Source organism: Somniosus microcephalus, chromosome 19, assembly GCF_052327205.1.
Source record: "Somniosus microcephalus isolate GS21.2 chromosome 19, FLI_Smic_1.0, whole genome shotgun sequence".
In the NCBI taxonomy this organism is placed as follows: domain Eukaryota; kingdom Metazoa; phylum Chordata; class Chondrichthyes; order Squaliformes; family Somniosidae; genus Somniosus; species Somniosus microcephalus.
Genome location: NC_141005.1, coordinates 50,261,929 through 50,334,017, shown reverse-complemented (window position 1 = coordinate 50,334,017; position 72,089 = coordinate 50,261,929).

Genomic DNA, 72,089 nt, shown 5'->3' with positions numbered 1-72,089 from the left:
AGGAAGGGGTTTCAGTTCATGGGGCACTGGCACCAGTGCTGGGGAAACAGGGAGATGTTCCGTTGCGATGGGCTCCACTTAAACCGGGCTGGGACCAGTGTCCAGGCGAACCGAATAACTAGGACAGTAGACAGGGCTTTAAACAAATAAAGGGGGTTGGGGTCGGGGGGAGGATTCAGGAAAGAGTAAATTTAAAAGCAGCGAGAGAAATGTCAAGGCTCTAGAGCAGAGTAGAATTTGGGGTAAAAATAAGCAGAGTGGGTTGGGAAGGGACAGAGAGAATAACAAAGGTAACAAGGCATCAGTGACTAAGGTGACATCGGGGAAAAATAGAAATAAGTAAAAGCTAAAGGCACTATATCTGAATGTGCGAAGCATTCGCAACAAAATAGATGAATTAATAGCTCAGATAGAAATTAACAGGTTTGAACTTTTAGCCATTACGGAGACGTGGTTGCAAAGTGGCCAAGGTTGGGAACTAAATATTCCAGGATACTTAATGCTTAGAAGAGATAGGCAAAATGGAAAAGGAGGAGGGGTAGCCCCGATAACAAAGGATGGGATAAAGACAGTAGAGAGAAAGGATCTTTGCTCCGAAAATCAAGAAGTAGAATCAGTTTGGGTGGAGCAGAAACAGCAAGGGGCAGAACACATTGGTGGGAGTAGTTTATAGGCCCCCAAACAGTAGTTGTAATGTAGGGCAGAGTATAAATCAGGAAATTAGAGGCACATGTAACGAGGGTAATACAGTAAACATGGGAGACTTTAATCTACATATAGACTGGGCAAACCAAATTTGTAGTAATAGTGTGGAGGACGAATTCATGGAATGTATGCAAGATAGTTTTCTAGATCAGTATGTTGAGGAACATAACATAAGAAATAGGAGCAGGAGTAGGCCATTCAGCCCTTTGAGCCTGCTCCGCCATTCAATGAGATCATGGCTGATCTTCTGCCTCAACTCCATTCACCGGCCCTATCGCCATATCCCTTGATGCCTTTACTAGTCAGAAGTCTATTGACTTCTGTTTTGAATATACCCAATGACTGAGCCTCCACAGCCCTCTGGGGTAGAGAATTCCAAAGATTCACCATCCTTTGTGTGAAGAAATTTCTTCTCATCTTAGTCCTGAATGGCCTACCCTTTATCCTGAGGCTGTGGCCCCTGCTTCTAGACTCCTTAGCCAAGGGAAACATTCTCCCAGCATCCACCCTATCAAGCCCTGTAATAATTTTGTATGCTTCAATGAGATCCCCTCTCATTCTTCTGAATTCAAGAGAATACAGGCCTAGTTTACTCAATCTCTTCTCATACGACAGTCCCGCCATCCCAGGAATCAATCTCGTGAACCTTCATTGCAGTCCTTCTATGGCAAGGAGAACAAAATTGTACACAGTACTCCAGGTGTGGTCTCACCAAGGCCCTATATAATTGAAGTAAGACTTCTTTACTCCTGTACTCAAATCCTCTTGTAATGCAGGCCAGCATACCATTTGCCTTTCTAATGGCTTGCTGCACCTGCACATTCACTTTCAGTGACTCATGTACAAGGACACCCAGGTCTCTTTGAGTATCTGCATTCCCCAATCTTTCACCATTTAGGAAATACTCTGCTTTTCTGTTTTTTCTACCAAAGTGGATAACTTCACATTTATCCACATTATATTCCAGTTGCCTTGTTCTCGCCCACTCACTGAGCCTGTCGAGATCCCCTTGAAGCCTCTTCACATCCTCTTCGCAACTGACACTGCCACCTAGCTTTGTATCATCAGCAAATTTGGAAATGTTACATTTAGTCTCCTCATCCAAACCATTGATATAGATTGTGAATAGCTGGGGCCTACGCACCAATCCTTGCAGTACCCCACTAGTCACAGCCTGCCACCCTGAAAAAGACCCATTTATCCCTACTCTTTGTTTTCTGTCTGTTAACCAATTCTCAATCCATGCTAGTATATTACCCCCAGTTCCATGTGCCTTAATTTTGTTCACCAACCTCTTGTGTGGGACCTTATCGAAGGCCTTCTGAAAATTCCGATACACCACATCTACCAACTAGAGAACAGGCTATTTTAGATCTAGTATTGTGCAATGAGAAAGGGTTAATTCATAACATTGTAGTAAAGGAGCCTTTAGGGAAGAGTGACCATAATATGATAGAATTTTAGATTGAGTTTGAAAGTGATTTAGTTAAATCCAAAACTAGGGTCTTAAATCTAACCAAAGCAATCTATGTAGGTATGAGGGGTGAGTTGGCTAAGGTAGATTGGGAAACTACATTAAAAGTCATGATGGTAGACGAGCAATGGCTAGCATTTAAAGAATTAATACATAATTTACAACAAATATACATTCCTTTAAGGCACAAAAACCCCACAGGTAAAGTTGTCCAACCGTGTCTAAGGAGAAGTTAAAGATAGTACTAGATCAAAGGAAGATGTTTATAATATTGCCAAAAAGAGTAGTAAGCCTGAGGATTGCAAGGATTTTAGAATTCAGCAAAGGAGGACCAAGAAATTGATAAAGAAAGGGAAAATAGAATATGAGAGTAAACTAGCAAGAGACATAAAAACAGACTGTAAAAGCTTCTATAGGTATGTAAACAGGAAAAGATTAGCGAAAGTAAATGCGGGTCCCTTACAGGCTGAGACAGCAGAAGAAATTATAATGGGGAATAAGGAAATGGCAGTGAAATTAAACAAATACTTTGGGGTCGATTTTCATTGACTCATGGAGTCGGGATTGGAGGCATGCGGGGGTGGGGGGTTTAAAGTCCTGAATTCGGGAGTCCCGACACCATCCCACACCAACCCGCCTCCATGTAAGTTTCAAAGGAGGCGGGTACCCGCCCCGCACTGGGACCCGCCTACCCGAGGCAGGAAGGGATTAGTGCCAATTAACTGCCTGTTAACAGGTAGTAAACAGGCAGTTTTTAGCCTAATCCCTATTTTAAAGCTTGAAGTGTGGGATTCCCGATGGCTCCAAACCACGCCAAGTTAGAGGAGTCGGGCCGTTAGGTTGAAGGACTTGGAGGGGCCAAGATGTCGGTGTTCAGATGATGTGATGGGTGCATGAGTGCAAAGGTAAGTGTGTTTGGTGTGTCTAAAGTGTGTAAAGAAGTTTAAATGACCTGTACTTACCTTTTCAGCCTTCCTTCCTCTAGGTTTCGGGAGTCCATCATCTCACCGGCACAGAAAGCAGAATGGCTGCAAACTGTCAAAAGTGACAGCCTGCAGCTTTCTATGCCGGTGAGATTTCTAACTGAGTCTGTGTAGAAGGACTCAGGTTAGAAGTAAGACTGTCACTGTTTGACAGCTTCAAACAGCTGTGAAACTCTGATATTTCATCTGTCAAAACATCTTGACAGATGAAATTGCAGTCTGTGACATCACCTGTTGCGGGGTGGCCCGTAATTGGCCTGCTGAGCCCACTGGGCGGGCTCAACAAGGTCAATCAAGTTAAAATTGCGTGGATTGGCCGCATCTCGATGGAGGCGGGACTACAATCCCGAAAGTTGTAGTCCCGCCTCCTTCCCGACTTCTGAATGAAAATCACCCCCTTTGTGTCTGTCTTCACGGAAGAAGACTTAAAAAATAGTGGAGAACCAAGGGTCTAGTGAGAATGAGGAACTGAATGAAATTAGTATTAGTAAAAAATAGTACTGGAGAAATTAATGGGACTAAAAGCCAATAAATCCCCTGGACCTGATGACCTACATCCTAGGATTTTGAAAGAAGTGGCTATAGAGATAGTAGATGCATTGGTTGTCATTTTCCAAATTTCCATAGATTCTACACGGTTCCTGCGGATTGGAAGGTAGCAAATGTAACCCCACTATTTAAGAAAGAAGGGAGAGAGAAAACGGGGAACTACAGACCAGTTAGCCTGACATCAGTAGTAAGGAAAATGCTAGAATCTATTATTAACGACGTCGTAACAGGGCACTTAGAAAATAATAATAACAGGATTGGGCAGAGTCAACACGGATTTATGAAAGGGAAATTGTGTTTGACAAATCTGTTAGAATTTTTGGAGGTTGTGACTAGCAGAATAGAAAGGGGAAACCAGTGGATGTGGTGTATTTGGATTTTCAGAAGGCATTCGATAAGGTGCCACACAAGAGGTTATTAAACAAAATTAGGGCTCATGGGATTGGGGGTAATATACTAGCATGGATTGAGGATTAGTTAATGGACAGAAAACAGAGATTAGGAATAAACGGGTCATTTTCGGGATGGCAAGCTGTAACTAGCTGGATACCGCAAGGATCAGTGCTTGGGCCTCAGCTATTCATAATCTATATCAATGATTTGGATGAGGGGACCAAATGTAACTTATCCAAGTTTGCTGATGATACAAAGCTAGTTGGGAATGTAAGTTGTGAGGAGGATGCAAAAAGGCTTTAAAGGGATATAGACAGGCTAAGTGAGTGGGCAAGAACATGGCAAATTGAATACAACGTGGAGAAATATGAAGTTATCCACTTTGGTAGGTAAAATAGAAAGGCAGAGTATTTTTTAAATAGTGAGAGATTGGGAAATGTTGGTGTTCAGAGGGACCTGGGTGTCCTTGTACACGAGTCACTGAAAGTTAACATGCAGGTACAGCAAGCAATTAGGAAAGCAAATAGAACATTGTTAGCGATTATTACAAGAGGATTTGAGTATAAGAGTAAAGACATCTTACTGCAATTATATAGGGCCCTGGTGAGACCACACCTGGAGTATTGTGTACAGTTTTGGTCTCCTTACCTAAGGAAGGATATATTTGCCATAGAGAGAGTGCAACGAAGGTTCACCAGACTGGTTCCTGGGATGGGGGGATTATCCTATGAGGAGAGATTGAGTAGATTAGGTCTATATTCTCTAGAGTTTCGAAGAATGAGAGGAGATCTCACTGAAACATGCAAAATTCTTACAGGGCTTGACAGGGTAGATGCAGGGAGGCTGTTTGCCCTGGCTGGGGTGTCTAGAACCAGGGGTCACAGTTTCAGAATAAGGGGTTGGCCATTTAGGACTGAAATGAGGAGAAATTTCTTCACTCCGAGGGTGGTGAATCTTTGGAATTCTCTTCCCAGAGGGCTGTGGAGGCTCAGTCATTGAGTATATTCAAGACAGGGATCGATAGATTTGTGGATATTAAGGGAATCAAGGGATATGGGGATAATGCAGGAAAGTGGAGATGAGGTAGAAGATCAGCCATGATCTTATTGATTGGCGGAGCAAGCTTGATGGGCCGAATGGCCTACTCCTGCTCCTATTTCTTATGTTCTTATCACATTGCTGTTTGTGGGAGCTTGCTGTGCGCAAATGGGCTGCCGTGTTTCCTACATTACAACAGTGACTACACTTCAAAAGTACTTCATTGGCTGTAAATAGCTTTGGGACATCCAGTGGTTGTGAAAGGCACTCTATAAATGCAAGTCTTTCTTTTTAGAAATAACATTAAATTAAAAATGTACCATTTACCTCTCTGACAGGAAAAATCAATAGAAAAAAATATGAGGCAGACCAGGGCAACTCACAGCATAGCGCTGCCAATGGTTGGGTTCTAAATAATAAGATGGTGGGGCGAACGAGATGACATGTTACAGTGCCACCAGTGGTGGGAGGAATGAGTAACAGGCATTAAATTACGTTTTAAAAGCAAGAGAAGCAGGAATTACCGTTACCCTTTAGGTGATTCCTCTAGGTGCTACCAATGTCACAAAAGTTACTAAAACATGACAACAGGAAATATTGTATATATTGTTAGTCAATCTCTTACTGTGTTGCACACAGCAAATTGGAGATTATGGATGGGCAGGAGCGGATCAATAGCCCGCTTTGCATTCCATGGACGGCCTATCCACTACTGTCCATTTTGCATTTTACCACCACGGTCTCTCTCTTGCCCGGTCTTTACTGTTTTCCTGTTATTGTTTCTCATTTTGTCTGCCCTCCTATGGTTCTGTATCTGTTTTTCTCTTCTCTTTTGTTTCTCTTTCCTTGGCTCGTTTTGCTTCTGTCTTTTTCTTCTTACTTTTCGGTGGGAGGTGGTGGGGAGAGGAGTTACCAATGGCTGCAGGTTGCATTTGCAGTGAGGTTGTGAGGAGAATATGTCCCTCAGCAGTTCTCTTCCTATCCCCACCCTTAATCACTCATGATTCCTCTCACCCTTTTGCTTCCATTGTGTCCCTTACTCCTTTACCTTTGATCTACCCATTGCCCTTCCTACCATCCCCTCCCTCCCATCTCTTTTGCTATATGTTCCCCTTTGAAATACCTGTTCACCTCCTTTAAACTCACCTAATCCTTGCTCTGTTGTCACTCCACTCACCCTTCACCATTCATTCATTTCCTCCATTCCAACCCATTCCCCCAGAGTGCAGGTAGTCAGAGGCCAGAAGCTCCCTCACCCTCAATCAACTTTCCTTCCCCTCTTCCTCTACCTTCCTGCCCGCTGCCCTGAAAAAAGCTTTGTTTCCTTTCAAAATTAATCTTGTTTTTTTTTACAGTTAGTAGGCAATAAGGGATGAACCCAGTGACTGGGTGACTTCCTCCCCTTCTCTTTCTTTATTCTCCTCTCTATATTTTAAGGATATGTCAAAACTCCTTTCTCTTTTGGGACATGGCTGCTATTTTTAAACTCATCTTATTGCATCAGATAGGTCAATCGAGTCATGACTGAAAGGAGATGGGGAAGTTGTGCAACAGGATGTAAATGAAACTGGCCAAGTCTCCTCCTGATTGGCCCTACCCCCTTGTCATAGCCTCTGTGCCAGCTGCCTGGGTTTGGCAGTTCGAACGGGAGCACCATATTTGTAGAGCCTGACATAAATTTACACCAGCACTGGGGCCAAACATCTGTTGCACGCTGCAAAGTGAAAAATTGACCTCAGTTATTTTCCTTATTACTACCGACTGCAATGTCAAGATTCGGAGAATGGTATTGTGATGTGGAATTTATTTCCCTTTTCTCCATAGCGATTAAGCGATGCTTAAGCAGAGCCCCCTCATTGCTGATGTCATAAAGTTGGAACTCCGGCCTAGGCTTTTTCTTACCGTTTAACCAATTTCACCACTTTCTAATGGCTCACGGGCTCTTGCCTCCGTGCTGTGCCCTTTGGCTAGGAGGCTGTGTGAATAAGCCATGCATTCCTCTGTGATTTTTATCTCCCCTGCACCACAGTCAGGATGGCCCATTACCCCATTTACATGGCAGCAACTAAATGGGGTTTGTACTGACTTAGCAGCTGTACTGAATCAGCTACAATGTGTAAACACTACAATTTGCCTGCTGCAAATCTGTTGCAGAACACAATCTTCCACCTCCAGAGTGCAGATACAATTCTGTCGTGCAGCAAAAGTGCTGTAACTTGATATTTGGCCTTGTAAACAGCTTGGCACTGCTGAATCACTGAGCTATGATGCAAAGCAATAAATAAGCAGCCACTTGCATTCAGGTCCCTGTTTTTAGAATTGCAACCCATTTTAAGTATGTAAAGTTTGGCTCATTTAAAACAAAGTTGTGGTTCAAAAGCTACATTGAAATGCAGTCGATCAAATTTGGACAAAATGTTATAATACAGTGTTTCAAACAAGGGGGAAAATGTGTGGACTTGGATTTTTGTATTTGATTCTGTGACGATTTGAATATTTGGGTAAATGTTGGAGGGGGATGAGAGAAGGAAGGAAGGATGGGGTTACGCTGCTGTGATTGAGACATGAGTTTACTCTGGGCTTCTCTCACTCCTCTGCTGTAACTTTGGCAGAGGTTTGGCAGGGAGTTGTGGGGCGAAGGTGGCCCTCAGCAACTCGCATTCGCTCGTGTAAACGGGGTGTCCGCCCAACTTACAGGGGCGGAGTGAGTGAATTCACCCCCATTAACTCACCAGCTTGTTGAAAGTAGCGGAAATGTGTTACAGCCCTGCATGAAATGGCAGAGGAGTGAAGCAAGCAGCTTAACCTCTGTGCTACTAAGTGGCCTGATTTGTGTGTATGAGTTTGTCTGCATCTGTCAATAGCTTAGCTATACCTTGGACATGGTTAATGAGTAAAGTTCTTTTTGTGGGGGGGGGGGGGGGAGAATCATTGTATTATTATATCCAAAATGTTATCTGTGGTCAAGAGATATGTTTTCTTGGTTACTATGGGTGGATTTTCTGATTCGGTCTCCAATCAGATGTTATTCAGGCATTGTATTATTAACACCCACCTCCTAACATAACTGTGCTGACCCCACCTGGTCCCCAGAGGGGGTGGGCGGGGTGGGGAGACTCAGCCCAATTTTAACTCTGGGCCAGTTTTTGATGGGCGAGCAGTGATGGGAGTTATAAAACTCACCCGCTGCTCCTGAAATGAGGCCCGATGTATTTTAACTCCCGGGCCTCATATAAATCCCACCGGCTGACTTCCCACCCATTCCAGGTGGGAAGCAATGGAAAATCACACAGCCCGGAGACTGCCCGCCAAGTCCAAGTAAGTGGCAGGATCAGCTGAAGGGGCCGTCCCGCTGTGGCGGGGTTGGCGGATGTGGGTGAACGATTCTGTCGCAAGGAAGGCCTGAGTTTTCCTGGCGGGGCCTGGTGGAGGAAGCTCCTCTTGGCACCAGAAGGAAAGTAAAAAAAAAAAAAAAACATTTTTTAATGTGCCTTTTGGAGGCATCTTTGGGCTCCAATCCACTTCGTCAGCCTGGCAGGAAAAGCACTGCCGCCAGCCACTGAGTTAAAATTGCAGTGGGGTCCCGATGACATCATCAAGACTTGACGTGCAGATATGAAAAAGGACCCTGCCATCTCTGGGTGGGTGTCTTTGCCGCCTGCTCAGTTGAGCATGTTAAAATTGCAATGGGTCGGCGCCTGACGGCTTCTGAGCGGGTAAGTAACCTGGGTGATTTTAACTGCCTGCCTACCTGGCTTCCACTGGGCGGCTAGTCTTAAAATTGCCCCATTGTTTCTAAGCACCATCTCAAGGCTGTTTACAAGGAGTGTGGGCTAAATTTAAAGGGCTGCTACCACTTAAAGGTAACTGGCCACATATGGGAACAGAATGTTGTTAGTCTTTACAAAGGCTGCTAATATTTTTAATGTTTCAGCCTTTGCAAATGTTGTTTGGGTAATAAATGTGCCTGGCAATACCCAGTGCTTGGCACAATAAATGTGGAGGCAGTTTGATGGTTGGCAAAGCGGAGGCGATACATAATAAGGTGGTATCAAGGAGGAAGACACCCTCTCCATAGGTTCAACACTGCAGTATGGCTGGAAGGAGGCGAAGGAAGAGGTTTTGAAAGAGGACTTAAAGGTGCAGCTGACTGGTACTGCTGCTGGCAGAGCCAGCTCTATGGGCATGTTAGCTGCAGGTGTCCGTGCAGTTTGTGGCATAGCTTTGCCACTGGCTACCTACTGTCCTGGAGTTCTAGCAATATTGGGGCCCAAATCTGCCATCCCTACAATGGCCGCATCAAGAATGCAATGTTGGGCAGTGTTGTTGTCACAATATGACTACATGATTGAATATTGCACTTCAAAGCAAAACGCAATCACAGATGCCTTGTCCAGGTTGCCACATGAGGACTCGTGTTGGGAGTGAAGGTGAGATTTTCACTCTAGGTGCAGTTGACAAAGACTTTCACGTGAATGCAACTGAGATTACAGATGAGACTCAAAAGGACTCAGTATTGAAAAGAGTGTATGAAAAAACCTTGAATGGACGGACTGATCAATGTATGGACACAGAATTGAAACCATTCCATAACCGTCGTACTGAATTGTCTTGTGAGCAAGGTTGTATCAAGTGGGGAAACAGATTGGCGGTATCTACTTCTTTGAGATCAGAACCAAAACAAAACAAACCGAAAATTGGTCAACACCAAAACATTTTTAAGGAGATCAGGAAGGCTCTGCAAACCTGTTATTAATCTGGATTTATAGTTCATTTGTAGGCTTTGTAGTTACTTAAAAGAAAAAAAAAGCCTGGAGTTTTTGTTATGTGGTACATGTAATGCTGGGAAAGGTGGGACAATAGTTTTGTTGTATTTGAGAGGGGAAAGCAGTGTAATTACATGGTTTGTCAAATGGTTTAGTATGAGCATGCTCAGTTCGCTCTGGCCTAGTAAAGCAAGCACATGGACTAGTGTCTCTGTCCTTCATTTGTTCTACCCACATACATTACAGAGGGGGACTTGAAGGGGGTGGTGTTCCAATGCACCTGTTGCCTTTGTCCTTCTAGGTGGTCGAGGTCACGGGTTTGGAAGGTGCTGTCGAAGAAGCCTTGGCGAGTTGCTGCAGTGCATCTTGTAGATAGAAACACAGAAACATAGAAGATAGTTGCAGGAGTAGGCCATTCGGCCCCTCGAGCCTGCTCCGCCATTCAATGAGATCATGGCTGATCATCCAAATTCAGTACCCTGTCTCTGCCTTCTCCCCATATCTCTTGATCCCTTTAGCCTTAAGAAATATATCCAACTCCTTCTTGAATATATTTAATGAATTGGCCTCCACTGCCTTCTGTGGCAGAGAATTCCACAGGTTCACCACTCTCTGGGTGAAGAAATTCCTCCTCATCTCAGTCCAAAATGGCTTACCCCTTATCCTTAGACTATGACCCCTAGTTCTGGACTCCCCGGCCATCGGGAACATCCTTCCTGCTGCTAGTCTGTCCAGGCCTGATAGAATTTTATAGGTTTCGATGAGATCCCCTCTCAATCTTCTAAACTCCAGTGAGTACAAGCCCAATCGACCCAATCTCTCTTCATTCATCATTCCTGCCATCCCAGGTATCAACCTGGTGAATCTTTGCTGCACTCCTTCCATGGCAAGAACATCCTTCCTCAGATAAGGCGACCAAAACTGCACACAATACTCAAGGTGCGGTCTCACCAAGGCCCTGTACAACTGCAGCAAGACATCCTTGTTCCTGTACTCGAACCCTCTTGCTACGGAGGCCAACATACCATTTGCCTTCTTAACCGCCTGCTGCACCTGCATGCTTACCTTCAGCGACTGGTGCACAAGAACACCCACGTCTCTTTGCACTTCCCCTTCTCCCAATCTATTGCCATTCAAATAATAATCTGCCTTCCTGTTTTTGCCACCAAAGTGGATAACCTCACATTTATCCACATTATAGTGCATTTGCCATGTTTCTGCCCAATCACCCAACCTGTCCAAATCATACTGGAGTTTCACGACATCCTCCTCACAGCATAACCTCCCACCCAGCTTTGTGTCGTCTGCAAATTTGGAGATACTACATCCAATTCCCTCGTCCAGATCATTAATATATATTGTGAACAGCTGGGGTCCTAGGACCGATCCTTGCGGTACCCCACTAGTCACTGCCTGCCACTCGGAAAACGACCCATTTATTCCAACTCTTTGCTTTCTATCTGCCAACCAGTTCTCTATCCAAGTCAATACCTTGCCCCCAATCCCATGTGCCTTAATTTTACAAGCTAATCTCTTATGCGGGACCTTATCGAAAGCCTTCTGAAAGTCCAAATACACCACATCCACTGGTTCTCCCTTATCTATTTTACCAGTTACATCCTCAAAAAATTCCAGTAGATTAGTCAAGCACAATTTACCTTTTGTAAATCCATGTTGACTTTGTCCGACCTGTCACTGCTTTCCAAGTGCTCTGCTATTACATCTTCTATAATGGACTCTAGCATTTTCCCCACTACCAATGTCAGGCTTACCGGTCTATAATTCCCCGCTTTTTCTCTACCACCTTTTTTGAATAGTGGGGTAACATTAGCTACCCTCCAAGCCATGGGTACTGTTCCAGAGTCTATCGAGTTCTGGAAGATGACCAGCAATGCATCTACTATCTCCAGGGCCACTTCCTTAAGTACCCTAGGATGTAGATTATTAGGCCCTGGGGATTTATCAGCCTTCAATCAGATGGTACACACTGCATCCACAGTGCACCGGTGGTGGAGGGAGTGAATGTTTAAGGTGGTGGATGGGGTGCCAATCAAACTGACTGCTTTGTCCTGGATGGTGTCGGGCTTCTTAAGTTGTTGGAGCTGCACTCATCCAGGCAAGTGCAGAGTATTCCATCACACTCCTTACTTGTGCCTTGTAGATGGTGGAAAGACTTTGGGGAGTCAGGAGGTGAGACACTCACTGCAGAATACCCAGCCTCTGACTAGCTCTTGTAGCCACAGTATTTATGTTGCTGGCCCAGTTGAGTTTCTGGTCAATGGTGACCCCCAAGATATTGATGGTGGGGGATTTGGTGATGGTAATGCCATTGAATGTCAAGGGGTGGTGGTTGGACTCTCTCTCGTTGAAGATAGTCATTGCCTGACACTTGTGTGCCACAAATGTTACTTGCCACTTATCAGCCCAAGCCTGAATGTTGTCCAGATCTTGCTGCAAGCGGGCATGGTCTGCTTCATTAACTGAGGAGTTATGAATGGAACTGAACACTGTGCAATCGTCAGCGAACATCCCCACTTCTGCCCTTATGATGGAGGGAAGGTCATTGATGAAGCCAAGCTGTTCCAGTACAGCTACAACACTGGCATCTACCTGACAATGTGGAAAACTGCCCAGGTATGTCCTGTCCACAAAAAACAGGACAAATCCAATCCGGCCAATTACCGCCTCATCAGTCTACTCTCAATCATCAGCAAAGTGATGGAAGGTGTTGCTGGCACTTACTCACCAATAACCTACTCACTGATGCTCAGTTTAGGATCTGCCAGGACCACTCGGCTCCAGACCTCATTACAGCCTTGGTCCAAAAATGGACAAAAGAGCAGAATTCCGGAGGCGAGGTGAGAGTGGCTACCCTTGACATCAAGGCAGCATTTGACCAAGTGTGGCATCAAGGAGCCCTAGTAAAATTTAAGTCAATGGGAATCGGGGGAAAACTTTCCACTGGCTGGAGTAATACCTAGCACAAAGAAAGATGGTTATGGTTGTTGGAGGTGCTTGGGCCTAGGACACTGCCCTGAGGAACCCCTGCAGTGATGTCCTGGGGCACAGATGATTGACCTCTAACAACCATAACCATCTTCCATTGTGCTAGGTAGTACTCCAGCCAGTGGAAAGTTTTCCCCCAATTCCCATTGACTTAAATTTTTCTAGGGCTACTTGATGCCACACTTGGTCAAATGCTGCCTTGATGTCAAAGGTAGTCACTCTCACCTCACCTCTGGAATTCTGCTCTTTTGTCCATTTTTGGACCAAGGCCGTAATGAGGTCTGGAGCCGAGTGATCCTGGCAGAACATAAACTGAGCATCAGTGAGTAGATTATTGGTGAGTAAGTGCCAACAACACCTTCCATCACTTTGCTGATGATTGAGAGTAGACTGATGAGGTGGTAATTGGCCAAATTGGATTTGTCCTGTTTTTTGTGGACAGGACATACCTGGGCAGTTTTCCACATTGTCAGGTAGATGCCAGTGTTGTAGCTGTACTGGAACAGCTTGGCTAGAGGTGCGGCTAGTTCTGGACCACAAGTCTTCAGCACGACAGCCGGGATGTTGTCTGGGCCCACAGACTTTGCTGTATCCAGTGCGCTCAGCCATTTCTTGATATCACATGGGGTGACTCGAGTTGGCTTAAGGCTGGCTTCAAAATTTTTGTCTTATAATACTCTTGTGCAGCGCCTTGGGATGTTTTATTACATTAAAGGCGCTATATAAATGCAAGTTGTTGTTGTTGTTCTGTGATGGTGGGGTGTCAGGAGGAGGCCGAGATGGATCATCCACTCGGCATTTCTGGCTGAAGATGGTTGCAAACGGTTCAGCCTTGTCTTTTGCACTCTTGTGCTGGGCTCCGCCATCATTGAGGATGAGAATATTCATGGATCCTCCTCCTCCCATTAGTTGTTTAATTGTCCATCATCATTCACGACTGGATGTGGCAAGCCTGCAGAGTTTTGATCTGATCTGTTGATTGTGGGATTGCTTAGCTGTTTATTGCATGCTTCTTCTGCAGTTTAGCATACATGTAGTCCTGTGTTGCAGCTTCCCTAGGTTGGCACCTCATATTTAGGTATGCACTTTTGAACTTCTCATTGAACCAGGATTGGTCTCCTGGCTTGATGGTAATGGTAGAGTGAGGGATATGCCAGGCCATGAGGTTACAGATTGTGGTGAATACAATTCTGCTGCTGCTGATGGCCCGCAGCGCCTCATGGATGCCCAGTTTTGAGCTGCTAGATCTGTTCTGAATCTATCCCATTAGCACAGTGGTGGTGCCACACAACACAATGGAGGGTGTCCTCAGTGTGAAGACGGGTCTTCGTCTCCACATGGACTGTGCGATTGTCACTGCTACCAATGCTATCATGGACAGATGCATCTGCGACAGGTAGTTTGGTGAGGACCAGGTCAAGTCGGTTTTTCCCTTGTGTTGGTTCTCTCACCACCTGCTGCAGGCCCAGTCTGGCAGTTATGTCCTTCAGGACTCAACCAGCTTGGTCAGTAGTGGTGCTACCGAGCCACTCTTGGCGATGAACATTGAAGAGCCCACCCAGAGTACATTCTGTGCCCTTGCTACTCTCAGTGCTTCTTCCAAGTGGTGATCAACATGGAGGAGTACTGATTCATCAGCTGAGGGAGGGCAGTAGGTGGTAATCAGCAGGAGGTTTCCTTGCCCATGTTTGACCTGAAGCCATGAGACTTCATGGGGTCAGGAGTCAATGTTGAGGACTCCCAGGGCCACTCCCTCCTGATTGTATACCACTGTGCCGCCACCTGTGGTGGGTATGTTTTGCCGGAGGGACAGGACATACCCAGGGATGGTGATGGAGGAGTTTGGGACATTGGCTGAAAGGTATGATTCAGTGTGTATGATTCTGTCAGGCTGTTGCTTGACTAGTCTGTGGAACAGCTTTCCCAATTTTGACACAAGTCCCCAGATGTTAGTGAGGAGGACTTTGCAGGGTCGGCTGGACTGGGTGTGCCGTTGAGCAGTCCTGGATACTATTTTAGAAGTGGGTACTTGCCTAAGCATTATTCTGTAAGTGCTGGAAAATTCCGTGGCCATCAAAATGATGTCAGTGGAGCCTAATATGAATAGAATTAACTGCAAACTGGGCAGCACTTTTGGCGGCTGTGCCAAGCCTGACCAGAAAATTGATGGGACGCTAAATAAGTGGATGTCTGGCGTAGCAGATCGCAACCCATTTTTCCGATCAGTTGCACTCGGTGTTAATCAGCTGAAACTGATTGTAAAGTCTATCCAAGTGAAACAAAGCTAAGCCTGTCGGAAAAATATGTCTTCACACCAAAAGTCCACGAGGGAAGATTTCCTTTGCACTGTGTCTTGCAAAGTCAGAAATGCTTTCTTTATAAACAGCCGTACAATTTTGCTATACATAGCACACACAGGAAATCCATTTGAGAATACATTGCTATACCCAGCAATAGGTTTATAGAAGCAGTTTTCAGGATTATTTATATAATTATTTGCTGCATGATTGCCATCAATTAAACAATGATAATAAATCATTTTAGAACGTAAGACGTAAGAGCAGGAGTAGGTCATTTGGCCCCTCGAGCCTGCACCGCCATTCAATAAGATCTTGGCTGACCTCATCTTGGCCTTTACTCCACTTCCCTGCCCGCTCCCCATAACCCTTGACTCCCTTATCGTTCAAAAATCTGTCTATCTCCACCTTAAATATATTCAATGCCCCAGCCTCCACAGCTCTCTGGGGAAGAGAATTCCAAAGATTCACGAGTATTTTCATATTTTTAATAATTCAGGCTGAATACATCAGAGGTTTTTTAAAATGAATTTTGAGGCTTTCTTTGTGATTTTATTTTTCCTTCCTCACTTTTGGATTAAACTGTACAATTATAATGTAGTGTAGATGTTGCATTTATTTTCAGGCACTGCCTTTCACTTAAACAAACCAAACAATATAAGTCGATTGGGGGGGGGAGGGCGGGGTAAGGATCTCCCCTGTGCACTTTGTGCAGTGAAATCCTAAACCCCTTTGTAAAGTACAGGTTTATGACTGTTACACACAGCAGTCTTGGAAATCCTCCCCCAGTCTTACTTGTGGGGAGGAGGCCGTCAGCTCTCATCATTTTTTTTTAACATTGATTAAAGTGTCTGCACTTTCTTTTCCTTCCTAGTCTTTCCAGCTTTTTTAATCCCTTCTCCGCCTTTCCAATTCCACACGTCCTCCTCCTACTGATTGGATAAGATGGTTTGAAGCACAGATGTCTTGGTGGATGCTCTCGCTGACGTTCAGCTGATACTAGACATGCTTTATGTGGCGGGGACTAGTTTCACTGCTAAGTTTCCTTCCCCTCCGCACATGGACGTGTAGCACTTTCCATCCTGAGGCCTTCTATTTAGTGAGCTAGCTGAGAAATGATTGAACTAATAGAGGGTAACTGAATTGAGGCTGGTGAATGATCCCAGTCCTTCAAGTCGGCAATCAGATGCTCTCACTTTACCTCTACTGAACAGTGCAGATCTAAAAGATATTTTACAGGATTCAAAGTTAACTCTAGCAGAGCCTACAATGATTGCGAATCAAATGCCCCGTTGGATTTATAGCTTGATGTGCAAAATTATGTTTGTTTCAGAAATCTTACACAATACTAAAGGATTTTTGTAACGAAAAGGGTGACAGCCTACCATAAATTATTAAAGCAGGCACAAGTACAATGTCTCTTCCAATAAACTGTTCCAGGCTGCCCACTGACTCAGTTGACTCACTGCATTGGCTAGCTTCCAACAGTGAACCTAGTCAAAGTGCCCTTAAGACACGTATTGGGGCTGAAATGGCCCCTGCTCATCATTTTAGTTAAAAAGGCAGTGTCGATAAGTAACTAAAATGAAAGATTTTTATCTCTATGGCACCTTTTCATGGCGCTCAGAAATCCCTCAAAGCACCCACATGCAATGAATTACTTTGATTGTTTTTATGTGGGCAAGTACAGCAGTCATTTTGTGCATAGTAAGATCTCCGCCCCCCCAAAAAAATGATGAGATTATTGATCAAGTAATGTATTTCTAGTGATATTAATTAGCCAGGACACTGGGATAACTCATGAATTTCCTTTGAATAGTGCCATGTAATGTCCATCTGAACTGGCAGGTTGGTGCAGTCTTCCTCTGGTACAGTCTCACCTTCCTGGCATCCCTCTTTTGGTCCGCCTCTTTTGTTCTTCAAAAACAGAAGTGAAGGGGAATTCCCATTGGAAATCCCATTGTCCATCTGAACAGGGAGATGGTTTAATGTCTCCTCAGAAGAATGGTTCTCTTACAATGCACCACTGCCCCATCACAATACTGGGGGTTTAAGCCTAGATTATGTGCTCAAGTCCTCAAGTGGAGTTTGAAACCTTAAACCTTCTATCTCAGGAAATTCTGAAACCCAGTTTCCCCTTTTGCACTCATGCTGACTTTTTCCAGTAAAATTACCAACAGGGGGATTTTCGCTCCATACTTACTGCAGTTTTCTGGTAGCTTACTTTTTCTCTGGTATTACTGTGCGCTAATAACCACTGCTATATGCCCAGTGTAATATTGTATCATTATTTCCCAACAACAGAGGTCACTGTTTTGTTTTTTTGTTGCTGTTGGCAGTTGTTGCTGTTAGTATATTCACCTTCAAGGATTCATTCGAGAGAGCAACACATTATCCGTTGCTGCTATATATAGACCTTGGACTATCAATCTGTAAAATAATAAAGCTGCGATTCTCTACTTTTGTGACACTAGAACACAAATTATGAATGATAACCCTTGTGGCACGAAGCATGAAATGTCACAGGTGGTTTTCCTAAAATGTGATTGGCTTATTTTCTTCCTTGCATACCACTTGAGCTTTACTTGTAAGTTAATTTAACGACCTTTTCTTCAGCATACATACACTTGGCCACCCTCTCGTCAGGTTGGTGCATTGGCACTAACGTGTAAGTGTGCAGCTCCAAAAATGCGACTGGATTACTAATTTACTGAAAACATATGCGGCAGAAATAATGGGGGTGATTTTCATTCAGAAGTCAGGAAGGAGGCGGGACTACAACTTTCGGGGTTGTAGTCCCGCCTCCATCGAGATGCGGCCAATCCATGAGATTTTAACTTGATTGACCTTGTTGAGCCCACCCAGCGGGCTCAGTAGGCCAATTAAGGGCCACTGGGCAACAGGTGACATCACAGACTGAAATTTCATCTGTCAAGGTGTTTTGACAGATGAAATATCAGCGTTTCACAGCTGTTTGAAGCTGTCAAACACTGACAGTCTTACTTCTAACCTGAGTCCTTCTCCACAGACTCAGTTAGAAATCTCACCTGCACAGAAAGCTGCAGGCTGTCACTTTTGACAGATCGCAGCCATTCTGCTTTCTGTGCCGGTGAGATGAGAGACTCCCCGAACCTAAAGGAAGGAAGGCTGAAAAGGTAAGAAAATGTATGTAAAACTTATTTAATCACTTTAGACACACCAAACACACTTACCTTTGCACTCATGCACACATCACTCACCTGAACACAGACATTTCGACCCCTCCAAGCACTTCAACCCGATGGCCCAACTCCTCCAACTTGGAGTGGTTTGGAGTCATCGGGATTCCCACAGTTCAAGCTTAAAAATAGGGATTAGGCTAAAAACTGCCTGTTAACTACCTGTTAACAGGCAGTTAATTGGCACTAATCCCTTCCCGCCTCGGGTAGGCGGGTCCCAGTGCGGGGCGGGTACCCGCCTCCTTTGAAATTGGCATGGAGGCGGGTTGGGGGCGGGATGGTGTCGGGACCCCCGATTTCGGGAATTTAACCCCCCGCACGCCTCCAATCCCGACTCCACGGCTCAATGAAAATCGAGACCAATGTGTCAGAGTGCAGCATGGGTGGGAGGCAGTTTCTGAGGGAGGTATGTGTGGAAGAAAGGCTCTGACTGAAGAAGAGTGCCAAGCTCGAAAATGTGCACGATTCCAATTACCCAAATACAGCTTTGTTTGGGGTGACGCAAGCCTTGCGGGGGTCTCGTGCAATGGTTTGGTTTGGGGCCTCTGCATTTTACTCGGCGATGATTCGAAATACTACCTACTTCACCTGCTGTAAAATCGGTTGTCTTGAGCTTTCTCACTCCTTTGTTTGTCAACTTGTTAAAATGAAGACATCGGACGAGCTGAAAGAACAAGTAGCTGTAAATGTGAAACAAATGACAAACTTGGTCAGGATCTGTTTCTGCAACTGATCCAATTTAATTTGTAATTCTGTGTGTTACACACGCTGTTAGCTTTATTATTTATATTCTACTATTAAACTTTTGGGACTTCTGTTCCATGAGCTTACTGAGCACCTGAGAAGTGCAACGTTTGTCAGTACAGGTACACTATCTCTTATCAGAAAGCCTTGGGACCAGCTGAGTTTCGGTTTTCGGAATTTTTCGGATTTCAGAAGGTATTATTATAAGACTGGGAAATTTGTATTTAATATAAATTGTAAAAGTTCTGGCTACCTCTTGCGACTGTTCCGTGTCTCATTCCCCTTCCTGCTTCTCTGGAAAGCCAGATATCGGCTGACTCCTACTAAGCTGGCTCGCAAATCAGGTCGGGTGACGGGTGGGGGAGGGAGAAAAGAATATCGGACGGGCCGCGGTTCAGGTCGGAGGGGTCTGGAGGGGGGGGGTGTCCGGGGTCGGGGGGGGGTGGTCGGGGTCGGGGTTGGGGTCGGGGGGGGTCCGGGGGGGGGGTCGGGGGGGAGAAAAGAATATCGGATGGGCCGCGGTTTGGGTCGGGTCGGGAGAAAAGAATATCGGTCGGGTCGGGTCAGGGGGTGGGGGGAGAGAAAAGAACATCGGACGGGCCTCGGTTCGGGTCGGGTCGGGGGGAGAAAAGAATATCGGACGGGCCGCTGTATTGTTGGGTTCACTCTCCTGGTACCTCCTTCACACTGCCCGGCTCGGCCTGCAATCTCCTACCCAGGAGGGAACTCTGTGACCCTCTGTCTTGCTCAGCGCAAGTCGTGCGCCACTCTGGTCATGTCGTGCGCACGACTTACGCTGAACAAAAAATCTTTCAGTTTTTAGAGGTTTTCGGTTTTCGGAAGTTCGGATAAAGGATAGTCTACCTGTATGTATCTCACATTACAACAGTGACTGCACTCCAAAAGTACTTCATTGGCTGTAAAGCGCTTTGAGACGTCCGGTGACCGTGAAAGGCGCTATATAAATGCAAGTCTTTCTTTTAAGCAGAAAAACTTGGACATTTTGGGTGGAAATATTAGTAACAGGTGGGAGGAGACAGAAAGTACAACCGACCGGAGCAACCGATTACACTGAGTGAGACATAAGGTTTAAAAAAAAGATATAACAAGGAGAGATATTTGCTCACGAGTCGCCGTTGGGTGAGGAGTGGCATCAGAGAAAGGACCTTCGCTGTGCAAAGAGTGAGCTGGACAACAGAATAAAAGAATATTAAGATCAGAAATGTGCAGTCATAGCACGCATCATCCATGGCTGGGAGTCAGGCAGGAATGCAGAAGGTGTGGGAGAGAGATGGACACAGAATTGCTTAGACTGCAGCAGAACTTTATACACGATTAAGAGAGGACAGGTATTGTCAGGAGCAGTTAGCCATTCCTTCTTTATGACATCCATTGAAGCTCACTGGTTCACTGAGTTTGGGGAATAATGACGCCAATCCTACTTTATTACCAGACGAGACAGGTGCCAATGACTGTTATCCATTTGATTTGGTCTAAGTAGAATGTTATCATTGTTTTTGAGATGTGAATAAATTTGTTGTTTTAGATTTGCAAAAATGAATTCATGTTTGAAATCGAGTCGAGTTAGAGACTCTGCATATTCACCTGATTTCAAATCCCCCCATAAATTGTAAATCCCTCAGGAAATAAAATAATTCACATTTTGATATGTTACTGAGATTTGTACATATTTTATTTTATAAATCCGCACCCTGGATCTGCTCGGGGCCCTGTTTAGTTGCATGGGTCGCACGGCCCTAACACCACCCCTGATTATTTAACGTTGGTAGGACTCGCTGTCCAAGGAGTTCTCTGGTGCTGGCCAATGTTTGCCTGAACAGGTTCAATGAAGACTATTAAGGCAAAATTTATCTTGTTACTTGATGCAAGTGAAGTTTATGGGGAGGTAATGGGGACACTTGAGAAAGATTATTGCAGACTATGAAACAGAGATAGGAGAAGTTGCAGGTGCGAAAGATTGCTGATTGCCCACAGTAAAATACAGATAGAACTGACTAAATTAAGCCCTTTAATTACCTTCTCAAACTTCACCTATCAAGAGCTTCCACATTTTAATCTATTGCGCCTATAAAAAGGCACATTGTGCAGTTGTCACCACTATCACCTGGCAAATCTCCTTTTAAACAATGAATGTTGTTGTTTTCCTTGCAGAAAATAGCTGCATTTAATGCATGCTACATGCTTTTGTTTTAGGCTACTGTCATATGCTTACTAATGACCTTCACACAAAGGGTAGTGGAAATCTGAAACTCTCTCCTCCAACAGGCTGTGGTTGCTGGGTCAATGGAAATTTTCAAGAGTGTGATGGATAGATTTGTGTTATGGTAAGGATATCAAGGGATATGAAGCAAAGGTAGGTAAATGGAGTTGAGGTACAGATCAGCCATGATCTAATTGAATGGCGGAACAGGCTCGAGGGGCTGAATGGCCTACTCCCATTCCTATGCTCATAATGCAGCAGTTTTGATTTCCACAGAAAAGCCCAAAACTGAGGAGGATGAGGATGGTGCCTCAGCACAGCAATGCTCACTTCACCATTCAGTGACACCAGCTGTGAGACAGGCATCCAAAGATCTTGGTGATGTGGAAGAGGGAACACAGGGAAAGCTACACATCATGGATAAGGAAGCAGCGGAGAGGCAGAGGTGGTGACACTTGAGCAGAGGTTCCCCGTGGCCTTGGTCCTGCACAAGTCATTTTGTGATTCCAATCTCATGTGGAAACTGAAGAAAATGAGGATCCTTGATGAGCATAAACTGCTGAGCAAGTTGCTTGCCCTGTTAGACAGCCAATGTGAATGACTGTATATTTCACAAAATTGTAACGCAGCCGCCAAGCAGTTGTTCACAAGAGTTCCCAGATCTGTAGACTGCCATGGATCAGAATGCAAAAGCATTGGCATCTGGACTGGATATCACAAACGCAGCATGTTGGAGAATCTCGCAGGAATCATCTTGGTGAGGTGAGAGTAGCTAAAATGTATGATGTGCTAAAGCCTGATTACAAAGCCTTTGGAAACAAATCAGAGACTTCCATTAGAGAAATATTCAGAGGCGCTGTAAAATTCAATGGTCTCTGCTTACAGAGATCTGTGGCCACTATCAGGACTCAACCTCAAGTAGCAGCAGGTGTACAGGAAGAGGCATCCGACTCTCAGCTTGCCACAAGTCCCTTGACTACATCTGTCTCTGGACAGAAGATGGGACAGGTATGCAGTCCCCCACCCACAACAGGAATAGGACATAGTATTCCTTTCTGGTACAGGCGAGCCCATCAGCATCTGCTACACGTAGTCAACAGAATCACAAGCTGGCTCACAAGAAATTTCAGGTGAAGCCTCTATTTTCCAAAAGACCTCCTTCTACAAATAGGGAAGAGTGCTGCAGCACAAAAGGAAAACCCAGTAGACACAGATTGTTGTTTACCTGGCACTTTATATAAGTAAGAATGAGAAGTGAGAGTAGCTGCCCTCCACATCGAGGCAACATGCAACTGAGTCTGGCAATAAGAAGCCCTAGAAAACCTGATGTCAATGCAGGTCAAGGGGAAAATCCTTCATTGCCCGGCGTCACAACAGACACAGAGGAAGATGGTTGCAGTTGTCCGAAGCCAATCATTGCAGCCCATGGGTCCTTGCTGCTGGAGAGCAATGTCCTTGGTCAATCATCAACAGCTCATGCCAGCCAACAGCAGGACCTGGACAATATCCAGGCTTGGGCTGACAAGTGGTATTCATGCCACATAAGTGCCAGGCAATAATCATCTCCAAAGGGAGCTACAAGACCCATGTTGTCATGCTCAGTCAAGTTTTCCATTTCAAAATTCCTTGGGCTCACTCCTACTTTGCTCCCTGCCAAAGCCTTCTGGCTCTTTCACGCTGACTTAACTCCAATTTCATGTTGTGGAAATTAAACAGCAGCTAAGCGGTTTTGCATGTTTCCCTTCAGTTAGTGTTTAACAAGAAAACAGACTGTGCATTAAGGTGTATTAATGTGGAAGCAAGTCATCCTCGGTTCCGAGGGACTGCCTAAGAGAGAGAGAGAGAGAAGATTATATCTGCTTACTCCCAGAAGCAAACTGCAGAACAGGTGCAAAAATTAACACATACACCATTAGTGCAAACTCATTAATTCATTTACACCTCCTCTGGACCCATCTTTTGTTTCTTTACTTGTTCCATTACCATCTCCTTTTGCCTTGCACCATCATCCCTTTGCCATTTAATCACTCTTGCCTTCCATCCTATCACAGACCTTCCCTTTTGTTCTTTCCTCCCTGCCTCTGTACTTGCTTAAAAATTGTTTTCCAGTTCTGATGAAGGGTCATCAACCTGAAATGTTAAATCTGTTTCTCTCTCCACAGATGCTGCCTGACCTGCTGAGTATTTCCAGCATTCTCTGTTTAATTCAGTTGTTTTCTCTTGTTACTGTTGTGTTGGATTATATTGCAAAACATCACCAGAAAATGGAACTCTTGGTCAAGTGTAGCAAAAGCTCATCCCACTTTGTTCTAACACATCCTCTCCTCAGTTCGGGTTGCCTTGGACGTATCCCTGGAGCTTTCATCACGGGACCTCTTGCCTCCAGCTGCTTCGCTCAGTCAAACAGCCTTTTTTCCCCACCTCCATTATTTTTATAATGAATAAAGAAAAGTGTTCAAAGAAAATGAAGAGACCAGTAGCCCAATATTTTTCTCCAGGGTTGCTCGCAGTAATGTACTGGAGATGAATCTTTAATTCCCGGAGATGTCAGGACGGTTGGCAACCCCATCCTCAGTAGTGCAGCTAGAATCTGTTGGCGCTAACACTGGTAGAGGATATTTTGACATTTTGGTAAATTTTGCTATACATCCAATTGCATCTGCACCCAACATAAAACATGCTTAGCAAACATTGTACCCGTAGATGAAAGTTACTTCCTACAGGACTTCTGACGAGGTGGATTTATGTAGTTTGGTTCCTACCGCCTGTGTTGACAATCATGTTTTGTAAAATATGACCTGTTATAATTTGTGCCACATGGTTGTCATTTATAAAGCTGAGTTCCAAATATTTAGGATCTTGGAAAAGTAGCCGTAGGCTATTAACATCTTTATACTTTTAATAATTTTCTTCATGGTTGTTGTTTTCCATTTTTTCCACTTTTCCATTCTATTTTTATATTTTTTTATTTTATTATTTTAGTCTCATCTGCCTCACCCAGACACACAGATCCTGGCACATCAAAATGTTTGCAGCAAATCCGCTGTGGCAACCACCCATTTTCTTCCTACTGAAGCTTAGTCAAATTGTCTCCAAGAAAGCCCATGGGATTAAAGGTTTCGTAAGTGAAAAATGAAATCAAATCGGATTTGGATGATCTATTGCATAACTGTAACTCCATAAATGAAGTCTAAAAAGGAATCAGTAATCCTGAGGCATTAACATTGGTGCATAGCCCAGTGTCTCCTGCAAAGGAAATTATAGACTGCTCTGTGTTTACTTTGTGCAGGAATGCAGCTGCTGGTGTGGTTTAAGTTCAAAGTCCATGAAGATGTTAAGTAAGCATAATATAGCAGAGATCAACTAATGGTATTCACCTCACACTTATATTTCTTTCATTCCATTTGGATCAGTTTTTGTAGTCCAAATTCATTACTATCCAATAATCATTTATTTACCCACCTGCAATGCATCGTTTGTGCGACTGAGCTAAATGCACCCTTGAGTGTTCTTTGTTGAATAAACAGTTCCTATCCTCCAATAAGTGTCCGGTCACAAAATAAGCTCTCTCCTCTGTTACAAGTCAAAGCATTGCATGTTTATGTTTGGGCAAGCATGCATATATTGGTAAGTGTATGTATACATTTTTCTGTGCAAGTATTGGTATTCGCATGTATTTCTGTAGGTATCTGGTTACATAAGGATTCCTACATTTGATGTTTTCATTTGTATTTATCCTGAAGGAAAAATAATAAACTAATGAAAAAAGTACATTTCTAAATTTAGGCGACCATCAAATGGACTCAATTTTTTATTGCACATTTTGGATACAATAATTTAAATAAAGAAACATTTTTTAAAGGCGGTGAATTTAAAAGAGCTACAGTCCATTAGAGTGGAGTACAGCATAGGTTTTTAGTTAAAATACAGTTCAAATATTTCAGTGAAAGTTATAAATCAGCTTTGTAACTTATGGATGACATGACTGGGAGAAAAGCTATAATAGAAACATAGAAACATAGAAGATAGGAGCAGGAGTAGGCCATTCGGCCCCTCGAGCCTGCTCCGCCATTCAATGCGATCATGGCTGATCATCCAAATTCAGTACCCTGTCCCTGCCTTCTCCCCATATCCCTTGATCCCTTTAGCCTTGAGAAATATATCCAACTCCTTCTTGAATATATTTAATGAATTGGCCTCTACTGCCTTCTGTGGTAGAGAATTCCACAGGTTCACCACTCTCTGGGTGAAGAAATTCCCCCTCATCTCTGTCCTAAATGGCTTACCCCTTATCCTTAGACTGTGATCCCTGGCTCTGGACTCCCCGACCATCGGGAACATCCTTCCAGCATCTAGTCTGTCTAGTCCTGTTAGAATTTTATAAGTTTCGATGAGATCCCCTCTCATTCTTCTAAACTCCAGCGAGTACAAGCTCAATCGATCCAATCTCTCCTCATACGTCATTCCTGCCATCCCAGGTATCAGCCTGGTGAATCTTCGCTGAACTCTAATTTTATAGAGATACCCTCATTGTGATAAATGTTAAATAACTTACTCAGCCTTGAGATTTGATTTGAGCTTTGAAGAAGGGTTCGACCCGAAACGTCAACTCAAATTTCTGTCCACGGATATTGCCTGACCTGCTGAGTTTTTCCAGCATTTTCTGTTGTTACTTGAGATTTGATTGTTGACAACTTTGATCAACAGACTGCTTTCCTTCAACATTGTTAAATAATGATTAATATTGAATCTGAACATGAAATACAGTATTAATTTATGGAAGAGCAATCAATTACGATAGTCAATGTTCTTTTGTGATCTTGAGAAAAAGAAAAACAGAAACTTGGCAGGAGTGACATTTTCCACAATAGCAGAATATTCATTTCAAAATTAAAAATGATAAAGAATGGAAAATGTAATGGCCTGACCTATGAACTTCTGCCATTTGATGTCTTCCTGTACTTAGCAATATTCAGGCTAAACTATGTTTGGCAAAGGCCGGTTTGTATTTATGCTAAACATAGCACACAATGCTGCACACTGCTGTTGGCTGAACACAGCACATTAAAAGGGGTGGGATAGGAAGGACTTTGTCGGCAAAGTGCTGGAAAAGTGTATTTTTACTGCATTCAGTGGCAGGGATTCACTTCCTCCTGTCTCCAGGACGGCACTTAAAAAAACATTTTGATATTCGCAGCTAAAGAGGAATGGAAAAAAGCCAGTGATGGGCTTGTTTGGACCATGTGATTGCTGGAGCAGATAGAAAGGCCCGCAGGCACAAGAGTCCTGCTGGGCAAACTTTCCATGACCCTTGGTAATAGAAACTGCAAAGTATTTTTAGAGAAGTGAAACAGAGCTGTTGCAAATTGTTAAATGTTTTGGCTCAAACAAACAGGATCAAAGGAGTAGCTTTTCAAACAAACTATTTAAGAGATATCTATACATCAACAGTTACACTTCACCCACCATTTTTTTTGCTTTAACCTGATCTTCCTTTATTTTTGTTTACATTTTTTGAAGAGGTTTTCAATTTGTAAAATATTTTGCATTCAAGAATATTGAAGAAAGGATTGTAATTCATTGGAGCTTTTGCTCTTTGCTTTTCCTTTTGGACTTTTTGTTCAGCCTGCTTGTCCATTTTTGCATATGAATCGTGTTCTTGACTATTGTAGACTTCTTCATTTCAACTTGTTGCTCCAATAACAGTAAGAATGGATCTTTGCAGACCGTGTCATCGCTTGTTTGAACATTATTTTTTTTTTCTCTTTCTTTTTGGCTTCCAGATGGGAAAAACAAGGTCAGTGCCAGCCTTCAGCAAGTTGATGACTGCTTGGGTGGGCTTCTGGGAGCTGTTGTGTAGGTGCTTTTGGAGGCAGAGTAGGCTGTCTTTCTCCCAGCCGTCTTACTCTGCATCATGCACCGTTTCTGATGCCAAGGCATTCTCCATCACCCGAGGCATCCAACCAAACATGGAATAGCCACCATCCCAGATGGAAACTCTCAGCCCATCTCCTGCTATGGAGCTATTCAGGCTATGGGTCAGACCTCCCACCATTAGAGTGAAGGGGGTGGGGGGGGACAATGGTTTACTATCAGTACATATGTAGAACCCCAAGTGGACGGAAGTGAGTGCCTGTCCACAACAGGATAATGAATAAGAAACACCACATGTGTTGGGAACACGTGAAGATGCTTGATGCAAGTTTTGTACATTAAAGACAAGTGTCCTCTCACTTAAAAGATTACATTCTAAATGACACCCCATTCTTATCACTATGCTATGAAGATACAGTATGTGAGACTTACAAAACTGCAAGTAATAGAAATCCATTGCCTTTGAGACAGCTGGTTATTGACAATATATTTAAGCCTTATTTTTCTCTCAGTTTTCTGGCTAAACTAGACATGGTTCATGTACAGTGTTTGTGTTTTTAGTTGCCACATTCCTGATCTGCCTATGTTGTCTCTGAGTCACCTACATAAGGCCCATCTCCCATCAAAAGGGCTTTGTTCTAAAAAGCTCTTTCCTACATTTTTTTAAACCACATTTTGGAAAAGCTTCAGTCTTATTTTATAGACCCCTGGAAACATCCCTGGTCTGGAACTGACCCTGTTATTCTTTGGGAAGACAGTCTATATCTGTTCCCGCGGAAGTTAAATCTGGTCCCACCCCGCGAATCCCTCCCCCCCACCCCCCCGCGAATCCCTCCCCCCCCCCCCCCGCGAATCCCTCCCCCCCCCCCGCGAATCCCTCCCCTCCACCCTCATGAATCCCTCCCCCACCTTTGGTTTACCTTGTTGAGCTGCTTGTGAGTGGCCTCCTGGTTCTCAGAACTTCTCGTACAACAGCTGCTGATGCGGAACCACTCGCAAAAATACTGAACTACAGGGGACCCAACCTCTATAAGGTAAATGCAGTAACATTTGCAGATGTCACATGATGGAATGTCACGTCACATGATCAACCTTCTAGGAATACCTCCAACCACAGTTGGAAACTCGACCATGGACCGAGCTTCACAATGGCTCGGGCCTCACGGTGGTAAGAACACTGACTGCCCATTCTGCAACTCGAGTTAAAATCACCCCTTGTGTGTCTCATAACTACATCTGATAATCAGGCATTCACAGGTTGTTCATTACATAGGGATGGTTATCCACACAAATGGAGTCACAACAGCAACAACAACAACAACTTGTATTTATATAGCATCTTTAATGTAGTAAAATGTCTCAAGGCACTGCACAGGAGTATTAAGAAAAAAAATTTGACACCGATCCACATAAGGATAAATTAGGGCAGGTGACCAAAAGCTTGGTCAAAGAGGTAGGTTTTAAGGAGCGTCTTAAAGGAGGAAAGAGGTGTAGCGAGGCGGAGAGGTTTAGGCAGGGGATTCCAGAGCTTAGGGCCTAAACAACAGAAGGCACGGCCACCAAAGGCTGAGCAATTATAACCAGGGATGCTCAAGAGGTAAGAATTAGAGGAGCGCATATATCTCGGGGGGGGGGGGGGGGCGGGGTTGTGGGGCTGAAGGAGATTGCAAAGATAGGAAGATAGTCACATCTCGCAGTCTATCTGTCTGTGCCAGACTGAGATGGTAAGCTGACCAAACATAATAGAATGACACCTGGGCAGAAGTGTCAAGATATATAAAAAAAGACTGCAAATCTTGGAAATCTGAAACAAGAACAGAAAATGCTGGAAACACTCAGCAGGTCAGTCAGCATCTGTGGAGAGAAGGGACGAGTTTCTGTTTTTGGGTGATGATGGAGGTTCCACACCTAAAATATAGTCTGCTCTCCCCACCGACACTGATTGAGCAGTTGTGTGTTTCCAGCATTTTCTGTTTTATTTTGTTTTAAAGTATAAAGAAGTGCCTCTTACGAACAATGTATCTGAAGTGACCCTTTCGACTTCCAGCATCTGCAGCCTTTTGCATCCCAGCCTGTAACGTATATTCTCTGCAGCTTAAAGTCCTCTAACAGTATCTATTTTAACCCCGAGTGTGCTGTGACCGGTAATAATCCACTAAATAATCCAGCAAAGACCAAGAATTCTTCACTTTTGTCACAGGTTCTATCACCTTTAGTAATGCACACCTGGCGACGTATGGGCAGCAACTAACGGTGGCAGATATCTCGGAACAATGCCACATCTATCAGTTATTTGAAGTGGTCACAAGGTAATAATACTTGCAAAATGGTAAATTAGTAAAAGAAAATATTTTGCCTGTCTCTTATTGTGTTATTTAGTTTGCTTTTATATATATATATATTTAAAATAATTTCAGGTGTAAATGTTCAACATATGAGTTTGATTTAGTTCAATCAAGCCCACTGTAATTCTGTAGGTTTTTTTTGACAGGGTTTAAGGTTGACAGCAGTTATTGGCATATTTCATAATCTTCCCCATGACTCTTCTGTCATTTATTGCAGTATTTACTCATGCTGCTTAATGTAGATGAAGCCACTTTATGGGGCTTTTATCCTATGGCTATAAGTGGACAATATGGCAATCAAAATAGCAGTTGTTTGTATCTATGTCGCTTTGCACCCTTTGCCTTATAGGCCTACTATTAGGCATACAAAGTGATATCACCTGTGTGAATGAGCATGGGTGAGAACAGTTGCTGAAAGAAGATAGAATAAATAGGATGGATGAAAGGAGCTAAGTAGATACGAGTATAAAGGATAACAGGTAGATTGAAGGAATGAAATGGAGATAAGTAGTGAAATAAAATGATGTCTAAAATTATTTCCTCCTTTTTCCTGCGAATACACATTTATCTCGATGGACATAAACTCTATTTTGCCAATAAGGTGACATATTGTCACAGAATTTGTTATGTTTGGTGACATTTAGTGGGGTTTTTTTTCTGGCAAAGAATCTCTGCAGCCCTGAGTATAATCCAGTTCTGTAATGATGATGTGCGCAGTCCAAGGTCCCTTTGTCCACCCAGAGAACGCACCAATGTGAATCACTTAAGTGGATTAACTGTAAACTGGTCTTGTGAAAACCAGGTTCAGCAATTAAATAAAAGATACGGCTGTTTGTTTAGGCAACAAGTAAGGAAGCTACAATTCATTGAATTTAGATAAATATAAATAGGATTTTTTAACATCATTGCAGCATTAAAAAAATGAAAATGAAGTCAAATACCAAACCTGGTTTTAGTCAGTAAAATTTGTCGCTTGCGATGGAGTTTTTTCCCTTCTATTTTCTATAGCAACTAGAAAAGAACAGCTGATTCCAGTCAAACCCCATTGTAACATTTCTATCCACATTTCTGTCAGCAGATTGTGTGCAGCTCCTTGGCTCACCCCGTCTCTTATATGGTGACTGTCTAGAAAAGCTGTAACTGGGGAGGGTCCGAAAGAAGAATTGTTGCGGAAAATGTAGAAAACCTCTCAGCAAATTTTCACGCGTTTCAGATTCAGGAGAACTAATAGCTATAAAATCAGATTGTTATTAAAGGGAATGTTTACTTCAATGTAACAGGCAGTCTTTGTGTGGTAAAATGGAGCGCTCCCTGTGCTCCAGCCCAGCTCCAACCCTTCAATGGCTGCAACTGAAATTGCAACCTCACTATGTGGTGATTCTCAGACGCAGGATTGATCATCTCCAGCTCGTGACGCTGTGTGTGCTAACCTGCTGTATCACCATTCCTGCATTTGTTAACTGTTTTAATGAGCTAAAGATAATTAGCTTAAGAAATTAGTCTGTCAGAATTTTTTATTTTTTTTACTCAGGGCTTCTCTGATGGCTCAGTGAGTTTATCCATTAATCAGCCAAGCCACAGAAACCAGGAAGGCTCAGGGTTTAATCCTTCAGTCTTGATTTAGTAGGCCTCAGCTATGGTGGCAGTAGGAGAATTGCATTTTGCCTCAGCACCCTTAGTTTAGGCAAGAGAAGATAAGCCAGGACTGTCATGCCTAATCATTATCCAGTGACCACACATATGTGGATGTCAGGTAATGACAGGAGCAGGCACGGCTATGATGCCACCACGGTCAAATAGCCTGCTTATGCTCACTGTCAAGGGTCAAAATTGAGTATTGGCCAATTGTGTATGGTGCTGGACAGTGTCTGCTAATTATGGAACTGTGCTACAGCATGGAGTTAATGGGCTGGATTTTGTCAATGGGAAGCTTTTGGAGGCGGGACTGTTGCTTGCTAGCTTTCAATCCTGCCTCCATCAGCTTCTGGCCAACCAGCGGGATTTTCCCCTGATTGACCTTGTTAAGCCCGCCCAGCGGGCTCAGCAGGCCAATTAGGGTGAAGTCAGTGACAGAGCACGTCAACGTATGACGCGACATCTGTCAAGATTTTTTGAAAGAAGAAATGTCAGCATTTGACAGCTCTGTGAAGCTGTCAAACACTGACATTCTGTGTAGTTTGATGAGACCTTGTGTTCAGGACTCATCAAACCTTTCAACTTTGTAGAAATCACCTGGCTGTTGGATTGGAGGATCCAACAGCCAGTCTGTGAAATCTACAATGGAGATGTCGGGACTCCGGCTCCACAGCGGCTGAAGACTGTAGGCAGAAACAAAGGTAAGTGAACATTTTCTAACACTTTACACTCACCTTACATACTTACCTCTCCACATTTGCACCCATCACTCACCTCTACATTGCACTTTCAGACCCCTCCGACCCCTGCAGACCTTCTACTCGTCTCCTACACCCTGGCGGGGTTCCCCGAGGTCGGAAAGCCTGCACATTGAAATGAAAAATGGGGATAATCCTATTTTCTGCCTGTTAACTACCTGTTAACGGGCAGTTAATAGGCTTTAATCCCTTTCCTGCCTCGAGATGGGACCCGGGGCAGGACAGCTTCCCACCTCCTGGCAAGAGGGCACAGAGGTGGGATGAGGGCGGGTTTGCCACCCGCCCCCAAATTCTGCAACTTTACCGGCAGTCCCGCTTCCATACCCGCCTCCTCGGGGCTGACAAAATCCAGCCCAATGTCTTCAAAGTAAGAGAGGAAAAACTGGAAAAAACTATTCATTTAGTATTATGGATAGAACCATTGAACCTCACACCACAGAAGGAGGCCTTGTTGTTTGAGCCCACTCTGGAAGAGCTATCCAATTAGATCTACTGCCCTGTTTCCACCACCCTTTCAGGCAGTGCACTCCAGATTATAACAACTCACTGTGTAAAAAAAAATTCTCCTCATCTCGCCTCTGGTTCTTTTGCCAGTTACATTAAACCTGTCTCCTCTGGTTACTGACCCTTCTGCCACTGGAAACAATTTCTCCTTATTTACTCTATCAAAACCCTCCCTGATTTTGAACATCTCCATTAAATCTCCCCTTAACCTTCTCTGCGCTACAGAAAACAATCCTAGCTTCTCTAGTCTGTCCATATAACTGAAGTCCCACATCCCTGGTATCTTTCTGGTAATTCTTCTCTGCACCCTCTCCAAGGCCTAATTAAAAAAAAATATGCTTAGTTCCCCAATGGGGTCAAGAACGTGGGGCCATAGATACAAGATTAAATGTAAGAGATTTAGAATACCGAGCAGAAGAAACTACTTCACATGGAGAATTGTGAGGCTGTGGAATTCACTTCCAGAGCTAGTGGTTGAGGCAGAAACTATACCAGTATTCAAGATTAGATTGGATAGGTGAATGAAGAAAAGGGGGTTGAAGGGATTTGGGAACAGGGTGGGTAAATGTGATTAGAACTATTTGCTTGCGTGGAGAGTAAAAGCCAACGTGGTCTGGTTGGGCTAAATGGCCTGTTTCTATGTTGTAACTTTGTTGTATTTCTAAGAGTTTTTACTTCCTTGGAAGTCGAGAGCTCGTTCACAACTCTATTAGTCAGTGAGATATCTGCTGTCACTATGTTGTTCTGCTAAGTGCATTTGTGGCTCCATTTTTCATTGTTGCTAATTTCCTCCCCTCTCAAAGGGCTTTGAGTGCTGCCTGGGGTGCAGGTCCATGGATACAAGGCATCCTCCACTACCATGCCCAAGGAGCTATTATTCATGTATAAGCCTTGATTGTGGATATTGGTAGGACATTGAACTGCAGGGAGCATCACAGCTAATCCTGATCCTGTCACACTTCAAGCAGGGGTCACGAGATAACGAACAGGAGTGGGCAATTGCCCCTTTCTGATTTGCCCCTTTCTGACCTGAAAGGCACTGAGTTTGTGGCTCAACCTGATGTGGTATTATATCGGTGGCATTGCAGAGAGGCAGGGACATTTTCACAGTATAATTTTAAATTTGCAGAATATTCATTTACTCTGCCTTAAGTACTTCCGTTTACCTTCTTCCTGAATGTTTTTCTCCACAGGTTTTCAGCATTTACTTGTATATTCACAGTTTGCTGAGTTAAAGCAACAGTAACATTTCATGAAATTCTGCTTGATGTTAAATTGATGATGAAAGAAGGGCAAAGGTAAAGGACATTCATTGAAACAAGTTCAAAGTAACTTCAAATGTGATATTTTGCAAGATTTGTGCGTGTGTAACTTAAAGGTTGCTGTCCATTGCTAGTTATCTCAGGTTTGTCCATGAATAGTTCTACACAGACGTGGTCAATGGTTGACAAAAAAAAAGTCTGGTTACTTTTCTGCTCTTTTTGTTGTCTTCGTAATGCAAGCAGGAGGGATATGTAGATAAAAGGAAATTGTACTTGTGTTAGCTTTGAATTTACTTGGGCTTGGGGTACATTTCGACTTGTTTGACTTCTATGAAGAATTACGAGGTGTAAGTATTTATTTCTAGCGTTGACTTAGAACCCTGAACATTCAATAACGGCAAAGGGGAAACCTGCGAAGCAGTTCACTGCGAAAGTGAAAGCAAAGCCGCAAATAAAATTACGCTGAAGGTAAAATGTGAAGTGATTCTGCAAAGGAAATTTATTTAAAAAATGATTTTGAATAACTTAACCCAAATGGAACCTCCTGGAAGTGCTCCTGCATTTAATAAACACGTTGACACTCTAGCTTCCCTCATTAAGTGATTGCAACCCCAAGTTCCCATAAATCATGGCCCAGGTTATCAGCACCTCTGATCTTAACTGTACTAGGGCGCCCAACTGTCTACAATAAAGAACTTGAAACAGCAGGCTATAAAGGATTAACTCACTGCAACAATTTATTTTTCGTAAAAGATGCCAAGCTTTTGCTTCAAACTGCAATTAAAGGTCTCATAAGGTGAGCAAACAGTTCACCTTCTTCGAGATTAAAATGATTTAATGATTGCGAAGGGAATTTGGAACATTTTGCAGCTTAAATGTTTTGCCCACATTGTTAAAAATGTTACTAGCGACTGATTTTTTTTAAACAAGAGATGCCGACCTGGTCTACAGATCAAAGAACAGCAGCACGTTGAGTAACCTAACATCAGACACGCCTCTGAGGAAAATAAAAAAATATGCACGGCTCCATGGAAACACCACTGTACTACGTTTAAAGCCTTACAAGCTATAAAAAAAATGATCCAACAATATATTACGACTATATAGAACTGAATTTCCAAGCGGGAATGACTTCCTGCTTTAAACCAATGGCATTATACAGCTGAATTTATGGATGGTCGAAAGAATCACAGTCTTATTAAGTGTATTTTGGATGTTTAATCGGGAGGGCTTATGAACTACAAAAGTTTTCAGTCAGTTAATCATGAGATAATAAATGTTTGCAAAATTAATAATTGCAGTTTTCCTGACATTTCTGACACTTTATTCTAAATGATACAATCTTCAAAGGCCATATGCTTGAGAAATGTGTGCTATCTTACAGGTCCTGTTAAAAAATAAATTGCTGCTTTCTTACAAAATTAAAATAATTATCACTTTGTTGTGTATAGTGGCTATAGTGGCTCATTTTACTCACAGTGTCCCAAAACTTTGATTTAATGCGCATGTGCTCCTACGAAGGAGTTTGCATATTTATGCCAGGCAAAGAGAAACAATACCTGTGTGGATTTTTCAGTAAATTGATTTGCAGATTCTTAAACATTGTAATTGGTTTCCAAGCACGTCAGACACCCAGCTGAAAAAAAAAATTAATTGAATGGAAGTGTATCAAGTACCACAGTCAATTTAGAGGGGACCTCGAAGAGGCAGTAAGTAGACTTTCTTTGACTTAGGTTTTACTTTCTTGTAAAAGAAACTGCAAAATGCTTTGTGTTTTTCACCTTCATCCCATAGGATGGTGCAAACTAGCACTTGGAGTTATCCAAGGCTGTGATGGGTGATGGAGTCAATCTGTATGTATAAAGAAAGACTTGCATTTATATAGCGCCTTTCACGCCCACTGGACATCCCAAAGCGCTTTACAGCCAATGAAATAATTTTTGAAATAACAACAGAAAATGCTGGAAAAACTCAGCAGGCCAGGCAACATCCGTAGAGAAAAACAGAGTCAACGTTTCAGGTCGAAGACCCTTCGTCAGAACTGAGAAAAAAAAGCAGGAAAAAGGATAGATTTTAAAGCAAGTGGGGGCTGGGAAAAGGGGGAGGGGATGAAAGAACAAAAGGGAAGGTCAGAGATAGGATAGAAAGCAGGAGAGATTAAGAGACATTGAGAGATATTCAAGGAACTAAGGATGGCTCTAGATGAAGTGTGAATGGCACCGGCAGAATGAAGGACAGCTGCCGTGTGGGAGGGAAGTAAAAAGCCCAGACGAAAGTGTGGATTAAAAAAAAAAGAATGGGAATATATATATTATAATATATATATATATGTGATAGGGGTCGAGGTTATGATCTGAAATTGTTGAACTCTATGTTGAGTGGTGTAGTCACTGTTATAGGAAACGTGGCAGCCAACTTGCGCACAGCAAACTCCCACAAACAGCGATGTGATAATGACCAGATAATCTGTTTTAGATGTTGCTTGAAGGATTAATATTGGCCAGGACACTGGGGATAACTCCGCTGCTCTTCTTCGAAATAGTGCCATAGGAGCTTTCTCGTCCACCTGAGAGAGCAGACGGGGCCTCGGTTTAACATCTCATCCAAAAGACGGCACCTCCGACAGTGCAGCACTCCCTCAGCACTGCACTGGAGTGTCAGCCTAGATTTATGCGATAAGGGGTAATTTTGAGACTTCACGCTCTCAGCACCAAGTCTCACCCCCTTGGCGATGTATATTGGAAAATAATGTTCTACATGCGCCTGAATTTCTGATATTTCCTGCGGTGGACAAGTCTCTCTGTCAGCAGTGCAAAGTCCCAAAGGATACGAGTGGATCTGCAGGTTTTTCATTCCAGTTAAATTCATTCCTGGGATGTGGGCGTCACTGGCAAGGTTGGCATTTATTGCTCATACTTAGTTGCCCAGGTTTGATACGACTGAGTACAACTTGCTAGGCCACTTCAGACCAGAGAAAAGAGTCAACCATGTTGGTAAGGGACTGGAGTCACATATCGGCCAGACCTGGTAAGGACAGCAGGTTTTCTTACTTAAAGGAACCAGTTGGATTTTTACAACAATTCAACAGCTTCATGGTCACTTTTACTGATACCAGCTTTTTATTTCCAGATTTAAAAAAAATTGAATTCAAATTTTCAAACTGCCATGGAGGGATTTGAACTTGTGTTCTCTGGAATATTCGGGCACATCTCTGGATTACTAGTCCAGTAACATAACTACAACACTACCATACCCCATTCTGTGCTACCTCTATGGCCTAAAGAAGATCCAAAATAAGCCCTGTCACACTGGTAATGTTTGAAAATCAGTGTGAAAAGAAAGAAAGAACTTACATAGAAGATAAGAGCAGGAGTAGGCCATTCGGCCCTTCGAGCCTGCTCCGCCATTCAATGAGATCATGGCTGATCATCCAAATTCAGTACCCGGTCCCTGCCTTCTCCCCATATCCCTTGATCCCTTTAGCCTTAAGAAATATATCCAACTCCTTCTTGAATATATTTAATGAACTGGCCTCCACCGCCCTCTGTGGCAGAGAATTCCACAGGTTCACCACTCTCTGGGTGAAGAAATTCCTCCTCATCTCAGTCCTAAATGGCTTACCCCTTATCCTTAGACTATGACCCCTGGTTCTGGACTCCCCGGCCATCAGAAACATCCTTCCTGCATCTAGTCTGTCTAGTCCTGTTAGAATTTTATAGGTTTCGATGAGATCCCCTCTCAATCTTCTAAACTCCAGTGAGTATAAGCCTAATCAACCCAATCTCTCCTCATACGTCATTCCTGCCATCCCAGGTATCAGCCTGGTGAATCCTCGCTGCACTCCTTCCATGGCAAGAACGTCTTTCCTCAGATAACTTGCCTTTATATAGAGTCTTTCATGACTTCGGGACATCTCAAAGTACTTTACAGCCAATTAAGGATCTTTGAAATTTGGTCCCTGTTGTAATATGTGGAAATGCGGCAACCAATCTTCACACAGCAAGATCCCACAAACCGCAATAAAAAAAACCTTTGTCATGAGCCTACTGTGTGGTCTTTGATAAGGTATCACTCAGTAGATTCATGACAAAGGTAAGGGCATGTGGATTCAGGGGACAAATAGCCGAATGGATAGAAAATTGGCTCAAAAATAGAAACAGATAGTAGGGGTAAAGTGAAATAAAATCAAAAACTGCTGGAAATACTCAGCAGGTCAGGCAGCATCTGTGGAGAGAGAAACAGAGTTAACATTTCAGATTGATGACATTTCAAAGGTCTACGTGCTGCGTACTGCAGGCCTCCCTCCCCTGGACCACCAGGGAGCGGAGTGCTGGCAAAAGAGCCGGGCACTTAAGAGGAGTGCTGGGCTGACGGACCGCGGCCGGCACCCCGCGGGGGGAGGGCAGAGGGGGCAGGTGCCGGGAAGGCGGCCCACAAAAAAAATGGCCGCCTGGCACCTCCCCTTTAAATATCGCCACCCCGGCCGCAAGTACGCCCCCCTGACCCTGTCGGACATAGCGTCCGGCGGTACCCTCAGGGGGCGTGACCCAAGTGATGAGGCCGGGGCACGAGTGGGGTGCTGTGCACGGCGATGACATCATCGCCAGAGGCGCAGCGCCACGGGGCACTACCAGCTACCACTGCCGCTAACCTCCCACTGACAGGAGGCGCAAATCAACTAAATTTTGCCCCCTACGTCTTTAGAAAGGATTTTCCTGTGATAAATCTTTACATAGTCATAAGCACTAACATTAAAAAGTGTGATTCAAATGACAGAGGCAGGAAGGTTTATGAGCAGGATGTGCACACCATATGTAAGATATTTAATATATTACAGATTTATGTATGGAATATTGCTGGTCACGTTTAATCTGCTTATTGCAACAGCCAGTCTAGCTGGTATATACAAGCACTGCCAGGAAATTGCCATTGTGGGGGACCTATTAATAGAGACAAAGCATTCTTCTTATGTAAATATATTTTCATAGCAAAGCAAATCGAAATCACTTAATACAGGCTGCTTGCTCGGTCTTGAAAATAATCCATGTAAGGCAAAGGGGGCTTGCAACTATATGAACATTGGATTTGTGTCTCGCTTTGGTTGGAGGTTAAGGAAGCTCTCACTTCAGATTAAACGTTTAATAGTGAGAAACCTTTTGGGGGTAAACTTCGGCGGTAGCACAAAATGGGTGAAAGTGAATCAGCAGACCCTTTTACACCCTGCCCGCTTTTCTTTTCTATTGACGTTAAAATCAGGTGGGGTGCAAAATGGGTTGCTGATTCGCTTTCATCCATTTTGCGCGTCTGCTGAAGTCGAATTTCACCTTCTATGTGTCCCAGATTGAGCTTTTCAGAGGGTGGGAGGGAGGCACACCTCACCCTGTCTGCTGCAACTCTTCAGTTTTTCTTGGCTCATGGAGTTAGAGGTAGACTCCTCAAGGCTCTGTGAGGATAGATTGAACTTCATGGATGAGTTTGTATTATGGACGCTGGTCAAGGTTTGGTATCATTAGAAGAGTTAGGAAAATGTTGCACATTTTATTATTTTGTATCCAAGGAGGTGCACGTTAAAAGCCCTGGAATCGAATTAAATCTGCTATATTTGCTTTCTGTTTGTTTAACTTTTACCTTTAATAACCCTGATTTGTAGTTTATTGTGTAAATTGCATGGCCTAATAGAACATTTATTCTTAGGCAATCTTCAAAATTAGAAGAACACAAGAGGGTTTATATCAATCCCTTCAACCACCATCTGCCCGACCTGTGACAGAGACTGTAGGTCCCGCATTGGACTCATCAGTCACCTGAGAACTCATTTTTAATGTGGAAGCAAGTCATCCTCGGTTCCGAGGGACTGCCTAAGAAGAAGAAGATATCAATTCCAGCCAGTAAATTATCGTAGTAAGATGTTCTGTTCGATTCCTGGGCATCACAATATTACTAAATATCGGAAGTGTAAAGTCACACTCTGGTTTGTAGGGCTTTCGGGATGGGTCTTTGGCACTGGGCATGAGAGAAATATCTGGGGAGGCCTTAAATTCATAACATGTCTGCACATTTGACTGTTCTCCCTCCTCCCCCAGTTTGGTACCATCTGCAAATTTGACTAGTTTGCATTTAGTTTCTGAATCCAAGTCATCAAGGTAAATTAGAAACAGCCAGGGTCCCAACAGCAATCCCTGGGGATCTCCCCCAACCATGATAGCCCCCCACCCCTGCCACTAGAATGTACCTGCTGATTCTGACTATTAAGCCAATTTTTTTTATTATTTCAAAATTTTAATTTGAATTCCCACTGTTAAATAGGAGCCTTTTTGTGAGACTTTGTCAAGGACTTTTTGAAGTCTAGATACACCACATCATAAGGTTTTCACAGTCCTAATCAAAGAAGTCAAGGAGGTTGGTTCTGCAAGATCATCTCCCGCTAAATCTATGCTGGCTGTTATTTACTAGGTTATTATCATATAGATTATCATTAAGTTCTCTCCTGATAGTTGTATCCATTATTTTACCTGGAATTGATGTGAGATTGATGGGACTACAGTTCCTTCGGTCACTTGTCACATTCTTTGAATACTAGCAGATCTCATGGAGTTGGAGGAAACACTGTTTTATAACAATATTGAAACCATGTCGGGCATAACATCAGGACCACTGATTTATTGCAATCGAATAAGTCAAATTCCATTTTTATTGCATGGCATTCTGGAATTTTTACCAGTGCTTTGGAGAGCAAATATATCAACTCTGGAATGACTTATATATATGTTTTATTTCCATATATCTTTTTGTAAATCACACTATTTCTAAAGCTGAGGACATAAATCAATATGTACCAATAGGAGGTAGATACCTGATATTTAGCAATACTGCAGAAGGGAGTGGGGCTTAGCTGGGCTGGGGGAGTCCCAGGCTTTGGTAGCATTGGGAAAACATTAGGGGGTTTAGCAAAACAGAGTGGAAGTCTTGAAGTTTGGCAGCACAAGTAGGTAGTGCTGGAATTTGGCAGTAATGGAGAGGGTCATGTGGTCTGGGGCATGGCATATTGGGGTTTGGCCCAGGCATGCGTTCCTGGGCCTGTCAGTAGTGGCAGTAGGGAAGGGAAAGATATGACTTGATATCATGGGTGAAGGAAGGATTCAAAGACTGGCAGTACTGGTCTATAACTTTCTAAGAAATCTCTGCAATCATCAAATTGAGTATTTGTAATTGCTTTTTGGATGTGTCTCTGTCGCTCTCTCTCTCGATCTCACAGCTGTCACTAGAATGTTTACATTTTCTAATCAGACCCTTTCTATTTGTTAAGAAGAATGTTTACATTTTCTAATCAGACCCTTTCTATTTGTTAAGCTTTCTAAATTAAATTAATTCATTTTTTTATTTTGGGGAAAGATAAAATAACTCAAATTAGAATAAGGAAGGACATTATCTGTATCACTTTTTCTGTGTTTTGCTCTGTCTCTATCACTCTCTTTCAGTTTGACACAGTCTCTGAAGTAAAGTATGAATAGCTTTTATTGAAATGTTTCATTGAAAACAACTTAAATTCATTGTCCAGTTTGTATTCAAATCATTTTCAAAAACATACAAACTGAACAAATATTATAAACAGAAACATAATTTGATTTTCCCAGTGAGCGAAGCAAATAATAATAATTTTAATCTAACCCACCTGCCTGGAACGATGGAATGAAAATCAATTGGGTTCTATCATTTTTACCACTGTGGGGTGGATGAAAATTTAACTCATTTTTTCTCATACACAGACACATGCAGGGCTGGATTTTCATTGAGGAGACGGGTAGGAGGCGGGACTACAACTTTTGGGGTTGTAGTCCCGCCTCCATCGAGTTCTAGCCAACCCACGCGATTTTCACTTGATTGACCTTGTTGAGCCCGCCCAGCGGGCTCAGCAGGCCAAATAAGGGCCACCCGGCAACAGGTGATGTCACAGATTGAAATTTCATCTGTCAAGACCTTTTGACAGATGAAATATCAGCGTTTCACAGCTGTTTGAAGCTGTCAAACACTGACAATCTGTACTCTAGGTTAATTCCTTCCTCTCAGGATGATTTAGAGATCTCCCCAGAACAGAAAGCAGAGGCTGCAGATTTTGACAGCTAGCGGCCATTCTGCTTTCTGTGCCGGTGAGATGAGAGACTCCCGAGACCTGAAGGAAGGAAGGCTGTAAAGGTAAGTAAAGGTTAGTAGAACTTCTTTAAACACTTTACACAGACCAAACACACTTACCTCTGCACTCACCTGAATACTGGACATCTCGACCCCTCCAAGCCCTTCATCCCGACGGCCTGCCTCGCTAACTTGGCGTGGTTTGGAGCCGTTGGGAATCCCACATTTCAACAATAAAATAGGGATTAGGCTAAAAACTGCCCGTTAACTACCTGTTAACAGGCAGTTAATTGGCACTAATCCCCTTCCCGCCTCAGGGAGGCGGGTCCCAGCGTGGGGCGGGTACCCGCCTCCTTTGAAACTGGCATGGAGGCGGGTTGGGGGCAGGATGGAGTCAGGACCCCCGATTTCAGGATTTTAAACACCCACACGCCTCCAATCCCGACTCCACGGCCCAATGAAAATCCAGCCCGTAGTTTCTCTATATTTGTTAAATAAAATAATCAACATAAATTTTTACCACTGTAAAGCTTTTTAATTTTGTCCACTTGTTTTTCAAAACTATTTGAAGTATAGCTATTGAGTAAAAAGTATTGGAAGCTAAAGAAAAATACTCCACCATTATAGCTAACTAAACAATACTGATACACCCAGAAAAATTAGGCGCACAACAACAACACGCATTTATCTTGTGCCTTTAACATAGGAAAACATCACAAGGCACTTCACAGGAGCATAATAAGAAAAAACTTGCCACTGAGCCAAGGGAGATATTTGGACAGGTAATTAAGTGCTTGGTAAAAGAAGTATGTTTTAAGGAGGGTCTTAAAGGAGCAGAGAGAGATGGATAGGTCTATGGAGGGAATTCCAGAGCTTAGGGCCTAGATGGCTGAAGGCAAAGCTGCCAATGTTGGGGCAAAGGGAGTGGGGGATGGACAAGAGTCCAGAGTTGAAGGGATGCAGAGCTCTTGGAGCGTTATAAGGCTGTAGGAGGCAACAGAGATAGGGACGGTCAAGGCCATGGAGGGATTTAAACACGAGGATGACAATTTTTAAAGGGAGACGCTGGTGGACCAGGAGCCAATGTAGATTAAAGAGCACAGGGCTGATGGGTGGGTAGGACTTGGTGCAGGTTAGCATACAGGCAGCAGAGTTTTGGATGAGCTTAAGTTTATGGAGGGTAGATGATTGGGGGCCGGCCAGGAGTGCATTGGGAAAGTGGAGCCTGGAGGTAACAAAAGCAAGGATGAGGGTTTCAGCAGCAGATAAGCTGAAGAAAGGGCTCCAGTGCTGTCTGCATCAACCACTCTGTGCCAAAGTATTCTGTGCTCTAACAGAACTCTGCATAAAGAATTGTTTTCTTACCCCTTCCTCACTTTTAAATTGATGACTCATCAATGACTCCCCTGTTCTGGATGATGGGATTTTTGGAAATTGGTTCAGCTGTATGAATATGGAAGTGATTTGTGATGTTGTAGATCACCTGAAGGTGCAAATTCTTTTGTACCTATTCCTATTAGACTGGCCATTCTCCTTTGGTAGCCTGTAGTGATTTGGCCAAGTATTCCATTTTGCCTTCATGTGCCACTTGAGGTCATTCTATCTTTGCTTGGAAACAGCTTTTATTTTTTACAGAGCTCCTTAAAATTCTGTTACCATGGGACAACAGCAGCAGAAGTGATGACCTCAGAAAGACTAGAAGAACTTGATTTGAGGGAATGCATCAGTAAATAATGCAGTCTGGTTTTTTAGTTGTACATTCAAGTTTGTTTAATGCCACAATGAAATCTTACTTTGTCATTTTCAAGGTTATATTACCCCAGTGAAATTTAAATTTTGCCTAACTAATAGATTCACCTATGTAAGCTGTGGCTTCCTTGCAATAAGAGTTACTCTTTGAATCTGTCCTCCAACCTGATATCAGGGTAATTGGAGAGAGAACATTTGATCTACTAATCAGTGATAAGCCTGAGATGGTGGAAAAATCTATCAGTTGAGGAAGCACTTCAGTGGCAGCAATCATAATACTGTCACTATCCCCCGAGGGAGGATAATGGCGTTATGAAGAGAAAATACTTTGGCCCAGAAATTCGGGTCTCCACGGGTGAGTACGCATAGGGTACTCGCCCGTAGGCCAAATGGAAGTGCCGGTTTTCTGCATGCGCTGCGCATGCGCGGGAAACCGGCACGTCCGACCCTCTGAACGAAGGGGTTCAGAGGTCGAACGCGCGCGCTGGAGAGGCTGCGCGTGCGCTTTGAACTTAGGGTTTTTTTGCAGGTTTTCCCGGGATCGTAAGCCTGCAGTATTTAGATATGTAAAAAGCAGGCGTAAGGCCTGCTTTTTACAAGGTAAGTGGTCAATTAATTAAAATTAAAACATTTTTTCCACAGGTTTATTATTTTTAAATACTTTAAAGCAAGGTAAGTTTATTTTTAGCCCCGTTAGAATATTTAAAAAAAAAGTTCAAAAATTTAAATTATTGTTTAAAATAGTTATTTAATGTAATTTATAGTTTATTTAAAAAGTGTGATTTAAAAAAAAATTATTTGAAGGTTTACTGCTATTTTGGGGCTGTAGTATTCATAAGTTTTGACAGGTCTTCCTGTCAATCTTATGAATGGGCTTTTCCCTCCTCCGATTGGCTGCCCATGGCCCACGTGATCCCAGGGGACACATCGCACTAACTACGCCCCTGGGACACACAAGCACAGCGTGCCAGCAGCTGGGCCAGGCCCCGGAGCGGAATTCCACGGGGCCCTACAGCTCAACTGCCGGCGCGCAAGGTACGTGCAGGTCGGGGGCTTGCACCCGCGGGAAGCCCCCGACCCGAATTTCTGGGCCAATAAATAATCTGAAAAAAAGAGTGAAGGAAGAAGACTAGCGAGCAAAATATTGATACTAACAGAAAATTAGAAGAGCAAATTGTAATAGGGAATATGAGGAATATGAGACACTAAGAATATCCCAACACTGGACAAACAGGGGGCTAAAGGGGGGAGGAGCTAAACATGATCAAAATCACTAAGGAAGTGGTACTCGGTAAAATAATGGGACTCAAGGCGGATAAATCACCTGGACCTGATGGCTTACATCCTAGGGTCTTGAGGGAAGTGGCGGTAGGGATTGTGTATGCATTGGTAATAATTTTCCAAAACTCCCTGGACTCGGCAATGGTCCCGGCAGACTGGAAAACTGCTAATGCAACACTCTTATTTAAAAAGGGCAGTAGACAGAAGGCTGGAAACTATAGACCGGTTAGCCTAACATCTGTGGTAGGTAAAATTTTGGAGTCCATTATTAAGGAGACAGTAACAGGACATTTGGATAATCGTAATTTAATAGGACAAAGTCAGCATGGTTTTATGAAGGGGAAGTCATGTTTGACAAATTTGCTGGAGTTCTTTGAGGAAGTAACATATAGGGTGGATAAAGGGGAACCAGTGGACGTAGTGTATTTAGACTTCCAAAAGGCATTTGACAAGGTGCCACACAAAAGATTATTGCTTAAGATAAAAAATCACAGGATTGGGGGTAATATTCTGGCATGGATAGAGGATTGGCTATCTAACAGAAGGCAGAGAGTTGGGATAAATGGTTCATTCTCAGACTGGCAATCAGTAACTAGTGGCGTTCCGCAGGGGTCAGTGCTGGGTCCCCAACTCTTTACAATCTATATTAACGATTTGGAGGAGGGGACCGAGTGTAACATATCAAAGTTTGCAGATGATACTAAGATGGGGGGAAAGTAGTGAGTGAGGAGGACATAAAAAACCTTCAAGGGGACATAGACAGGCTAAGTAAGTGGGCAGAGATTTGGCAGATGGAATACAATACTGGAAAGTGTGAGGTTATGCACTTTGGCAGGAAAATCGTAGAGCAAGTTATTATCTTAATGGCAAGAAACTGGAAAGTACTGAAGTACAAAGGGATCTGGGGGTCCTGGTGCACGAAACTCAAAAGGTTAGTATGCAGGTGCAGCAAGTGATTAAGAAGGCCAATGGAATGTTGGCTTTCATTGCTAGGGTGATAGAATATAAAAATAGGGAGGTATTGCTTCAGTTGTACAAGGTATTGGTGAGACCGCACCTGGAATACTGCGTACAGTTTTGGTGTCCATAGTTAAGAAAGGACATACTTGCTCTCGAGTCAGTACAAAGAAGGTTCACTCGGTTAATCCCGGGGATGAGGAGATGGACATATGAGGAGAGGTTGAGTAGATTGGGACTCTACTCATTGGAGTTCAGAAGAATGAGAGGCGATCTTATTGAAACATATAAGATTGTGAAGGGGTTGGATCGGGTGGATGCAGGGAAGATGTTCCCGATGATGGGTGAAACTAGAACTAGGGGGCATAGTCTTAGAATAAGGGGCTGCTCTTTCAAAACTGAAATGAGGAGGAACTACTTCACTCAGAGGGTGGTAGGTCCATGGAATATGCTGCCCCAAAAAACTGTAGAAGCTACATCATTACATAAATTTAAAACAGAAATAGACAGTTTCCTAGAAGTAAAGGGAATTAAGGGTTACGGGGAGCGGGCAGGAATTTGGACATGAGTCTAGGTTCGGATCGGTCATGGCCCTGTGGGTAGCGGAGCGGGCCCAGGGGCCGTGTAGCCTGATCCTGCTCCTATTTCGTGTGTCTAATTCTGTTAGATGCAGGAGATGGTTCTGTGATAGTGGATTGGCAGTTAGGATCAGATCAGCCATGATCTTATTGAATGGCGGAGCAGGCTCGAGGGGCCGATTGGCCTACTCCTGCTCCTATTTCTTAAGTTCTTATGTTCTTATGAAATCAGACTTTTTGCGATCACAGTAGGCAAACTATTAAGGAGTGAGTAAAAAGAACCCCTTAAGGATGAGAGTGAGATTAAATTTAAGATGAATCTTCTGAGTTATGTTCTCAGAATAATTTATAGGATGTGTTGATAGGGTTCCCAACAGGTAACTAAACTACTGGATGGAGCACCTAAGTACTTGGAAAAACCAGAAGTTAGCAAAGAAAGTTATTAAGAATATGAAGCATTCAAAGATTCATAAAGCATTGGTTTGGGTGAAATACATGTTTGAGTACTGAATGAAAGGAAAATAAAAGCATGATGTCACATTCCATGAGGGTGCTAATATGTAGCATGGAATAGTAGTATACATGTTGGCACCTGTGCTTTCTATATAGTGGATTCCCCAGATTCGTCATAGAGCCAAGAAGAGGGACAAACAGAGGGAGCAATGGAGAATTGAAGGATAAATCACCCTGATCTATTCGTGTACAACTCCTAGCAGCTAGTTAGAAAGTAATATTGATGTGCTTGGAATTAGATTATTTTCCCTCCATCATGGATTGAGGATTGGTTAACGGACAGAAAATAGAGAGTAGGAATAAATGGGTCATTTTCGGGTTGGCAGGCTATAACTAGTGGGGTACCGCAAGGATCAGTGTTTGGGCCTCGGCTATTCACAATCTACATCAATGATTTGGATGAGAGGACCAAATGTAATATATCCAAGTTTGCTGATGATACAAAGCTGGGTGGGAATGTAAGTTGTGAGGAGGATGCAAGCAGGCTTCAAGTGGATATAGACAGGGCTTGACAGGGTAGATGCAGGGAGGATGTTTCCCCTGGCTGGGGAGTCTAGAACCAGGGGTCACAGTCTCAGAATAAGGGGTCAGCCATTTAGGACTGAGATGAGGAGAAATTTCTTCACTCAGAGGGTGGTAAATCTTTGGAATTCTCTACCCGAGGGATGTGAAGGCTCGGTCATTGAGTATATTCAAGACAGAGATCGATAGATTTTTGAATATTAAGGGAATCAAGGGATATGGGGATAGTGGAGGAAAGTGGAGATGAGGTAGAAGATCAGCCATGATCTTAATGGCCCAGTAATTCCATTCCAAATGCGTGAGTACAGTCGGGGTACTCACGCATCTGGCTGGAGGAAATGCCGGTTTTCAGCATGCACAGCGCATGCGGAGAAAACCGGCATTTCCTGCCCTCTGAACGAAGGGGTTCAGAGGCACAGCGCGTGCGACTGCACAGGCAGCGCGTGCGCAGTGAACTTCGTCGATTTCATTCATGGATTCAGTGAGGTTAAGTCCTTACAACTTACACATGAAAAAAGCATGTGTAAAGTTGCTCCAGAGGCTGCGGAGGAAGATATATTTTATCGTGGAGCTTCTGAAAGGCAATATTTTTGTTTGGGAAAGGGAGGAAAGTTATTTTAAGAAATGATGAGGTAAGTTTTAAAGTTTAATTTTTTTTAAAACGGGTTTTCAGTACTGTAGGTAGAAGGAGCAATTGTGGCTGTGTGAATTGAATATGTGAAAATGACTGTTCTAAAATGAGTAATGTAACATTTCCAACATTTTTAAGAAAGAAACTTTTCATCAGTAATATATTCTTTTAAGTAATTATGTATGTATGTCCGTATATATTCCTTTACGTATATGTATATATTCCTTTACTTATGTGTATGAATGTATGTATTTAATTATGATTTTCCAATAAGTTACTTTCTCTGAAAGTCATAATTAAATACATACATTCATACACATAAGTAAAGGAATATATACATACATATACGCAAAGGAACATATACAGACATACATACATAATTACTTAAAAGAATATATTACTGATGAAAAGTTTCTTTCTTAAAAATGTTGGAGTCATTTTCACATTTAATAAACACAGCAAATTCAATTCACATAGCCACAATTGCTCCTTCTACCTACAGTACTGAAAACCCATTTTAAAAAACAAAAATAAACTTTAAAACTTACCTCAGCATTTCTTAAAATAACTTTCCTCCCTTTCCCAAACAAAAATATTGCCTTTCAGAAGCTCCACGATAAAATATATCTTCCTCCACAGGCTCTGGAGCAACTGTACTCATGCTTTTTTCATGTGTAAGTTGTAAGGACTTAACCTCACTGAAAGCATGAATGAAACGGCGAATTTTACTGCGCACGCGCTGCCTGTGCAGTCGCATGCGTTCTGCCTCTGAGCCCCTTCGTTCAGAGGACAGGAAATGCCGGTTTTCCCCGCATGCGATGTGCATGCTGAAAACCGGCATTTCCTCCGGCCAGACGCGTGAGTACCCCAACCGTACTCACGCGTTTGGAACGGAATTACTGGGCCAACATTTTACATGTCAATAAAATGAAAAATTTAACAATTGCACGATTTGCCCCCTCGCATCTGCGACTGAGGGTCCAAGGAGGTGCATTGCGCAAGAGGTCATCGTCGTACGTATCCTCACACTGTTCCCTTTCGGGAACTGTATGAAGTGGTGGAAGGATTTCTGGCCACGTTAACGCTCCTTCCGTGACCATAACCATCTTCATACCAGCCATTAGGGTGGTTAGTCCTATGGCATGAGGGTTTTACGGGCTCCCACAACCCATCTGAGAGGGGGGGGCCACCCACACCCGCGGACGCAAGTATCCCACTGGATGTCCACCCAGAATTTATAGTTGGAGCTCCGACTCCACTTGCCGGGACTGTCTGGAGCGGGGTTCGAAACCCTACTCCTTCTGGCCCAGCGGCGGGGATGCTTACCGCGACGCAAAAGGCCCACTCCGCGCAAAAGGTGACACCCATACGTTTCCTGCGCCTTTTCCCTCCCCATGACTGGAGCCCTATGCTGCCACTTGAAAGACCAAGCTATCATCTGTCCTTTTTGCGGCGCCTTTGACTTCTCATTACCAATGATGAGCAGGCGCTGCGCCTCCATCTCGTTGAGGAGATTGCTGAGGCCATCATCAGTTCAATTGTGAGTTCTTTTAATGCCGTGAATTGTGCTCATTCCAGCCATTTCACGTTGCTAATCGGAGTGGGCCTTTGGCGTAACGGTAGGATCCCCGCCGCTGGGCCAGACGGGGTAGGGTTTCGAACCCCGCTCCAGACAGTCCCGGCAAGTGGAGTCGGAGCTCCGGCTCTAAATTCTGGGTTGACATCCAGTGGGATATTTGCGTCCGTGGGTGTGGGTGGCCCCCCCTCCTCGTATAGCTTGTGGGAGCCCGTAAAACCCTCCCGCCATAGGACTAACCACCCTAATGGCTGGTTCAAAGATGGTTACGGTCACGGAATGAGCGTTAATCACGGCCATAAATCCTTCCACCACTTCATACAGTTCCCCAAAGGGAACAGTGTGAAGACACGTATGACGACAACGTTGCTAAATAAATAAATGGAATGAAAAAAATTCTTTCAGGACTTTTAAAAGTCTTTAAATTGCTTTAATTCTGTTTAAAACTACTTCAGATTCTTCAAAATAATGTAAACGTTTTTAAAAGTTTATAAAAGTTACCAAAAGCTTCATAAAAATACCAAAAACCTATTTGAAATGCTGCTCTGCATGGAAAAATGCTTTTCAGCTTGTGAGAAACATTGGGGGCATGTCCTATTAAACTGAGACCTCAAGGGGCGTGTCTCAGTTGCACTGCGCGCTACAGGCTTTGCGCTGGCTGCACTCCTGGGCGGCGTGACATCAGATGCTGCCCGGGATTCTTCTCTTTCAAAAAGGAATTCCAGGCGTCCCTGGAGGTGAACGGCAGGCGCGTCGGGTAAGTGCAGATCGGGGGCTTGCACGCGCGGCAAGCCCCTGACCCGAATTTCTGCCCCATTGAATGGCGGAGCTAGCTCGAAGGGCCAACTGGCCTAATCCTGCTCCTATTTCTTAAGTTCTTATGTTCCATGGGGCGGTACAGAGGACTAGAGGATGACTAATGTAATTCTGATTTTAATAAAAGGGTCAGAGGCATGATTTGAGGAAATTATGGCCTGTTAGTTTGACATTTCTTCTTCTTCTTAGGCAGTCCCTCGCAACCAAGGATGACTTGCTACCACATTAAAAATGAGTTCTCAGGTGACTGATGAGTCCAATGCGGGACCTACAGTCTCTGTCACAGGTGGGGCAGACGGTGGTTGAAGGGGCGGGTGGGTGAGGTGCTTGGGTTGACGTGCGCTCCTTATGCTGCTTGTACTTGGCTTCTGCTTGCTCCCGGCGAAGAGACTCGAGGTGTTTCGTGCCTTCCCGGATGCTTCTCCTCCACTTTGTGCGGTCTTGGGCCAGGGATTCCCAGGTGTCGGTGGGGATGCTGCATTTTTTCAAGGAGGCTTTGAGGGTGTCCTTGAAGCGTTTTCTCTGCCCACCTGGGGCTCTCTTGCCGTGTCAGAGCTCCGAGTAGTGCGCTTGTTTTGGGAGTCTCGTATCGGGCATGAGGACGATGTGACCCGTCCATTGGAGCTGATCAAGCATGGTCAAAGCTTCGATGCTGGGGATGTTGGCCTGAGCGAGAACACCGACGTTAGTGCGCCTATCCTGCCAATGGATTTGCAGGATCTTGCGGAGGCAGCGTTGGTGGTACCTCTCCAGTGCTTTGAGGTGCCTGCTGTACATGGTCCATGTCTCTGAGGCATACAGGAGGGCGGGTATCACTACTGCTCTGTAGACCATGAGCTTGGTGCCGGGTTTGAGGTCCTGGTCTTCAAACACTCTCTTCCTCAGGTGACCGAAAGCTGCACTGGCACACTGAAGGCGGTGTTGGGCTTCGTCATCGACACCTGCCCTTGTTGACAGTAGGCTCCCGAGGTATGGAAAGTGGTCCATGTTGTTCAAGGCCTCGTCGTGGATTTTGATAATCGGGGGGCAGTACTGTGTGGCGGGGGTAGGTTGGTAGAGGACTTTTGTCTTACGGATGTTTAGTGTAAAGCCCATGCTCTCGTATGCTTCGGTGAAGATGTTGACAATGGTTTGGAGTTCGACCTCCAAGTGAGCGCAGACGCAAGCGTCATCTGCTACTGTAATTTGACAACAGAGGATGGGACGACCTTGGATCTGGGCTGGAAGCGACGGAGGTTGAACAGTTTCCCATTTGTTCTGTAAATGAGCTCCACTCTAGCGGGGAGCTTACTGAGGGTGAGATGGAGCATTGCAGCACGGAAGATCGAGAAGAGCGTTGGTGCAATGACACAGCCTTGCTTGACCCCAGTCCGTATGTGAATTGGGTCTGTGGTGGATCAAGGGATGTGGGGATAGTGCAGGAAAGTGGAGATGAGGTAAAAGATCAGCCATGATCTTATTGAATGGCGGAGCAGGCTCGAAGGGCCAAATGGCCTACTCCTGCTCCTATTTCTTAAGTTCTTATGTTCCATGGGGCAGTACAGAGGACTAGAGGATGTCTAATGTAATTCTGATTTTAATAAAAGGGTCAGAGGCATGATTTGAGAAAATTATGGCCTGTTAGTTTGACATTTACAATGGGGAACTATTAGATTTTATTACAATGGAAGCAACTTAGAGCAGATGTAGTAAGAATAATGGCAACAAATCCAAGCCAACAGAAGTACATGAAAGGCAGATTGTACCAAACATTTGCTGAATCCTTTGAGATAGGTGAAGTGGATGAGGATAAGGCTGAATATATTCTAGACATTGGGGGAGAAATTCATTATCGCCCCGTTTGAGGGCGATAACTTTTGAAAGCTGGGAAACTTAGCACCAGCTGCTAATGATTCCCAGCTTTTAAAAAATTGGGTTTTAGTTCTACAGGAAGGAAGTGGACTGCTAAATCAAGCGCTCCACTTCCTTCCTGGAGCGCTAAAGGACGCAGGCGGGGTGGTAGTGGTGCCGTGCTGCACAATGTCCCGTGCAGCGCTGCTGAGATCCGAGGCTCCTTCTCTCCCTTATAGGGCAGGGCCATGGCTGCAGGCTCTGCATTGGGACCAGCGATCCAGCTCGATCAGCCCCATGCCCTCCAGCAGAATGCCGGGCTGATCGATCGCGGCCCAGGAGAACTGAAAAAAATTGAACAAAAACATTTCAGAAATTTAGGTACCTCGGCAACCTCCCCTTTAACTTTCGCCCCCAAAGCGCCTGGCCTCCCGATCAACGCCTCCTGCAGCTGTCGGTGTCATCGTCCGGTGATGCTGCAGGGGGCGGAACTGAAGCTTGGGTCCGGGGCGATGCACACTGCAATGACGTCACGATCTCTGGGCGAAGGAGACCGTGGCGCAAAGTCTTACCGCCGCCGCAAACCTCTCACTGAAGTTCGCGGGAGTCGTTCATCTCGCCGCGGTAAGTCATTAGCGCCCCCTGGGGGCTCTAACGGGAGGCACTAACCCACCAAATTTCTCCCCCATTGACTTTCAGAAAGCAGTTGATGAGATATAATGAAACCTCATAGAATCCACGATTACATTGTACATTGGATTAATAATGTCTAGATAGAGAGAATCAGAGGGTGGCAATCATTGGATTGCTGTAAGGATAGTTTTGAAACCAAGAATGCTCATAACATTGATTAATGACCTTGAGTAAGGTATTTTAAGTAGTTTATATAAGTTGGCAGATGAGACCAAGTTGAGTGGAAACTCAGGATGATTAAAAGATGGATATTGTACAAAGAGATCAAGAGGAATTTATCGGCTGGGCATAGTAATGCAATTGGAATTTAAAATAAGCCCAATGAAGTGATACTGACTGTGAAGTATTCTGAAAATATTCCTCCAATAGTTCTTCCAATTAAAGTCAATGGTGGTTGCCCTCTCCTGATTTTTATTTCCATTGACTTCAACATTGAGATGTAAAATGGACTGCCGACTGGCTATCACCCGTTTTACATTATCACACAAAGTCAAGATCTCCCCCAATGTATTTATTAAAAAAGACAGATGAGGGTATTGGAGAGGGATCAATGAAAAGTGATGGTAAGGGTACTGAATTTTTTAATCATTAAGCAATAAAAGGAGAAAGGGGCGTTAAATCTATTCTCATTAGGGGAAACAATGATGACCAAAGAGACATCGTCTTCTAAATTTATTTATAAAAAACTCCAATTAAGTGAGACATGGATAATTCCATTGGCATTTTTATGTGGGCTTAATTTCATTATTTATATTAATTGAAAGCCCCTTGAACACAATACCATTCAATCAGCAATAATTGTTGTGCAGAGTTTACTTCATTGTTTGACTTGTTGCGTAAAACAAAATGCTGAAGACAACTTCACCTTTTTACCCTTTGAATGCAATTTGTCTTGTGAGTAACAAAGCAGCTTGCTTTGCAGCACCTTTAGCTATAAATCTAATCCATGTGAAATAAAGAAAATATTAAGGAAAAGCAATTAACATACTTTTGCTTGGGTGCCCTGAAGGGACGTTAAAATAAAAGTCAATTGAACAGAAAAGCTTTCCTGCGATTGAACCATGATTTCTTTCTTCAATTGTGCTCCTGATAGCTCCATGCAAAATGGATTTAATAATTATAAATGACTGCCAATGTTTTATTTAATGGTATATTTTCTGAGTTATTTGCTCTTCACTTTGCATCAACCTCACTTCTTGACCAAGTGGACAAGTCAGCAATCGGTTGCCGGGGTAGAAATTGGTCTGGGCCCGTTTTCTCGGTTGCAAACAAGAGGCCCGAGGATCGATAGAAATTGGTCCTTGGGCCGCGTCTGAATAATTGGATGAGCTGCCGGCGCTGGTCACGCCTTCACTGACAGCTCGCCCAATGGGGAAACACAATCACCGGCAGCGGCCTTCAGGTCAGTCCCAGGAGGAATGTTAGAGCAGGCACTTGGGAGGAGTGCATCCTTCTGAAAAATCCTGAGTGGGACAGGCCAGATGCCTGCCCTGATCCTGGGGAACTAAATTTGAAAAGGGACCTTCAACAGGCATTAGGCAACTCATTAACATATTCATGGGGCCTAATGCCAATTTTTGGCATCCGCCCAGGAGGCCTACAAAATGGGTCCCACGAATTTAGCAATGGGACCAACGACTGCAAAGATTGGCTGTCCCACTGTTACATTGATATGCTTTATGCCCATCTTTTGGGTGCAGAATGGACACAACGCATGCCAATTTCTACCCCCCTGTGCCTCTGAGGGATGTTCAGTAAAGGGTGCCAGTCAGTACATACGCACAGCTCTGACTGAATGACTCTCTGATTTTTGCGTCCTTCTGTGGAAAGGTCTGGTCTCCTCCCAAGTGCCTCTTCTCCTCCAGGCATCAGTCGTGACAACCCAGCTGAGAAATGAAAATCACCAGTGGCTGTCAGGGGAGGGTGGGAGTGGATACTTCTTTTATGAAAAACAGCAGAATGCCTGTTCTTTGTAATTACTGGCCTCCTAAGAAAATTGCATTCTCAGAAATCACATGCTTCAAAAACCATGTTTCTTTGATTTTGTCAATGGGCGACTTGCGGAACAAAAACAGGCATTCCCTCGTCTTTTGTTAAAAGAGAAACGTCATCTCCTTGGAGGACGCATGGTGCTAAATCTGCACTGTACAGTGCACCAATGTGCTCCATCAACGTGTAGCTGATTAACAGTATCGATGTAAATGATTATTAATTAAACTGCTAGCTACAACAATTGCTTTTAGAATTGCAACCTCCGTAAAGCTGAGCTCATCCAAAACTCTGCTGCCCGTATCCTAATTCGCACCAAATCCCACTTACCCATCATCCCTGTGCTTGCTGACCTACATTGGCTCCCAGTCAGTCAACGCCTTGATTTTAAAATTCTCATCCTTGTTTTCAAATCCTTTCATGGCCTCTCCCCTCCCTATCTCTGCAACCTCCTCCAGCCCTACAACCCTCTGAGACCCCTGCGCTCCTCCAATTCTGGCCTCTTGCCCATCCCCGATTTCCTTTGCTCCACCATTGGTCTGGCCGTGCCTTCAGCTGCCTAGGCCCTAAGCTCTGGAATTCCCACCCTAAGCCTCTTTGCCTCTCTACCTCTCTGTCCTCCTTTAAGTTGCTCCTTAAAACCTACATCTTTGACCAGGCTTTTAGTCACCTGTCCTACTGTCTCTTTATGTGGCTCGGTGACAAATTTTGTCTGATGATTGCTCCTGTGAAGCAACCAAACTTGAAACTCGGCCTGCTAGGATGTCAAGGCAGAGTGGAACTCTAACTTATCTCATCGGAGTGGTAGGACATACGAGCGATTTCCTACAGTGTGAGTTTCTCGATCTCAGCCACGGGTTCATGGAGTGTGAACAAGTGGAGTTGCACTTGGCTGCTCTCTTGCATCTCCCGCCTAATGGCCCGTCATAGAGAGTCATGAGTAAATGTCACCTGCTCCCTCTCAGCTGGCATGCTGCGTGGTAAGGATAGACCAGAAAGGAAAGAGGAAAAACACAATGAAAAGAAATCCCAAGTTAAAGAGTGCTTAGTTATGCGGTTATCGTGTGATATGGAAGTTTTGTCTCTCATTGGCTACTGAAATAGATTAATTCACACAAACCTGTAGTACAGTACACTGAAATTAATGAACAATTTGCTAGTATATTTACAGCTTAAAATATCTGGCTGATGTTAAATACCCTTTAAACCACATTTCTGTAAAAAATTATGTTTTTGCTGCTTTGGCAAAAGTTAGTGTAAATACATCTAAGAGCTTGTTGATAATTGAGAACTGGATTTATCCTGAGCACTGATATTTCTAAGTAGTTATCATGGAAAAGTACATGCCAGAAGAATGATATAAAAAGTACAAAGCTCTCTCTGTACAGTTGCTTGACTTTTATTTTCACGTTCCTCCGGGGCACCCAAGCAAAAATACTATAATTGCTTTTGCTTAATATTTATTTTTTATTAGATTTATAGCTAAAAGTGGTGCAAACCAGGCTGCTTTGTTAAACACAAGACAAATTGCATTCAAAGGGTAAAAGGGTGAAGCTGTCCTCAGCGTATTGTTTTTGTCAACAAGTTATACAATGGATTAACCCTTTGAATACTGAATCTCCTTTTAATGTTGAAGGCATATACATGCTGTCTGTCATATGTGCAGGATGGATATTTTGTCTATTTTGAATACTGAATACAGTATAAAGCAGAACAAGAGGGATGTATTGAGCCACAGGAAAGGTTATAGCAGTCTGATTAAACAGATGTAATTTTTTGTTGTACAAAACCTGATACCAGTTTAAAATTTTCATCCTTGTTATTGTATCCCTAAATGGCCTCACCCCTCCCTATCTCTGTAACCTCCTCCAGCCCTACAATCCTCTGAGATCTCTGTGCTCCTCCAATTCTGGCCTATTGCGCATCCCCGATTTTAATCCCTCCACCGTTGGTGGCCATGCCTTCAGCTGCTTAGGCCCTAAGCTCTGGAATTCCCTCGCTAAACCTCTCCGCCTCTCTGCCTCTCTCACCTCCTTTAAGACACTCCGTAAAACCTACCTCTTTGTCCAAGCTTGTGGTCACCTGCCCTAATATCTTCATATGTGGCTCGGTGTCAAATTTTATTTGATAATGCTCCTGTGAAGCACCTTGGGATGCTTTACTACATTAAAGGCGCTATATAAATGCAAGTTGTTGTTGTTGATAATAGAGATTGCTTGCTATGATTGGTCAACAACTTCATTATCGTTGTATCATGCGTCTACCAGAATGGTAGAAGACAAACTAGATGGACCTTGGTCGTTTCTCGTCTGGTAATTCCTATGTTCCTATGTACCGTCCCAATAAATTTGGTGGAATCACATCATTCATTTACCTCTTTCCCTATCCGTCTTCTCCATCCCCCTAAAGGCTCACCAACGTTTGCCTTATTCCGATTGCCACTGTAAACATACACCTTGAATTGGTTCTGAAATAAGGTTTGCTACTTAGCGCTATGTATTGTCCAGACACAAGTTCTGTAGCACTGAAGTGCAATTTGTCACAGAATTCATACTGAGGGAGTGCTGCACTGTTGGAGGTGCCGTCTTTCGGATGAGATGTTAAACCAAGGGCTTCGTCTGCCCACTCAGGTGGACATAAAAGTTCCCATGGCACTAATTTGAAGACAACGGGATGTTCTCCCAATATTTATCCCTCAACCAGCAGCACTAAAACAGGTTATCTGGTCATTATCACATCGCTGTTTGTGGGAACTTGCTGCCGTGTTTCCTACATTACAACAGTGACTACGCTTCAAAAGAACTTCATTGGCTGTAAAACAATTTCGGACGTCCTGCGGTTGTGAAAGACACTATATAAATGCAAGTCTTTCTTTCTTTAAACATTTTTTCTGATATTGATAGCTCACCTTTACCAAGGGTGTTGAAAAGGAAGATTAAATAGTTCCTCGGGGGGTCCAAACAACAGCCTGGGAAGTTTTTGAAGCTTGCTTCAAGCCAATTGCAGTTATACTTGCCAAAATCCTGTCTGTCTGGCATCACTCCTGAGCTACATAATACAATCTACACCAATGAGTACTGATCCTGCAGGCAAACAGTGCAGTGGCCTGTCACTGTGTGGATTCCCTCTTTTCAGAACAGCTAATAAAGACCTGACCATCTTCATGGCAGGCTTGAGAATAAACACATTTTCTAATGTCCTCCAACGTTCAGCTACTTCAGTTACTGCCTTCAAAGGTCAGCACAGTATACACTTTCTCACTAAACTATGATTGATGAGTAAGCTCTTCCAATAATAATTCAGGAAATTATATCCCATAAACAATTAAATGAAGTATGAGTGAAAATATTCATAAAATCACTCGAGTCCCTCTTGTTTCTTGTTCCATTTCAGTTACTAATTAAATGGCCCTGTTAGAGCTTGTCTTTTCCTAACACCTGCTATTATTCTCTGTTATGTAACATCTGATCAGTAACCCTCTTATGCACGTCTTTACAGTGCTTTCTTACTGTGCAGCCATCTCTTTGATTATTTGATTGTTTTGTCTTGTTTTGTTTTATCTGTTTTATTTTCCCTCCCTTCATTTGTTTAAGCTCACTTAAACTCTCATAGCCCCACGGAACATCAAACGGAGATGGTAAAACTGGTTATGTTAATTAGAAGGCCCACGGTATCAAAGGAATACTCTAGAGGAAAGCTCTTCAGTGGCCTTAACCTGGAGCGTTCGTGAGAGAAATACTTTGCCAAAGTAAAAAAGCAACAATACCCCCCTCCCCACCTCTCCTCTAAAGGCAACGAGCTGGGGTGGGTGGGGTGGAGTAAATATGCAGTGCTGAGACTACGAGACCAATGATCATTGTTTCCATGTCTCAATCCCAGTTCTGGCATAATGGTGAGTCAGTCACAGTTTGGAAGGTTTATTGAAAGTAATTACTGGGCTTTTTTTTGTAGATTCATATTGTTTTTTCTATCTTAACACCCATCCCTTGAATAGTGTGAAGTAGTGAACGATTCGCAGGCTGCGACGTGAACGCTCGTTCCATGGCCGTAACCATCTTTATATCAGCCGATAGGGTGGTCAGTCCTAGACTGTGGGAGGGCCTTATGGGCTCCCACAGTCCGTTCAATGGGTGGGGGGAGGAGGGGCGCCCACACCCACTGGATATGTGTATCCCACTGGATGTCAACCAAGAATTCAACGGTAGAGCTCCAGTCTCCACTCACAGGGATTGTCTAGAGGGGAGTTTCGAACCCTGTACCTTCTGACTGGGAGGCAGGAATGCTACCATTAAGCCAATGGCTCGCTCGTGGGAAGGCATGAGGCCATTGCAAGGATATTATCCTGTAATATTCTTTTAAGAAAAATTGTTTGCTTTGAAATGAAAATTGTTAGAGCATAAATGAAGAATTATAATTATTTAAGAACTATAATTATTCATTTTTGCAGGCTTTGAGATTTTTCAGTGGTCCAGCTAGGCTGCAGACCCTGGTTTAACATGGGCCCATGTTGAGAGAGGAGCGAGGATACAGGCATGAGTTGTGCTGCTCTGTCCTCTCCAGTGAAAGAAGCAGAACTCTGCGTGTATTTAAAGAAAATTGTTCTCGGGGCGTAGGTGATGGTGGCAAAGCCATACTTTTATTGCCCATCCCTAGTTGCCCAGAGATAGTAGTGGTGGGTCTTTTCCTTTGTCTGCTGCTACATGCTTATCCACACATTACAAAGAAAGCTGTTAGCAAAAGAGAACTTGCATTTATAAAGCACTTATCACATCTTTCAGGAAACAGCCCAAAGCACTTCACATACAACGAGTTACTTTGAAGTGCAGTCACTGTTGTTACATAGGCAAGCAAGGCAGCCAACATGCACACAGCAAGATCCTGCAAAGAGCAATTTGAAGAATGACCAGCTAGTATGTTTCTTGGTGGTGGCTGAGTGAGAATTCCCTGCTGCTCTTCAAAAAGCACCACGAGATCTTTAACATCCACATGGAAAGGGAGAAAGAGCCTCGATTTAACGTCTCATCCAAAGAATGACAGTTCTGGCAGTGCAGCACTCCCCTAGTACTGCACTGGCGTGCCAGCCTGCATTGTGTGTTTCAATCATGGAGTAGGACTTGAACCTACTCAGTGACCAGCTGACACTCCAGTTAAACTGACAGCCTGGGTGGTTAATTTTAACCTAACCCAAGCGCCAGGAAGTTGACGGGATCGGATCGGCTGCCGGTTTTATACTCTTCCCAACTTTACTTTCCATGGACAGGACACCATGACCCAGCTCACGACATTTGCACTACTAAATCCAGCTTCCTTATCCCAGTAGGCTCATTGGTCTAGAAGTCTACCACTTGAATACTGGAGCCAGATCTAACAGTTTAAGTGCCAGGAGTGGGCTCACAGATCTCCTGAATCTGAACTAAAATAGCAGCAATATAAAAGCAGCTTTCTAGCTGCTACACCAGGTATCCTCAGCCTGAAGAAAAATAGCCAACTGAAAGCAGTGCAGCTGCAATGGTACTGTTTGCCTGACGTCACTGTGATACCAATGCAAGGTGTGTAGTATACCTGCAGTCTTATTCACTCCAACTAATTAGTTGTTTGCAAGGCATGGTGTGCATTCCCCAGTTCCATGCCCAGATGTCTGTCAGAATCATAAGCCCCGATTTTAAGACGGGCGGAGGCCAAGGCCAGAGCAACAGCCTGCCGTGAACCGGGCAGCGTGAGGCCCGGCAGTTTTTAACTCCCAGCCCTCATCTGATTGCCCTCTGGTCAGCCGCCTGCCTGGAAGTGGCAGGTGGCCGGCGGGGGTTAGTGGAATGTGGGGCAGCAGGAGACAACTGGCAGGGACTGGAGGAATGGTCCACGGCACTCGGATGAGTCACGGGGACAGGGCTTTGGGAAGGTCTCATGATCAGGAAAGGTGCTGGCGGGGGTGGGGGGGAAGGGGATGGGTCCTAAACGCTCCTTGCGGGCCTTCGGGAAGCACCCATGCTCCTCCTGGAGCACAAGCAAGATAAAAAAAATAAAATGAATAAAACTAACCTCTTTGGGCCTCTTCTGGCATTGACTCTAAGCTTTACAACGGCTTCCCAACTCTGGCCACTGGCTAACACAGCAGTCGGGCCCTGTGACTGCTATTTATAGAAGGATCCTGCCGGTTTCCAGCCGTGTCCTTCCCGCCTGCTCAGAAAAGCAGCTTAAAATGTAAAGACTGCGGGAAGGGAGCAGGACGTTGGCGGGTAAGCCTCCTGAGCAATTTGAATTGCCCGCTTACCTGGTTAAAATCGCCCTTATAGTGTCTGACATAAGAAAACTACTAGGCACTTGGTTTGAGTATAAACAAGGCTTTAATCAACTGTTTCACAACCATGAGATTCTAGTTACATCACTAGTTCCTGGTTACAAAAACATCCTGAGCAAGCTGGGCCCACGCCCGAGTATTTATACTTTCCTTGGACGGCGCCACCAGCTGGCCGCCCAGTGTTAGCTCATGCGTCATTTTTACATGAATGGTAAGATTCATGACAGTGTCTTTAGGATTTTAGAGACAATGATCCTCTCTAAAAATAATTTTAGCATGCTTCAGATCGCCAGACATGGTGCAAATCACTTCCCTATCTATTGCCCACCATATTGGTCTGAATACTTTAACACCAGTTTATAGTCCAACAGCTTTATTTGAAATCACAAGCTTTCGGAGTGCTGCTCCTTCGTCAGGAGAAGTGAAGAGATGCATATAGGCACAGCATATATAGTCAAAGAACACTGCCAGATGATTACAGGTAATCTTTCTAACTGCCCTTTATCGCACCTCGGCAGAGAGATAATCACAGCAACCAAAGGTGTGGATGGTGTCCAAACAGGTCAGTCAGGAAAACATTACATTAAAGAACAATGAGGTGGGGTCACAAGGGGTCAAATGTTGCAGATGCTGGGGTCTGTATGAAAAACAAAAAACAATTAAAAAATTTTTTTTTGGCTGGAAATCACAGCAGGTCCGGCCGCATCTGTGTAGAGAGAACAAGCCAACGATGACTCGAGTCTGGATGACTCTACGTCAGGTGGGGTTACATGTAGCGTGACATGAACCCAAGATCCCGGTTGAGGCCGTCCTCATGAGTGCGGAACTTGGCTATCAGTTTCTGCTCGACGATTTTGCGTTGTCGGGTGTCTCAAAGGCCGCCTTGGTGACGCCTCGGCATCACCACCAGCAGCAACCAAGCCTCCCCCGGTACGACGGTTGAAACCACAGGGAAGCCCATCGTCAACTTGTCCAACCACACCCTTCAATCAGACGAAATCGAAGTTCTCAGCCGAGGGCTCAATTTCTGCCCCACCACCAAAATGGACCCCATCGGTCTCGCGGCAGACACAGAGGAATTCATCAGGAGAATGAGGCTCTGGGAATTCTTCCACAAATCCCAAGATGTCAGCAGCGAACCCAATGAGACAATCAATGATCCGGAACAGGAGACAGAGGGATCCGCAGTGCAGCAACCAAAGAAGAAAGAGTCAAATTGGACCCCTCCGGAGGGTCGCTGCCCTAAGCTTGGCATGTATGCTCAAGCTGTCAGGAGATGCATCAACGCCAGATTCATCAGCTGCACTCACAAGACAGTCCAGAATGTCACCCGAGCACAACGCAACACCATCCACACTCTCAAGACCAACCACAACATCGTCATCAAACCAGCAGACAAAGGAGGAGCCATTGTCCTACAGAACAGAATGGACTATTGCAAAGAAGCATACCGACAACTGGACAACCAGGAACACTACAGACAGTTACCCACAGATCCGACCAAAGAACACACCCGCCAACTCAACAGACTGATCAAGACCTTCAATCCAGACCTTCAAAGCACCCTACGTGCTCTCATCCCACGTACTCCCCGCGTGGGAGACTTCTGCCTCCCAAAGATACACAAAGCCAACACACCCGGACGCCCTATCGTATCAGGCAATGGAACCCTGTGTGAGAACCTCTCTGGATACGTCGAGGGCATCCTGAAACCCATCGTACAGGAAACCCCCAGCTTCTGTCGCGATACTACAGACTTCTTACAGAAACTCAGCACCCATGGACCAGTTGAACCAGGAACACTCCTCGCCACGATGGACGTCTCGGCACTCTATACCAGTATCCCCCACGATGACGGCATCGCTGCGACAGCCTCAGTACTCAACACCAACAACAGCCAATCTCCAGACGCCATCCTACAACTCATCCGCTTCATCCTGGACCACAATGTCTTCACCTTCGACAACCAGTTCTTTACCCAAACACACAGAACAGCCATAGGGACCAAATTCGCACCCCAATACGCCAACATCTTCATGCACAAGTTCGAGCAAGACTCCTTCGCTGCACAGGACCTCCAATCAATGCTATACACCAGGTACATCGACGACATTTTCTTCCTATGGACCCACGGCGAAGAATCACTGAAAAGACTACACGATAACATCAACAAGTTCCATCCCACCATCGAACTCACCATGGACTACTCCTCAGAATCGGTTTCATTCTTGGACACACGAATCTCCATCAAAGACGGACACCTCAGCACTTCACTCTACCGCAAGCCCACGGACAACCTCAGGATGCTCCACTTCTCCAGCTTCCACCCTAACCACGTTAAAGAAGCCATCCACTATGGACAAGCCCTGCGAATACACAGGATCTGCTCAGACGAGAAGGAACGCGATGGACACCTACAGACGCTGAAAGACGCCCTCGTAAGAATGGGATATGACGCTCGACTTGTCGATCAACAGTTCCAACAGGCCACAGCGAAAAATCGCATGGACCTCCTCAGAAGGCAAACACGGGACACAACCAACAGAGTACCCTTCGTCGTCCAGTACTTCCCCAGAGTGGAGAAACTATGCCATGTTCTTCGCAGCCTTCAACATGTCATCGATGACGACGAACACCTCGCTAAGGCCATCCCCATGCCTCCGCTACTCGCCTTCAAACAGCCGCCTAACCTCAAACAGACCATCGTTCGCAGCAAATTACCCAGCTTTCAGGAGAACAGCGACCACGACACCACACAACCCTGCCACGGCAACCTCTGCAAGACATGCCAGATCATCAACACAGATACCATCATCATGCGTGAGGACACCACCCACCAGGTACATGGTACATACTCATGTGACTCGGCCAACGTTGTCTACCTCATACGTTGCAGGAAAGGATGCCCCGGAGCATGGTACATCGGTGAGACCATGCACACACTGCGACAACGGATGAACGGACACCGCACAACAATCGCCAGGCAGGAGTGTTCCCTCCCAGTCGGGGAACACTTCAGCAGTCAAGGACATTCAGCCTCCGATCTTCGGGTAAGCATTCTCCAAGGCGGCCTTCGAGACACACGACAACGCAAAATCGTCGAGCAGAAACTGATAGCCAAGTTCCGCACTCATGCGGACGGCCTCAACCGGGATCTTGGGTTCATGTCATGCTACATGTAACCCCACCTGACGTAGAGTCATCCAGACTCGAGTCGTTGTTGGCTTGTTCTCGCTACACAGATGCGGCCGGACCTGCTGTGATTTCCAGCAAAAAAATTTTTTTTTAATTGTTTTTTGTTTGTTTTTTGTTTTTCATACAGACGCCAGCATCTGCAACATTTGACCCCTTGTGACCCCACTTCATTGTTCTATGATGTAATGTTTTCCTGACTGACCTGTTTGGACACCATCCACAACTTTGATTGCTGTGATTATCTCTCTGCCGAGGTGCGATAAAGGGCAGTTAGAAAGATTACCTGTAATCATCTGGCAGTGTTCTTTGACTGTATATGCTGTGCCTATATGCATCTCTTCACTTCACCTGATGAAGGAGCAGCGCTCCGAAAGCTTGTGATTTCAAATAAAGCTGTTGGACTATAACCTGGTGTTGTGTGACTTCTCACAATTGTCCACCCCAGTCCAACACTGGCATCTCCACATCATGAATACTTTAAGTCACACCTATGTATAAATTGCTCCTCTATATTTTGAGAGTATAAAAACTGGCTTGAAAGTGAAAGTTATATGCCACATTTTCCTATATATGCCTTGCAGAATGACTTTGCATAGTTATGATTTCAAAAGTAATAATATTATGATGTAGGAGCAAAATGAGTTCGTAAAAACAAATATATGGGGGAAAAATTCGGTTGGTTTGCGCCTCCCGTTAGCACCTTAAGAGGGCGCTAATGGGGCGCAAAGCAACCAGCGCCCGGGCGCGGCGATGTTCGCGCCGCTTGCAAAATTGACCAGATATTTTGCATCGGCGCTGAACACTACCGGCAGCGATCTCCTACGCCGGCAGACCGTGACGTCAGTCGAGCGTGCAACACCCCGGTAGCGCCCCGGACCGGATATTGAGTGGCTCCCCCTGCCTTAGCGCCTGCCGCTAGCAACGACAGGTTGAGGGGACATTTTGCAGTCATGAAGGGACTGGGGGAGCGCTATTTAAAGGCGACAGGTACCTGCCTTTTTTTCGGCGACATTTTTGCACCACGCATTCTGAGAGAGAGAGACTTCTGGAGATATTCAACGCTGTGTTGAGGAGTTTTGGGTACTGAGCAGCAATTTGCAGGTTCATTTTGATTTGATCTTCCTTGCACTAATTTAGAAGAGACTATGGGTGCTGCACTCTGACATCTTTCCCTGGGCCTCTCCATTGTTCTTTCCAGCAGATTTGATGTACAGATCTCTCCAGGCCGAGATTCAAGGCTGCAATGAGCAGGTGTGGATGGAAATCAAGATCGACCCTCCCCTTTAAGAACTGGCCAGCGCCAGTGTGTCTGTGTTCCATTGTTGACTGACATCACATGAGCTTCGCCAGCGCTCTGAGATAGCGCCTTGCTCCTCGGCCTTTGTGTCTTAAGAGAGGTGTGTAGCGCCTGATTTAGCACTCCAATCACCTCCAGGGGCGATAGAAGCCAAGTTTGCAGTCGGAGGTGATGAGCCTCAAACGGGGCGATACCGAATTTCTCCAGAATCTCTACTAAATACTGAAAGCTTCAGATATTATGAAAACTGTCTTTGAAAATGATATTACTGAATTATTTTCAAATTCCAAACTATTTTCAAAGTGCAGACTTCCAATGATGATCAAAAGGTTGCAGTTGAATACTGTGCCAACAATTTTTCGACAGGAATATGTTCTTGGAAGATCTCATTAAATAATTACTTTTAACATGAAGATATTTGTTCTTTGACATCATATCATTTGGATACTTTAACTTAGAATGTTGAGTAATTCCCAAATTTTACTTCCAATCCTACATTTAGGTTCCTTTGTTACTCCTTCAGTTTTCGCTCCACCTCTCGACAGGCAACAGCTGCCCTTGGGTATCTTGCCCAAACAGCCATTCTTCATGCGTGGCCTCTTGTGTGTCCCTGATTCCCTTCGCCCCACCATTGGCAGCCGTGCCTTCAGCTGTCTAGGCCCTAAACTGTGGAATTCGCTCCCTAAACCTTTCCGCTTCACTACCTCATCTAAGATGCTCCTTAAAACCTACCTCGTCACCTGTCCTAATATCTCCTTGTGCGGCTCGGTGGTGTCAAATTTTGTCTGATAACACTCCTGTGAAGCACCTGGGGGCGTTTTACTATGTTAAAGGCGCTATATAAATATAGGTTGTTGTTGAGTTTACAAGTGAGTATCAACAGGCTGTATGACCACGAGGGGCATCACAGCCCATCCTTATATGCGCACTGTCCAATGGAAGGGGGAGCCCTGGCTAAACTATTTCTGACTCCTTAGCCCAGGGACGCTCGGGCCCATTGTCGCGCCCCTCTCGCCACCCCTGCTGAGTCGCATGTCAGCCCTTTGTCCACTTCTCGTATAGTGAGCAAATAGATATATCCTAGTAAATCATGATGACGAGAAGCTGCCTGAATCCTTAGACGTGTTTATGCTCGGAATCTTGTTCCAGGGCAGAACTATCACTGGTTTCGTTTGTGACTGAAATTTGTAAGTTTACACAGGTATGAAAACTCCCTCCTCCAGCTGTCAGCTTCACAGCAGTACATGTGGTGAAAGTTACAGTCAGGCCCAAAGTAATTCCAGACCCTCCTTTTGGTCCTTGACGCTTGCCTCCTATCTCGAGCGCCTGTGCAGCTGGGTCCAGAGGTCTAAACATTGCAAACTTTGAGACTTACTTCTGCAGTCAGGATCTATATAAACCGAACTCACTGTCATCTCTGGGTCTGCAACTCATCTCCCTATCATTTTTACAGCAATCAAACTGACAGAGGTGGAATGTATCACATCGCTGGGCATTATTTATTGCACAGAATCCTGATAGGAGCAGCTATGACTTTGTTCTGCCCAAGAAGTGCTTGACAGGCCGATTTTGAACAATTTAGGGATATTGGTGCTACAGCTTTTGAACACTCTGAAACACATTGTGAGAATGGCACTCCTTCTGTAGGCACCATGTTGCTGGTGAAATTGATCTTGCCTTCCTCAACAGTGTCATGTGACAAGAACTCCGCTACATCGGGCTGAATGAGGCGGTCTGATTTCCCTGCACGGGCTGGATCTGGATGATTAGTGGGATGGTGGCGATCACTTTGACTGAACTCACACCCCGCACTTGAGATGTGTGGTTTTTTTTGCAAATCGAGGCAGCAACGACAAAAAGTTCACAGATTTCATCTGGAGGAGCCCCGCTAACTAACTGTCCATCAAACAAGCTCCTTCCTGTCACAGACGGTGCCTCTCTGGAATGCTTTGCTGCCTGAGTGCCTTGTGACTAATCATGTGGATAGGCAAACATTCGGGGGTGCAGTTACACAGTAGCACTACATGAATAGAATAAGTGTTTGATCAGTATCAGAGCCTTCAGTCTCTTAGATTGCCCCTGCGCTGTGGCTGTGGGATAATGCTGCAGTTTTGTTTATTAAGGTCGTGAGTGAGGCATATTGGATTTACTTCACGTACAGTTGTGAATACGGCACTGCATCACCTACATCATGACTCTGGTGCCGTGTTACTGTATAGATAAGTTAAACATGAAGCTGCTTAAAGCTCCCAGGTATATCTCTAGCAAAAAGAAAAAGAAATCTGATCTAAAAGTTACCCATTGTATATCTTTTTTTCTGCCAAATGTTTCGCACTTAAGACGTGCAATAGGTAAGATTTGTTTTAAATGAGCGAAAGGCCGATCATTTATATTAGTTTTTCTACAGTAAAAGTTATCTGCCTTTCATTTGAGTTGTCTGTCAGTTCTGTGCACTCTTGATTATAACAAAGAGGCCTTTGTCCCTAACAAGTTCAGTGATACAGTGAAACCAGGGTTTAGTGAAAGTTACCATGTAACTGAATAGAATTACCTTTTCCATCTCATGAAATTAGTGCGTTAATCTTTCATTACATTACAGTGATTATTGAGTAATCCACCACCAAAATAAATCTGTTTTTCGGTGAGGTTCTACGTCATGACCTTGGTAACTTGCGACGAGCTATGTTGGCTGTAATGAAAACGTCAAGCCAGAAGAAAACACGGGTAGAGTTTCCGCTTTGGGCGCAATGAGGAAACTGGGCACATATTGTGCTTGAAATTGGGCAGTTTTTCCACAGTGAAGTTATGGTTCAAGTTTCCGCCTTAACTTATTTGCAAAATCACAAACATAAAATCTTCCATGAACCAGCGCAGTCGGTCAGCAGAATAGAATGGAATCATTTATTTTTGTTTTTTTAGGTGCGGTTTTATTAATACAACTGAAAATGGGTTTATCACAATAAATTAGCATTTTTAGTAAAAGAGTCTTAAAATACTCCTGTGCAGTGCTTGGGATGTTTTCTCTCTTAGGCAGTCCCTTGGAACCGAGGATGACTTGCTTCCACACTAAAATGAGTTCTCAGATCCAAGGTCGTCCCATCCTCTGTCATCGAATTACAGTCCGGCGCTTGCGACTGCGCACACTCTGAGGTCAAACTCCAAACCATCGTCGACACCTTCATTGAAGCGTACTAGAGCATGGGCCTTACACTAAACATCCGTAAGACAAAGGTCCTCTACCAACCTGCCCCCGCCACACAGTACTGCCCCCCGATTACCAAAATCCATGACGAGGCCTTGGACAACGTGGACCGCTTTCCATACCTCGGAGCCTACTGTCAACAAGGGCAGATGTCGATGACGAAGTCCAACACCGCCTTCAGTGTGCCTGAGGAAGAGAGTGTTTGAAGACCAGGACCTCAAACCCAGCACTAAGCTCATGGTCTACAGGGCAGCAGTGATACCCACCCTGCTGTATGCTTCAGAGACATGGACCATGTACAGCAGGCACCTCAAAGCACTGGAGAAGTACCACCAACGCTGCCTCCGCAAGATCCTGCAAATCCATTGGGGCCTTTTACTACGTTAAAGGCGCTATGTAAATACAAGTTGTTGCTGTTGTCTACTCCTCCGTCTGTGACTAACCTGATTTTAAATCACTGAAAATAACTTTTAAAAAAATCTATACTGAGCCATGTACTAGTTTCGTTGGTGTACAATAGTCAGTTTCTTCGTGAATTTATGCCGACTAGTGCCCGTGCGCTTAAAACAGAACAAGCTCAATTTGAAGAGCCTCCTTGAATGGCCGCAAACCGGCGGAAACTTGCCGTGCTCATCACTTCGATCTGAGGGCGTGACCAGTTTTGGGGGCGGCATCGGCTTCCAGCGCAATGCTTTTTAAACCCGCGTTAAAGGATGTAAATAACATTAGGTGTTGGTCAGTGCATTAAGTGCAGGGCTTCAGCTGACAGTTAAATTGCCCACCTTCCTGCTCACACATTCTATTATTGAAATCACCTGAACTTTTCGATTAGGTTGCCTTGCAATTAGCGATCAATCATCCGCTATTCCGCGTTTAGTTTCTGAGGTGTCATCAATTGCTAGGCTAACTAATCAGCGTTAGGACTTTCCCTGTCGGTATGGCTGTCTCTTCCAATCCAATGAATTATTTGAGGTAAAACTGAAACGGCAAAGCTCTATTATCAGTCAGACTCTGACATGGAATAGTATTCAAGGAATGAGTTTAAATTATAGTGACTTAGTGCCCTCTTACACCTTTAAGGGTCATTTGTTACCATTTATTGAAGGTACTAAGGTCACTCACAAATTGGAGTTTGCTGAGGTTTCCCTTCCTTTACTGTTTGCCCCATTTAAAGGAATAAAAAGAAAGAACTTGCATTTATATAGCGCCTTTCATGACCTTAAGTTGTCCCAAAGCGCTTTACAGCCAATGAAGTACTTTTGAAGTGTAGACTGTGTAACGCAGGACATGGCAGCCAATTTGCAAGGCCCCATAAACAGCAATGTGATAAATGACCAGATCATCTGTTTTTAGTGATGTTGGTTGAGGGACAAATATTGGCCAGGACACCGGGGAGAACTCTTCTCTTCGAAATAGTGCCATGGGATCTTTTACATCCAGCTGAGAGGCTGGTTTAATGTCTAATGATCGCGATTCATACCCAGTTGGCTTTGTACACTTTCTCAGACTAAAAGTGAATGCTGTGTATTTCCTTCCTAGATTACCAATTGTACTTAATGGAATTTCATATAAAAAGCAATAAAAGATTTCTTAAAGATTAAAATTAATAGTATTGTTTAAAATAAAGGTTAGGATTGGCTGGAAGCGGAATGATAATATATAGTAGTCTTGAAGTGAAGGAGAAGGAAGGTTACTTACTAATGATATTGCAATCCTAGCATCTGCCACTATGCCTCTCTCACCATGCTCTTGGGCTGTTGACTGAAGGAGAACTCAATGGGGTCAATTTTCACTTGTATCACCTTGCATTAACGGGGCAGCAACAGTCTCAAAATGAGGTTGGTAGCATTAACACCGACAGTTTGAAAGGGGCCTACCATTAAGCGTCCTGCCTGTTTTGGGTGGTAGGCCCCTTTTAATATGCAAAGTGGGATTCTAGGACCCCGATTGCCATTTTAGGTCAGAACTGGTCAGAGCCTGCGCACACCAACCAACTATACGGGCGATGGAGCCAAGGAGGTCCTGTCAGGGTAAATTTGGAATTATTTTTGAGGCAGGCGGAGCGGGAGTGCTCCACGAAAATAATTTGGGCAGCTGCCACACGAGGACCTCTGCGATCACGACTCCCCTTCCCTTCACTTACCTTTCTGGCGGTGGGGACGACCCGATGTTGTTAGGCTTTACTCTGGCGAGCTTCATCGGGAGGCCCGTTTAGCGCCTTGCAGTTCACCGGCCTGATGCAAATGAGGCCAATATCCCAAAATCATGGCTGCCTCTTTGCCGCAGCTATAGACAACTGGTCGGTCGCCCAAAATCAACTCAAATGTGTTATATTTGGCATATAGGGGAAACCATGGGCTGGATTTTCCACCCCTGTACTTGCTAGCCATGATTTTACACCCATTAAAGTAAAATAAAATCTCTGTCTGCGTCACATGTAAAATCATGGGCTGGTGTACACAGAGCAGAAATCTAGGCCCAAGTGCCTGTTGCACCTCCCTCCCATGGCCATGAATGACTGAAGATCTGATCCATGATTTGCGGACTAAATTATTATTTGGAGAGCAGGGATTGCTGTACCTTTGGCAAATCCATTGTCGGAGGTAAAACAGGTAAAAGTATAAACAACCAACTATACAAATGTGAGGTCATAAGAATGAGCTACTTCAATCTGATTGGCCAACCTCTGGGGCAATATCAACAAAGTCTCTCCCCCCATTTATTTTAGGGGCTGCATTCAATTTTGATCTGGACTGAATCTATTACATCTAGCACTTAGAATTAAATAACATGGAAGAGCTTGTCCCTGAGTAGTTTTCCGCTCCTACCCACTCCAGATCTTTCTGTCACTGGTCTATAGAAAAGGCATTTACTCACGTAAATGCTAGGAACTAGCTCATAGATTCTGGGTCCTCAGAATATGAAGACCAGCATGAAAGGCCTTAGAGTGTGAGAAATATTGAAGCAAAAACTTGAATATACATAAAAATCAGCAGGAAAGGGATAAAGTGTTATATAATGCTAACTGATTCAATTTGGTTCTCGTCAGTAAGTCTGAGC